The 71,610-nt window shown below is 47.8% G+C and overlaps 2 protein-coding genes across 3 annotated transcripts in view; one reads left to right on the top strand and one right to left on the bottom strand.

Moving 5' to 3' along the window:
- Positions 1–35,471: 35,471 nt before the first annotated feature.
- PRDX6 (peroxiredoxin 6) lies at positions 35,472–67,034 on the bottom strand. Its single transcript, XM_032785248.2, has 5 exons — positions 66,881–67,034; positions 51,278–51,434; positions 41,028–41,174; positions 39,908–40,054; positions 35,472–36,430 (listed from the first exon to the last, which is right to left on the bottom strand). The coding sequence occupies exons 1-5, from the start codon at positions 66,970–66,972 to the stop codon at positions 36,302–36,304; spliced, it is 672 nt and encodes a 223-aa protein (XP_032641139.1). The 5' UTR covers positions 66,973–67,034; the 3' UTR covers positions 35,472–36,301.
- Positions 67,035–69,747: 2,713 nt separating this feature from the next.
- TADA1 (transcriptional adaptor 1) overlaps positions 69,748–71,610 on the top strand; it is a 379,727-nt gene continuing 377,864 nt past the window's right edge. Inside the window, exon 1 of one of the 2 annotated variants that reach the window (XM_032785247.2) lies at positions 69,748–70,018. In XM_032785247.2, coding sequence (XP_032641138.1) covers positions 69,945–70,018 — 74 coding nt within the window. In that variant the 5' untranslated portion in view covers positions 69,748–69,944. The remainder of the gene's footprint in view (positions 70,019–71,610) is intronic. The other variant, XR_012656283.1, reaches the window with a different exon arrangement.

Below are 71,610 nucleotides of genomic sequence, written 5' to 3'. Positions count from 1 at the left end.
AAGTCCTATCTACTGGCACTGCACTGCTCTCCTCAGCTCAGGCTGCAGTTCAGTTCTGTCTGCCTGTGATTATTACTCCCCCGGTTGTGACATCATCCCCAAATTTGCTGACATGCATTTACTGTGGAGGTCATCGTGCAGGGTGCTTAGGGGTGGGTTGGTTTGGTTACTCAGGAAAAGCTGCTGCAGCACCTATGAGAATCCGGGCTGGGGATACCATTAATGCACTGTGTCAGCACCTCAGCCCTGAGCCAGGAGTAGCTCAGCAGTGCACAGCTTATGAGCTGCTGATTTAACTATTGTAGTTAGTGACACCACAGGCTAATCTCCCCGCACGATGCCTAAGTCTCAATTATCCTCTTCTGTGTTAGCCTATGGCTGCAGCTTCTTCAGCTTTCCTAACGCAATCTCTGCTTCCCCCTGCCACCTGGCACAGACCTCAGGCTGGGGCAGCCCTCACTTAAAGAGGCATCTGATTCATTGGGTTTGGGCCCTGCACCCCAGTGGGTTCATTCTAAAGGAGCTGTCATGCTGTCACAGCAAGCATTACTGTGCTAGGAACACAGGGATTGCCAGACTCAGTCAGACCCATGCAGTATGCTGGCGCAAGTGTGCAAACCTTGTTCCTGCACTCTAATCGAGGAGACATGGGGCATGTTGGCACACCAGTTGCTAGTAAACCTCATGAGATCTCTCTCCACCATTTTACACTGGCCAGTGTGTGCAGGAACCAGCAGAATGTGGTACTGGAGAGATCACAGGCCCTGGTTCTAATGGGGGACTTCACTTACCCTAACATCTTCTGGGAAAGCAATACAGCAGAGCACAGACAATCCAGGAAGTTGTTCCCAACACTCTCCAGCTGATCCTCCGCAGGCATACTGCCAAAGGCGGCCTGCCTGCCACTCTCCTGGCGACCGGCAGAGCGCCCCCCGTGGCATGCCGCCCCAAGCACGTGCTTGGCGTGCTGAGGCCTGGATCCACCCCTGCATGAGATGGTTGAGTTCAGGATCCTGACAAAAGGAAGGAAGGAGAGTAGCAAAATATTCACCCTGGGCTTCAGAAAAGCAGACTTTGACTCCCTTAGGGAACTGATGGGCAGGATCCCCTGGGAGGCTAATATTAGGGGGAAAGGAGTCCAGGAGAGCTGGCTATATTTTAAAGAAGCCTTATTGAGGGCATGGGAACAGACCATCCCAATATGCCGAAAGTATAGTATATATGGTGGGTGACCAGCTTGGCTTAACAGTGAAATCTTTGGTGAGCTTAAAGTCAAAAAGGAAACTTACAAGAACTGGAAATTTGGACAGATGACTAGGGAGGAGTATAAAAATATTGCTCGAGCATGCAGGGGTGTAATCAGGAAGGCCAAGGCACAATTGGAGTTGCAGCTAGCAAGGGATGTGAAGGGTTTCTAGTCAGGTATGTTAACAACAAGAAGAAGGTCAGGGAAAGTGTGGGCCCCTCACTGAATGAGGAAGGCAACCTAGTGAGCGAGGATGTGGAAAAAGCTGAAGTATTCAATGCTTTTTTTGCCTCAGTCTTCACAGACAAGGTCAGTTCCCAGACTGCTGCACTGGGCAACACAGTATGGGGAGGAGGTGAGCAGCCCTCAGTAGTGAAATAAAAGGTTAAGGACTATTTAGAAAAGCTGGACGTGCACAAGTCCATGGGTCCAGATCTAATGCATCCAAGGATGCTGAGGGAGTTGGCTGATGTGATAGCAGAGCCATTGGTCATTATCTTTGAAAATTCATGGCGATTGGGGGAGGTCCCAGACAATTGGAAAAAGGCAAATATAGAGCCCATATTTTAAAAAGGGAAGAAAGAGAACCTGGGGAACTACAGACTAGTCAGTCTCACTTCAGTCCCCAGCAAGATCATGGAGCAGGTCCTCAAGGAATCTATTCTGAAGCACTTGGAGGAGAGGAAGGTGATCAGGAACAGTCAACATGGGTTCACCAAGGGCAAGTCATGCCTGACCAACCTTATTGCCTTTTATGATGAGATAACTAGCTTTGTGGATAGGCGAAATTGGTGGATGTGGTATATCTTGACTTTAGCAAAGCTTTTGATATGGTCTCCCACAGTGTTCTTGCCAGCAAGTTAAAAAGGTATAGATTGGATGAATGGACTATAAGGTGGATAGAAAGCTGGTTAGATTGTCAGGCTCAATGGATAGTGACCAACAGCTCAATGTCTAGTTGGCAGCTAATATCAAGGGGAGTGTTCCAGGGGTCAGTCCTGGGGCTGGTTTTGTTCAACATAGATTATTTTCATAAGTTATTAGGGTTGGAAAGGACCTCAGGAGATCATCTAGTCCAACCCCCTGCTCAAAGCAGGCCCAATCCCCAAATGGCCCCCACAAGGATTGAACTCACAGCCCTGGGTTTAGCAGGCCAATGCTCAAACCACTGAGCTAACCCTCCCCTAATAATGTGGATGATGGGATGAACTACACCCTCAACAAGTTCGCAGATGACACTAAACAAGGGGTGTAGGGGGAAGTAGATACGCTGGAGGGTAGGGATAGGGTCCAGAGTGACCTAGACAAATTTGAAGATTGGGCCAAAAGGTTCAACAAGGACACGTGCAGAGTCCTGCACTTAGGAGAGAAGAATCCTATGCACCGCTACAGGCTGGAGACTGACTGGCTAAGCAGCAGTTCTGCAGAAAAGGAGCTGGGGATTACAGTGGACAAGAAGCTGGATATGAGTCAGCAGTGTGCCCTCATTGCCAAGAAGACCAATGGCATATTGGGCTGTATTAGTAGAAGCACTGCCAGCAGAATGAGGGAAGTGATTTTCCCCTGTATTCAGCACTGGTGAGGCCACAACTGGAGTATTGCGTCCAGTTTTGATCCCCCCACTACAGAAAGGATGTGGACAAATTGGAGAGAGTCCAGCGGAGGGCAACTAAAATGATTAGGGGGCTGAAGCACATGATTTATGAGGAGAGGCTGAGGGAACTGGGATTATTTAGTCTGCAGAAGAGAAGAATGAGGGGGGATTTGATAGCTGCTTCCAGCTACCTGAAGGGGGGTTCCAAAGAGGATGGAGCTAGGCTGTTCTCAGTGGTGACAGCTGACAGAACAAGGAGCAATGGTCTCAAGTTGCAGTGGGGGAGGTCTAGGTTGGATATTAGGAAACACTATTTCACTAGGAGAGTGGTGAAGCGCTGGAATGGGTTACCTCGGGAGGTGGTGGAATCTCCATCCTTAGAGGTTTTTAAGGCCCAGCTTGACAAAGCCCTGGCTGAGACGATTTAGTTGGTGTTGGTCCTGCTTTGAGCAGAGGGTTGGACTAGATGACCTCCTGAGGTCTCTTCCAACCCTAACCTTCTATGATTCTGTGGTTGGAAGGAACTTCAATTGTGTTTTAGGAGACGCAGGCAGACTCCATTGAAGCTGTTGAGGGCAGGGACTGGAGTAGGGGGAAATGTTGGTGAGATTCTTTGAACCCTCCACTCAGTTGCAAATTGTGACAACAACCAAAATGTCAGGGGAAAACAGCAGCTGTGATTTTGGGATGAGTCCCCCTGGCTGTAGGAAAAACGCCCCTGAGCCCATCACCAGCCAAGTCATTTCTGAAATGGTGACAACAGCTTGAATTTTGAATTGTCCAAATTTTTTCCTGTTTTTTTTAAAAGTCAAACATTTTTGCAAAAGTTCCAATCCCCCCTCCAATGTACAGATAAGTAACACAGCTTGGGCCCTGCTAGAAATTACCATGCTCCCCACTGGAGTTCTAGAAACAACTCTAATAAATGACAAGACAAGCCCCCTGGACTGTAGCTAAAGAACAGGGTAATTCCTGGGAGGAAGCGATGCATAGAGAGGGGCACAGGGGATCAAGTGCCCTCCTCCCAGATTGGCCTGCCAGAGGCAGAGAGGGACAGCAGGACAGAGCCACATCTGCGTAGGCTCGGTGGTGGGGATGGGGGAGAGGGGACTACAGCTCACTAGGCCCCTGTCTCCGCAGCAGATCCCACGCCAAGGGCAGCCAGAAACATGCTGGGTGGGGGGGGAAGGGGACTCTGGTTCGCTCACCCCATCCCTGGCAACTGAGGCAGGAGCGGGCCACCCCAGTCTGGGCCCTGCTGCAGGGATCATTGCTTAGGTGCCAGTGAACATGGACTTGATTACATTCGTCATGTGCAAACGGAATAATGTCCAAACCAGTATAATTATATCTGCGCTTCTGCTTTAAAAGGGCCAGTTTCACAAAGCTGAAAACAGAGATGAGTCAAATGAGCTGGGAGAAAGGATTGAATCTGAAAATTGTGAATTTTGTTTTGGAGTTGTATAAGAACGTTGTACTAGATGGCCAAAAAGCCAGAATCCAGCAAGCAAGAAAGAAGGCTACACAGGTGGAAAAAAGGAACCACCACCTGGCTTAGAGGAGAAGTGAAAGCAGCTATAAAAATACAATATGTAACATACGGAGCGAAATATAAATTAGACACTAGGAATTATAGAAAATTGCTAAGGGAAGCAAAAGGACATAAGGAGATCATCTATGGCCAGCTGAGTTAAGGACAATAAAACCCCTTTTTAAGAGTATTCAGAATAAAAGAAAATCTAACAATGGTATTTTTCCATTATTAGGTGGAAATGGTAGCGCTGATGATAATAACGTAGAAAAGGCCAAAGTATTTAATAAATATTTCCGTTTTCCAATTGGGAAAATGCCAGATAATGTATTCATGTTATATGATGGTGAGCAATACTTTTTATTCCAACAGTGACTACAGAGGATGTTAACAGTAGCTACTTTTAAAGCAGCAGATCCAGATAACTTGCATCTAGGAGTTTTAAAAGAGCTGTCCGAGGAGCTTTCTCCCCATTAATGCTGATTTTCGATAAGTCTTAGTACGCTGGGGAAATTCCAGAGGACCCGAGGAAATCTAATCTTGAGCCAGTATTTTAAAAGGGTAAATAGGACACCCTGAGTAATTGTAGGCCTATCAGACTGGCATTGATCCCTGGCAAAAAAAATGGAATGATAGATATCCAACTCAATCAATAAAGAATTACAAGAAGTTAATATAATTAATGCCAGTAGCATGGGTTTATAGGAAATAGATCCTCTCAAACTAACTTGATATCTTTTTTTGATGTGATTACAAGTTTGGTTGATAAAGATAATAGCGTTGATGTACTATACTCAGAATTTTGTGAGGCATTTGACTGACACAAACAACATTTTGATGAAGAAACTAGAACAGTATGAAATTAACATTGTGGCACCTGTTCAATGGATTAAAAACTGGCTGGCTGAGAATTCTCAAAAGGTAGCTGTAAAGAGGGAATCCTCACTGATATGTGTGTTTCCAGTGGGGTCCCACAGGGACTGGAGTTTGGCCCTGCACTGTTTAACATTTTCATCGACGACTTGCAAGAAGGCAAAAAATCATCGCTGATAAAGTTTGCAGACAATACAGACATTGGAGGGATGGTAAATAACAAAAAGGACAGGTCACTGATACAGAGCTGTCTGGATCACTTGGTAAATGGGGCACAAGCAAATAATGTGTCTTTTAATATGGCCAAACGTAAATATATATTGAGGAACAAAGATCGCAGGCCACACTTATAGGATGAGGGCGGCTCTATCCTGGGAAGCAGTGACTCTGAAAAAGAGCTGAAAAAGATCATCTTGCAGCATCAGCTGAACGTGAGCTGCCACTGTTCCAAAAGGGCTAAAGTGATCTTTGGATGTATAAACAAGGGAACTGGAGGAGGAGCAGAGAGGTTATTTTACCTCTGTGTTTGGCACTGGTGTGACTGCTGCTGGAATCCTGTGTCCAGTTCTGGTGCTCACAGTTCAAGAGAATGTAGAAACTTTGGAGAGATTCAGAGAAGAGCTGCCAGAATGATGAAAGGATTGGAAAACCTGCCTTACAGTGAGACGTAAGGAATTCTATCTATTTAGTTTACAAGGAGAAGGTTTGACTTGATCATAGTTTCTAAGTACCTACTTTGAAGGAGAAATTTTATAATGAGCTCTTCAAGGCAAAAGTTCTAACAAGATCCAATCCTTGGAATTTGGAGTCAGATAAATTCAGACTGGAAATAAGACACACATTTTTAACAGCCAATGGTTGTGGCAGATTCCCCATAAACTGGCCATTTTTAAACCAAGCCAAGCTCTGAACTGTTTTGTAATGTATTGTGGGAGAACTTGTCTGTCCTCGGCCTGGGTGTGGAAGTGTTTTTAGCCCACCAAGTCAGGAAACAGGAGCCATGTGAGGAGCTTGCCCGACCCTTGAGCCCCAGGACACAGGGAGGCCATACCAGTCCAGAAATGGGTTGCCATTGCCATATGGAAGCTGGCTGTCCCAGACTGCTTCAGGTCTGTCGCTGGTCAGTTTGGTAGTGACAAGACAACCATCGGCGTTGTGGTGATGGAAGTTTGGGAGGTGATTATTCCTGTGGTTTGCCCACGGGTGGTGACAATTACTAGAGGCCCCAAAATACTGGCTGGCTTTGAGCAGATGGCCTTCCCGAGCCGTATAGCGCAGGGGTAGTCAAATTTCTTGGTGAAGGTATAGTCAAGGTCCACACTCCAGAGGAAAATGTTTTAAAAATAATAACAATAAATACGATAATAAGTAAGTGGAAGGATTTCAGGGTCTGTTCAAAAGCATCTGGTGGTCCAGATTTGGCACACGGTCTACCTATTGACTACCCCTGGTGTAAGGGCCTTTGCTGGCACTCCTGTTCCCATGGTCTGCCTAGCATGAGGGACACAGGAATATGGCAGCTGGAAAGGATACTGCTCCCTTGTTACAAAGCCTTTGGTTAACTACGGAGGGGTTTTGTGGACCCAGCATTGGATGCACTGGTGAGGTGCATGGTGCCAGAACATTCCAGAGATCTGGCATTTACCTGCTTGGACAAGAAAGGGCTTTGTTCCCCCCCTCCCCAGCACATGCATTTCAGCAGGTTCCAGCCAGCTCCTTAGTGGCCCATCCATTGCGCCCAAGACTGCGAGGTGACCCCCGCACTTCATGTCTCCTGCATCAGCCCAAAGCAAACTTAACCCTTCTCCCCTTGCTGGGAAGGTGGCGGGAGGGGCTGGCATCTGGGGAGGGAGTGGGCCATGTGCCAGAGGCAGCAGGGCTAGGGAGTGGGGAGAATCTCAGGGCACACTCAAGCGGTCTCCCAGTGTTAGTACTCATGGATCAAGTAGATGCTGTTACTACCGAGCATCACCTTATCTCCGTGGAACTCAGGGGCCCACATACTGTTGCCAATAATTCATGGCAGGGCCACATAATCACCCCACATCGAGGGAACTTGTCCTAGATGTGTGTGCACAGTTTGAAATTGGAAACGCAGGGGCTCGTTAATAAAAATCAGGCCGGCACTGACACAAGCCCAGCCTTTTAGCACCCCTTGAAAAACGGGGGCAAGCACTCGTTGTAACCCAACCGGTTCTTCCTGCACAAGGGTTAACCACAATATCTCTATTTGCATCAAAGCTACAACTTGCTCCACTACACATGACACCATTAAACTACTGTTCCATGCAATATTAGCAACAACACAAGCTCTTTCCCAACTACTATGGTTTAATACCTTCCACATTTGCCATTGTCCTTCCAATTTTGAATTGGCGCTCCCAACAACAGGGGGAGCCAGTCCGCCTGCAACTGAATCACCCCTGAGTTGAGGGCGTCCAATGTGGCAAGCTTATATTGCAGTACTTCTATATCAAAGGAATTTAATATCCCCATACCAGTCCCAACCCCTCCTAGCACTGTCTCCATAAGGCCCTGCTTTTTTGCTCTCCTTCCCTCCCAGTGGGCCAACTGAGGCTCACCATTGCTTCCACAAACCGTCTGTCCAGGGCTGACAGCTCACATTGTACAACCCAACATGGACTGCACTCACATTAATACTTACATTAATTTCATCAATCTGTGGTCCCACAATTACGGGGCTACACGAGTCAGGCAAAAGCATTAAATGTGATTTGCTTCGATTCAGCGGGGCAAAACCAGAAAGTACATATAGCCTCGCTAAAGCCTCTCCCTTCTATGTAAGTCTTATTGGTGAAGCTCCACATAGTCCCATGGGTTACAAGAAAACGGGTATCATTCCCAGCACAGTTAAGCAACTCTCGTTGGGCAGTCGTATAAGAGGATTGGATTTGCAGTATCACCTGTCCACACCAGTGGGAGGAATCATTCAGTGATTGTATTTCACTGATAGGCACGAGATGCAGGCCAGACCTCTCCATAGCCGGTGGCCATATCAGCCACGGTGAAAATAAATGCCTTGTGGTGGTCGCGAGGGAGTGGGCCAACATAATCAACTTGCCAAATTTGAGCAGGCTGGTCTCCCCGCGGCAACAGTCGAGGGGAGCCAGCTTCTACCTCTAAGGGCTTAACAATCTGGCAAATCTTACGCATGGCTTTAGCTGTTTTTAGGGCTACATGTGAAGTGGGGATACCTCAGGCCTGCGCCCAACGGTATGCCCCCTCCAGGCCCAAGTGCACTGAGTGCATGTGTATCCAGGAAGCCAAGAGGGAAAAAGCCTCCCCCTCATCAGTGGGTGCCGCCGTACACTCAGCTATGTGGGCCAGTTGGTCCGTGGCAGCATTCCAGTGATGCTCCTGGGTACAATTCTGGTCTGCATCTACGTGAAACACATAAATCAAAAGGTCCTGCGCAGGAGAATACAATTCCTGCCAAATAGGGGCACCCCACACAGGCTTGCCCTGGATGGCCCAATCCCAAGAGTCAGTATACAGGTGTACCTCAGAGTCCCCAAGGGCAAGCGCTCGCCTCACTGCCAGCAGCACAGTATAAAGCTCAGCATATTGGCTGGAGGCTCCCTGTCCTTCAGCAGTCTCTTGCAACTGGAAAACAGGATTTAAGGTGACAGCTCTCCAGCACCGTGTATTACAAACATACCTGGCCAAGCCATCAGACATAGGGCTGCTCGGCAGCACTCAAACTATCAAATGAGGCACCCCATTGCACAATGGGGGCTTCGGGAGGGGGCTGGGCTGCAGTGGGGGGAGAGGCAGCCACCCCGCCCTCCAACTGGGGATGCACCAACTATTCATGAAGCTTTCTAGTGGCCTGGGCTCCAGAATCCAATTCATAATGGGGATTTGGGGCTGTAAAACCACAGTCTGCCCCTCAGTCAGGCATTCAATTTCAATTGGGGCTCCCGATCCGACACCATAAGGGCCCTAACCTTGGACTGAGACAAGGGTTCTGCAGGAGGCGGCGATCGCAGTCCCGGGCATAGCAGATTGCCATAATCTCAGCTATCTCCTGCTGCTTGCGGGCCCTCTGCTGAGCCGCTTCTAAAGCCTCAGTTAGCATGTTAGTCTTATCCATGAGAGCCTGCTTATCATCTGCCAGGATGCTTACATTCTTCTCTAGCTACTCATTATCCGCCGACAGCTTTTCCACCACCGTCAAGAACAACCATCCCCACCCTCAAGCCTCATAGTTTATTATGCCCATATAAGTCTATTGCCTTCTCGATCTGCTCAGCCAATTTGGCCAGGGTGAGGGGAACTTCATTCCCGTCCCACCTGGCATAACAATTTGGCCAACAGTGCCCAGTGGGAGGTACTACCCCAGTTGGGTATCTTGTCGGTGGCCACAACCCCACATCCTCACGTGCCCCACATCTGGCTACACCTCCCAGGGGTGTCACCAAATGTATCCTGCCGACTACTCCAGGTGTCGGTTCCAGGAGGCTCGGATACACTCAGTAAAGCCACGCCAGGTGCATAAGTATAACAGGTTTTATTGCCAACGTATAATAAGCCTCCCAGCCTTCACACATTACTAAATAGTTGCTTTCCAGCAACCAAGCAAGAATCAATGCTTAGGCCCCTTTTGCTGTGGACAGCCCTGGACCCTCCTGCCTTGTTCTTGAGGGCTCGCAGCAGGCACTGCTCCAGCGTGGGGAATTCCTGGGCACCCACAAAGGTCAGGGTCCACAGGTGAGACTGTTCGTCTAAGGCAATTCACATAGCTGCTTTTATCATCATCTCCTTCTAAGGTGTGGCATATTCACCCACAAGCAGGCTCTGGCAGGAGATATTATTGCTTCCTGTTCTTACACTTCACAGTCTTGGGCCTCGCTTATCTCTTCATTTGTTTATCCAGCCAAGCAGCTGCAAGCCAGCCAGGGCGCTCAAACCCAGTTCACTACTAGCTCCCCCCGAACCATGCTGTAACACAGCCCAAGGTAACTTGCGGTCAGCCCCAACAACTTTATATTATTATTTTTTATTACAAATATTTTCACTGTAAGAATGGCAAATAAAAGAAATAGTATTTTTCAGTTCACCTCATACAAGTACTGTAGTGCAATTTCTTTATTGTGTAAATGCAATTTACAAATGTAGATTTTTTTGTTACACAACTGCACTCAAAAACAAAACAATGTAAAATTTTAGAGATTAAAAGTCCGCTCAGTGCTACCTCTTGTTCAGCCAATTGCTAAGACAAACTGGAGATAATGCTGCCCACTTCTTATTTACAATGTGAAGAAGGGGGATTTTCCCTTGTTATGTTGTATGTGAGTCTCACTGTTGAGCCTATGTGAGTTTTACATGAATACTGTGTGTTCCTCAGTTTCCCTGTGTGCTGCACCAATATCTCGGTGGTGGGAATAGGGGTGTGTGACTTTGACTGAGACCTCTGGGGCAGGTGAAGCTGCTCCAACTGCCTGCATGTATGCTATGACCAATGCCCTTCATATCCTGAGACCCAGGAGGGGGATGCAACCAGGTGACGACCAAATGACTGCCCAGAAAGCAAGAGAAAGAGAAGGGGTGTCTGAGGTCAGATCGCTGGAAGCTGGCAGTGTGTTTGGGGGGACTGGAAGAGGGGGAGTCCAGGCCATCTGGCCCAGGACTCCCCAAAATGGACTTGGCTGAAAGTCACTGATTTCTGTGCTAAGAAGTTCTGTTCTATGCTATGTTCCTGTCGACTAATAAACCTCTGTTTTACACTGGCTGAGAGTCATGTCTGACTGTGGCGATGAAATGCAGAACCCTCTGGCTTCCCCAGGAGCCCCACCCAGGCGGACTCGCTGCAGGAAGTGCACAGCATGGAAGGGGATGCTGAATGCTCCGAGGTGAGACCCAGGAAGGTCAAAGATGTGTAAGCTTCTTGTTCTGGAGACAGTATGCTCAGAGAAAGGAGGCATTCTCCCCCAGAGTCCTGGCTGGCTTCATACAGAGTAGTTCCAGAGCATCGCCCTTGTGATTCTGTGACAACAATGTTACCTGAAAGTGAGAACAGGCATTCACATGGCACTTTTGCGGCTAGCATTGCAAGGTATTTACATGCCAGTTATGCTAAACATTTGTATGCCCCTTCATGCTTCAGCCACCATTCCAGAGGACATGCGAATGCTGTTAAAAAAAAAATGCATTAATTAAATTTGTGACTGACTCCTGGGACAGAATGTCTCCTGCTCGCATACCAACAGCGAATATTTCATGTTATAGCAGTCTCAGATGATGACCAGAACATCGTTCAGTCCTTTAAGAACACTTTCACTGACAGCATATCTGACAAAAACAAGGAAGTACCAATTGAGATTTCTAAGAAGTACCGCATAGCTACAGCACTCGACCCAAGGTTTAAGAATCTGAAGAGCTGTCCAAAATCTGAGAGGGATGAGGTGTGGCGCACTCTTTCAGAAGTCTTAAAAGAGGAACAGTCAGATGTGGAAATTACAGAACCTGAACCACCAAAAAAGAAAATCCACCTTCTGCTGGTGGCATCTGACTTGGATGATGAAAGTGAACATGCATTGGTCTGCACCTCTTTGGATCATTATTGAGCAAAACCTGTTATCAGCATGGATGCATGTCCTCTGGAATGGTGGTTAAAGCATGAAGGGACATATGACTCTTTAGTGCATCTGGCATGTAAATACCTGGCTAGAACAGTGACATGTGAATGCCTGTTCTCTCTTTCATGTGATATTGTAAATAAGAAGTGGGCAGCATTATCTCCTGTAAATGTAAATAAACTTTTTTGAGTGATTGGCTGAACAAGAAGTAGGACTGGGTGGACTTATAGGTGCTAAAGTTTTACATTATTTTATTTTTGAATGCAGTTATTTTTCATACATAGTTCTGCATTTGTCAGTTCAACTTTCATGATAAAAAGATTGCATTACAGTACTTGTATGAGGTGAATTGAAAAAAACTATTTCTTTTGTTTTTTAAAGTGCAAATATTTGTAATCAAAAATAAATATAAAGTGATCACTGTACACTTTCTATTCTGTGTTGTAATTGAAATCAAAATATTTGAAAATGTAGAAAACATCAAAATATTTAAATAAATGGTATTCTATTATTGTTTAAATGTTTTTTAATCACTTGACAGCCATTGTGGGCAGGATCCATACCAGACCAAGGGCAATGGGGAGTTCTTAACTCTAATGACTGTGCTTTGACCACGTAATAGTTACGCTAAGGAGGGTGCCAGCATTGGGAAACCTGTCTGGCCAAATTGATCTGCTGGGGTTTTGGGGAGTGGAAATTCCCCAAGCGGGACAAAGAGAGAGGGGTGACTAAGCTGGGGGTTATAAATAGACTCCTGGGGGAGGTCGGAGAGGCACACGCAGGGAGTTTGGACAGCAGAGGGGAAGGGGATGGGCCAGCCCTACGGGGTGAGCTGGAGGAGAGATGGATCCATGTTTCAGAACCCAAGCCACACCTTGCAGCAGAAGGAGGCTGGAGGAGCCCAGACCGCCCTGAGCCCAGCCTAATGCACCCTCTGGAGGGCCAAGGGAACCAAGTGGGGACATGCAAGCCAGATTCTGGATTTTGATAGAGAACGGTGTATTTTGCATGCTGGTAAGTAAGGAGCAGTGCTGCGTTTGAGTCTTGTGCCGAGTGCGTGTGTGTTATGGGCTCCCCCTGCTTGCAGGCCCCCCTGAGAGAGGTCAACTGGCACCCAGCAGGCTCACATCTTCAGTGGGATGCTGGGTAAGGGTATGTTTAAGCTCTGGGGCAGCCTGAGGGGTCAGCACAGGTTCTAGAGCAGAGGTCCCCAAATTGTGGGGTGCACCCCTCTAGGAGGGCATGGAGGAATGTTGGGGAGGGTGCAGTGGGCCAAGCAAGCCCCTTAGGGGGGAAGGAGGGAGCACCACCCCACCCTGGCCTGCTCCACCCCCAGCTCTGCTCCAGCCCTACACCCAATTACAGACCATCAAAAGTTTGGGGACCACTGTTCTAGGGGCTGGGCAAGGGGCTGCATGGTCAGAGCTCTCAGGATGGGGTGCTGAATAGAGGCTATGTGCCTCAAGCGTGTGCCCAGGGACTGCAGTGTCTGAGCTGTGTTCAGACTCTGCAAGGTCAAAAGACCTGGGATAGCAGTCTAGGGAGAGGTTGTGGGTGGGGGGAGGGAGGGGGATGTTGGTGTGAGCAGCCCCACAGATGGACGCAGTGCCAGGGGATGGAACTGATTGCAGATCAAACTTCTCCTGCTTCACCCTCTGCCAATGCCCCTCACCAGCCTGCCCCGGGGGACCCACTCTGGGCAGAGAGGGGAAGGCCTGAGTGTGCCGCTCTGCTGAGGCTACCAAGGATGGCCGGTTAGCATAGCTGGGGTTGGAGCTTTTGAGATGGGGATCCCTGTCTGGCAGGAGTTGGGCTGGGACCCCTGTCTCAGGAGGAAGGAGGTTTCCCTCCCTGCCACCTCTCAGCAGGGAAGCTGCACAGAGATTCCAGCAAGAGTGAATGTCTGGAGAGGCTGGCTGCTCCCACCTGGGACTCTCAGAGAGGGACAGAACCTAAAGATGGAGCTGCTCCTACTTGACTTTGATCTGTTCTGGCTTGGGCAGCTGGAGGGTGGTTTAAGCATCATTTCTCCAGGCTAAGCTCAGGACTCCCCGTGCACGGTTCCAGCTGCCCTTTGAACTCGACTGCTTTGCAGAAGCTGCCTGGCATGAGGGTTCCTGCAAACACTTGCTGTGGTGCATTAGTCTCTGGAAAGCATGGCAGTCTCTCACCAAGAGTCTATGGCTGTGGGACTCGCTGGGCAGAGGTGAGCTCCCGGCATGAAGCAGGGGGGCTGGAATCCGAAGGCTTAATCTCAGAGATGTTGAGACCATGGGGCCTGCCCTTAAGGAACAGTGGGACCACGTGTGGGACTGACACACTGATGGACTCCTCCAAGAGACTGACAGCTGGGGCGTGCCCCAGGCACCAGGGATCTGGGACAGTAACACCCCAGCCGATACAGTCCGCCATTTTGGGAAATGTTTTAGGCATCAGTGGGCAGAACTTGAGTGATTTTGGTGAAAACTGGAAAGCCAGAAATGCCTTAAACTGCTGCTCCCCGTTCTCCCTGGTAAGCTCCGCCTGACAGCTGTGGGGCAGAGGCTCAGCCAGCAGAGGGGGGGTGGCAGTGGGAGGAGAGAGCAAAGGAGGTTTCATTCCTCCCTCCCTCCCAGTGCACAGTCTCCCCAAAGCCTGTGCCTTGGGGGAGTGAGAGATAGAGGGGTTGCCAGCCGTCTGCCCCTCCCTTCCCAGCAGGGGTGGGGTAAGAAAGCCATTGTGGAGAGGGGAGAAAAAAGAGAGCCACAAGAGCCACTGGTAAGCAGGTCAGTGGGGACCCATGGCACGGATGGGGCACAGAGGCCTGGTAGGAGGAGACGGGGGGTGGGGTTGCAGGGGGTCCCTGAAATAGAGCTGATGTCAGAGGAGTCCCCAGGGAGCCTGGCAAGGGGTGGAGGGATGCAAGGCGCACTTGGTACAGGCAATCAGCTTGGCCAACAGATGCAATGAAGTTCATGATTCCCTAGTTCAGCATTTCTCAAGTAGGGGCAGGTGTTTCTTGCAGCCACAGCCTCCTCAGCGGTGATGGGATGGGGGGCAAAGCAGGGGCCCCTCCCCCAGGGCTGCCAGCAGGGGTTGGGCCCTGCCCCCTCTGGAGACACAAATGCTGGAGAAGTTGAGAGCCAGTGAGTTCCTCACCTTCCCGGAGGTGGTGGAGTTGGGCTTCACCCCGGGGGTCATGGGGCTTCAGGGTCTGTCTTTGGGCTCCATCCTTGGGCCCCATCCCTGGGGCATGGGGCTTTCAGCACCATCCCCTGGCCATGCAATGGCAAGCTCTGGCTCCATCCTCTGGACATGCAGCAGTGGGCTCTGGACCCAGGCTCACCCCGCCATCGCCTCTGTCCCCAAGCTTTGGCTGAGTGGTGGCAGGGTCCATCCCCCATCTGCAGGGCTTTGGGCTCAGGCCCTGGGCTCCAGCTGCAGGGCTTAGGGCTCAGGCCCTGGAATCCAGCCTTGGGACTTTGGGCTCAGGCCTCAGCCATGCAGTGATAGGTGCTGTCCCCAGCCTCAGGCCCTCCTATTGCTCCTGGCCCCCGCTGTCTCCCTCCTCACCTTCCCATCCAGGGCTGAGTAAGTCTGCTGCTGTGAAAAGTGATACTTGGACGTTAATATCACTTTTCACAGCAGACTTACTAGCCAGCAAGTAAAAGAAAAAAAAAGCAACAACAAAAAAGACAAGAACATACAAAGCACCTTATTTGTGTTTCTATTTTTTGTAGGTCCAGGAAAGAATAGACACGACTGTGGATTATTTGTATTATTGAATCTGCAAAAGTTAATTAACTATTTTAGGGAAAACAGTCAGAGCAGCTACCAGCAAAAGTTGGTGGCCGCACTCTGAGGCCACCAAAAAATTTGTTATAAGAAGCCCTGCCCTAGTTTATCTCCACAATGTGCAGAACCAGCCCCACCCCTGCCCCAGGGTAGTGCTGGTGCTTCTGGCTCCTGCATTATGCCCCTTGAGTTACCAGGCACAGGCACTCAGGGTTTCATCCCAAAGGTGGCACTTCCAGGACCACTGCTCCCCTAGCACCATGCTGGCTCCTGCTGAGTCACCCCCACAAAGAGAGAACCACCCCATCCCTGCATAGTACTGAGACCAACCTGGGCTCAGCTCCTGCAGAACAATCTGTAACACCAGCACTGCCTCCCGTACAGGGGGCCGATGGCCTCCAGAAGCCCCCACTTCCAGTGTGCATTTGCCAGCTCCTCTGAGGAGTCCAGGGTTGGGGAAGTTCAGCTCCAGGGCACGGCGCCCTCCGTACCCCAGGCTGTGCTTGTCTGTACATGGAGACTCTATCAAGGGCAGAGCATGTGCCTAGAAACACTCATGGCACACGACACAGAATGAGGCTGGGGTGCACTCAGAATTTTCCTGGGGACAGGGCCCAGGTTGCACGTGCTACTTTCTCAATTTCCTTCTCAGTGGGCTGCTGCTTTACACATGCGTTGTGTCCTGAGGGGTCCCTTCCTTCACATTGTCACAAGCCACCGCCTCTCCTCCCAGAGCAGACCTGGCTGCAGCAGGACAGAAGGAGGCAGCATGAGGAGATGGTGGCCTGCTCTGGAACACCAGGACCTCGTGAGTGACTCAGTCTAGAATGCAGCAGCAATCACTGACGGCACTTTGCTCACTAACCCCCAAAGGCTCCAGCACTGGGTGATATCCGCTAAGTGCTCAGCCAAGTGGATACTTTGCTGGGGGTAAAGAGTGCAAGTCCCCAAGGGGCTACAGTCGCTTGCAGCCAAAGATAAACCTGGTAACTTCAGGGCAGTGCAACCAAGTGGTGCATGTAACCTTATGCCCAGGGGTTCTTCATGCAGGCCCTCCTCCTCCATCACAAATGGGTGGTCTACTTCCCCTTTAAGAGCCTAGGGGAAGCTCCTAACCACCACCCTACCCTTAGCTGTCTGGCCTGCCTGCTGCCCCTCCCAGCACTTGGGGAGCAGAAAGGTTCAGAGAGGTGTTCAGGCTGGAGCTCCCTACTCACTCATGCAGGCTGCAGCTTTCCTTGGGGGTATCATAAGCATCTTTCCCAAATCTGGACCTTAGCGTCCAAAATCTGGGTGCTTGTATGAAACTCCCCCAAGCTTATTACCAGCTTGGATCTGATCTCGCTGCCACCAGCCAGGAATTTCCAGGGCCTGACTCCCTCTCTGGTCTCCCCAAACCTTCTCTGGGGGACCCCAAGACTCAGAAGCCCTGAGTCTCACACCAAAGGGAAAACAACCTCCTCCCCTTGTCTCCTCTTTATCTCATCCCCAGCTCTCCCTCCCTGGGTTATCCTGGGCGATACTGTACTTAAACTCCTTGAATGCAAAACAGAGAGGGCAATTTACCTTCCCCCCTCCTTCTTCCCCTGAGGCTATGCATTCAAACCTAGTCAAGCTAACACAAAGAGATTTCCCCCCTCCCTTCGTTCCTTAGCCTTAACCAGAGAAAAACCTCAAACAGGTTTTAAAAAGAAAGCTTTATATAAAAAAGAAAGAAAAAGACATAAAAATATCTTCTGTATCAAGGTGACAATTATACAGAGTCAATTGCTTAAAAGAAAAAATATGAATAAACAGCCTTATTCAAAAAGAGATACAATTTAAACATTCCAGCACACACACATGTAAATACAAAACAAAACATATAAAAGCCTATTGTTTTGCTACCTTTGTACTTACAACTGGGAAACTGAAGATGAGAAGCTTACAGATAGAAAAAGATCCCCTCTCATAGCTGAGAGCCAGACAAAGACAAAGAACCAAAAAAATTCCCTCCCCTGAGCTTTGAAAAATCTGGTTTCCTGATTGGTCCTCTGGTCAAGTGTTTGGTTCCCTTTGTTAACCCTTTACAGGTAAAAGAAACATTAACCCTTAGCTATCTATTTATGACAGGGGGCCTTCACAGAGCCCTGTTTATTATTTACCTGAGGGCAATGCTGAGATCTGGACCTCCCTGGGCGAGGTGCTGGACATGCACACAGGGCCTGTCCTGTCCTGTAGAGCTGGCACTGAAGAAGCCAGGGGTGGGAGGGACTGGCCTATGGCCACCCCACGTCAGCAGCAGCACTGGGAACAGCACCCGGTTTGTGAGTGGTCAGCGATGCAGGACCGGGGGAAGAGGCCAGAATTCCAGGCTGAGGTTCTAGCATGTGTGTGTTGGAAGGAAGCAGCGTTATCCCAGCTTGCATTGCTAAGCACCAGGTGCCCCAGTAAACTAGGCTCCTTCTGTAGCCTGTCCCTGTTTGTCCTGTCCTCTTAGCCTGCTGCAGAGCCCTGGTCACCTGAGTCCCAGTCCAGTGACCACTCCACTAGTCTATGCTGCAGCACTGAACACTTCCTGCAATCTTCCCTCAAACCAGGTTTTTCTTCTCTTAGGGTAAAATTCACCCTCAGCACAAGGGCCATGCACCACTGGGGCTCTGTTCTGAGGGCTGAAGTGGTGCATAGACTTTACAGGAGCGGTCGGTGCATGAGTGGGTTTCACCCAGACAGAGGGAGCGCTGTGAGTACCTGTGCCAGCTGGTAATGGTGAAGTCACTCCAGAAGCATTGAACAGGTTACCGACTTGGGACAATCAAACAAAAGTGCTAGCTTGTCACCCAAGTGACCCACCCCACTGCACCCGTACTACCCACTGGAGAGTAAAACTTCAAGCCATGACTGTGGCTAGCAGCTTGTGAACCAAGCACCAGCTACAAGGCATTCCCCTAAACCACACATCAGAGCGATTCTTACACACATTATGTTTGCAAACTGAGACCACGGGCTGGCTCCCAGCTGCTGTGATCTGGTGGACACTGAAGTCAGGGCCACTGTAAGGAGCTGGCCTGAAGACATCAGGGCCCAGATCCCACAATATATTGAGGTTCCTGGCTCCCACTGATCTCAGTGCAAGTGTGAAGGGGCATGACCGCTCTCTGGCAGGGCGGAGACTAGCCTGCTCTTCTGGCCAGCTCAGCACTAGCAAGCTGCTCCTGGAAGATTTGCTCTGCCATGGGCATTTGGAAAGGGAAAATCTGCCACAAGAAGGGGTGAACAGGAAGACGCTACCTCTCAGAGACCGATCAGTGCAGAGGGAGACGCAGGCCTCACTGTCCTTGCATGGATCAGCTGTAAAAAGGATGCCCTAAGAGGAGGGGCTGGAGGTAGGCCTTCATCACAGAGAATAGAGCAGCTGACAAGCCAGGCCCCTAAAGGCTGAGCCCAGAAAGACCACCCAAGTGCCAGGCCACTCTTGCCTTGCTTTTCTGTCACTCTTTTGTAAGGGGGAGAGATGAAAGGACCTTTCTTTACTTGGAGACTCCCTGGCATGCTACAACTGGGGGAGGATGTCAAGGCTGATTCCCCAGTCTGGCACTTTGAGTGCAGAAGGTGGGGCTCACAAGGATTTTAAAAATTAATACTGTCACTCCAGGCTGGTATTAAACTCCCAAGGTCACAGCTTCTCTCTGACCTTGGATGAGTAATGTTGCCACCACCCAAGTGCAAAAACCCCTTTTGAGAACCCAGGAAGGTTCACTTGGGAATTCCTTCCTGTGGGGTACCCTCAAGCCCTTATACCCCCACCTTTGGAGAAGAGCTGACAAGGAAAACAAAGGAAAACAGCTGTTGCCACCAGCTAATTAAACAACATTTGCACAAACCACTTAGGGACACAAAAATCCAATCCTGTTCTTAAAAAAAGGTAAATTTTATTAAAAACAAAAAGAAAGAAAACACATTGGCAATCTAGGCTTTTTGCTAGATTTAAAAAAAAAACAATTACAAGGATTAAGCATCAAGATAGATTCTTGAGGTCCAGCTTAAAGGTTAGAAGCAAAACAAAAGCACCTGGGGTTACCACAGAGGAATCTACAAGCCATAAATAAATAAAAGGGATAAACCTAATTGTGTCTTCCTAGACATTTCCTGATCTACTTACATATCTGAGATTTCAAATGTGTAGGTTCTAGATATGATATGATGATTTTCATACCTTGCCCAATGCTTTTTACAGCATACCTCCAGCCCTGTCTCTGCTCTGTCCCCTCTCTCTGGAGAACAACACACAGACAGACAAAGGACGTTTTCCCCAATTTTAAAGAGTTCTAACTCTCCCATTTTCTCTTTTGGTCAGGTGGCCACTCTCTCCCTCCCACTCCTATGGACTTTTTAACCCTTTACAGGTAAAGCAAGTAGAGAACAGCTACTAACAGGGATTTTATTGCTAACTGGCTGGGTGGTTGGGTGTCCATAAAAAAGAGCGACCCCCACCCCTTTCATTTATCACAGGATGGTGTAAGCAGCTTGAGGTGAGGATTCAGGGGAGCCACAAACCCCCACAGAAATACCTGTGTGGAGCTGAGCCCAGGTGACTTCAATAGTGCCAGCTGCATGGGTTTGAAAATCCAGAGTTGGGAGCCCCAAACTCACATCATAATTCTTGATCTCATTTGAGGCACAGCCTGGCCAAACCACAGAATGCAGAGTGCTTTGGAAACTGTATGTCCAGTCCTGAGAAGAGAACTCATCCCCCGCAGTCACTCCCTCCCTCTCAACCTTTCCAGGGTTTCCAACATTTCAGGCATTCTCAAAGCTGTTGAATCATCCCGGGAGCCAAACTGAAGCCAGCAGGCCTGAAGCTTGGAATAAACCAATCACTTCCTTTTTGGGGCTCCTTCCCCCTAGAGTGTCTGAGGGAGCCCGCACATGCTACCACTGGTTGGGTTCCTCAGTGACTGACAGGCCCTTGGAGATGCACTGAGGAATCTTCTTCACACATTGTGCAAACGAACATTGTCCTTTGTGCTCAGGCTCAGTCCAGTTAAAGACAGCCTTAAATCCAGGCTTTCTCGTGGCAGCTGGCTGCCCCCCACCCCCCATGACACACCTGCCAGGTCCTGTGCTGGGACAGGTGCTGCCTTTTGGCCAATTAAGAGGCAGAGCAGCAGCTGGGGGCACTAAAAGATCAGGGAGAAGCAGAACCAGGGAGAAAGCTAGTGAATCAGGGCTGCCTAGGGGGGAGTCAGGGGTAGGTAAGAGCCACCAGAGACTGTATGGCTGGGACTGGGGAGCTCAGAAGCTGGAATCCTGAGAAAGCAGCAAGGGCTCAGAGGCCATGTATAGCTGGAGAGGGTCCTAAGAATAAAGAGAGCTCTGAGGAGGAGCAGAGCTGGACCAGGAGCTTCAGGGAGGGAATAGCTTGGAAGAAGGGAGGGGCCAGCCTGCTTGGCTTGAGCAGCGGAGTGAGATGGGGCTGGTGAAAGCATAAGACACTCACTTCCCTGCTTGATTTAGGTGGGGCTGGTCCTGCTTTGAGCAGGGGATTGGATTAGATGACCTCCTGAGGTCCCTTCCAACTCTAATCTTCTATGATTCCCTAGTACAGAGACCACATGATCAGACTGGGCTGGAGGCTGAGGACCAATGGAGCCTGCTGACATCTCCAGGCAGGAGCTGGAGCCCTACCTAGACAGGAAACTGGAACACCCCAGCTAAAGGGGTGGGGTGAGGCTTGGGGAGAGAGGTTGAAGAAGTACCTGGGGGTTGGGATGAGGTGTGGGGAGATGCCAGAGCCGTGGCTTGGGTGAGGCCTTGGGAGGGAAACAAGAGAAGTACTTGGGGTGGGATGTGAGGATAGACATGGGAGCCATACTTGGGTTGGACTATTGAGAGGAATGAACTGTTTAGAATGTGCTGGGGGGATTATGGTCATGGGACTTACGGTAACAATAAATTACCCCCTTCCTCCAAAAGGGCTATTTATATGCTCCAAAGGCTGTATTGAGTCTACTTGAGGAATTGAGGGAAACAGAGGCACAAGATTATTACCAGGGTTACCCTGAGGCCACAGGGTGGGGAGGGGGGGCACGTGGGAGGAGGCCATGCATTTTCACACACACACCCCAATGCAAAACATCTGCCCACAACACATAAACACGCCCTAGGCCATATCTACCCTTTGTGCCCATGTGGATCCATGTGTGTTCCACACATGTCCTACACATACAGCAATACGCTCACTGTAGCACATCTACATATGCACCCTAACAGACTTGCTTTGACACAAATCCTGCCTGCTTACTAATATACCTTTCCGGCCCAGCCTCACTCAGACGCGCTCTGCACCCACTCAGGACACAGGTGTAGCCACTGGCCCCAGCTCCTGTGGGAACCCAACACGCAGTGCCCAGAGTCCTCTTCAGCTATTGGTGAAGGGGAAGAGTTTTATGAGAAAAGCTCAGGACTGGGACTTGGGAGACCCGGGTTCAGTTCCCAGCTCTACAACTGCCTCTCTGTGGGGCCAGGCACTTAATTTTTCTGAGCCCCCTTGTCTACCTCTACCCAAGTTGAAAGAGTATAGTACATATCTACTTCACTGGGTATTGTGAGGCTGAATTCATTAATATAGGTCACGTGCTCTGAGATGCTTCTGGTGTCTTCCCTGATATTCAAAGCCCTTTTAGGGATTGGGTTTAGTTCCCTGAGGTGGTCACTGCCTTAATCACGCCTTTTTGCTAGAACTCTCCACTGAAACAATGGAACCACTTTACCAATGGGGGGGGGTCAGATATGCAGAAGACAGAATTGACTCAGGAGAGGGGGCCAAGCCTGTGGAACTCACTGCCACATGAAACAAGAATGAACACTCACCTTATTCAGAATTAAGTGCAAAACTCATTTATCTGACTCCCCGTGATGGGGAGTCCCCTTCACACAAAGCAGAGCAGGTTACATGAAGTTAATTAACCTGATTCGCTGCACCTAGGGAAGAGCCAGGGCCTGACAAGCTGATTGGTGTTGGAGCCCAACTGAGAAGGAACAGGCAAGGCTGGTAGAAAGCCAGGAAATTGGCAACACAGAGGGGCTGCTGGGAAAATAGTCTGCAGTCACTCTCTGTGAGGAGGGATTTGAGCTTGTATACACAGGAAGGAGGGAGACGGACAGAGTCTGGAAATAGCACCAGGGTCTGGGAACAAGCAATTGCTAGACACAGGGTCCTGGGACTGGAGTAGAGGAGGGGCTTGGCTTCCCCTCCCAGGTACTGGGGAAGTGGCACATTCAGTGCGGTGGCTTTGAAGATTACCTGGGGCAGTTTGTCCTTTGGGACTTTGCTATCCTGGAAGGGAGAAAACAAAGTGACGTGGCCACAGGGAGCACCCCAAGTCACAGAGAGAGAGAGGCTGCAGGGCGTGCAAACGAGCAACAGACCTGGAAGGAGCTAAGCCCCAGAGCAGCCAGGAGAAGAACGTACGCCATTACTTGCCATGCGTGCAAAGAACTGCCTAATCAAATACTTCACTCCCAGCTGTTGGCATGGCAGAGCACTATTCCTGATGTGTCTTTTTCTGAAAGGCATGAGAGGAGCCCAGATGCTATAGGGATGAGCTCTAATGTAGGATCCCAGCCGGATAGCTAAGCTGGCAGAGAATGTTTTGTCACAGCTTGGGGGGGCGGGGAATGACTTTCAGAGAAAATGGAAACTTTTCCCCCCAGAAATTTCAGTGGTGGAGACTGTGCAGTTGTGATGAAAACCCTCAAAATGGAGAAGAAACATTTCTGGGGTGGGGGAGGGAAGAATTCTTTCCCCTGCACATTCTATTTAATGGCTAGATGTGAAAAGTGGTATTATGTAGTGCAAATATCTAGGCTAAACTGGCTGCTGGCATAGGATGTAGACTCATTTCATGATCATTAAGTTGCGCTGTAAATACTACCAAGGTGTGTGATGCAAAGCAGCTGATCTGATGTGTCCAGAACCTCACTGGGGAAATGGATCTGACCAGTGGAAGAAACCACCTCCAGGATGGCGTAAAGCAGTTAAAATGGGAGCTGAAAGGGGTTGAAAGGCAAATCATGAGGCCTCATTTACTCCCATGGATTAGAACTGGCAGTGCCCGGGGCTTGGAAATGTATTGATTCCAGCTGCAGCATGACGGGAGCGGATCCTACGGCACTGCTGACCTGCCATTAAATGTGGCAGCTGGAAAGCACTGCCAGGCCCTGGAACTCTTCAGTGGTGGTGCAAGGCATGGGCTGGGTTATAATGAAAGAATAAGATGCCACCTGTTTCTCACCCACACTCTAAAAATGCCAGGATGGTAATAGGTCAATACAGGGGCTGCCTGCAAATGCCCAGTGCTTTGATCGGGGTGAGCAGAGAAGGGTTTAGCCCATCCACACCCTGCCATTACAGCCAGTGTTCTCAAGTTGGGGTTGGGATCATTCCGCCATTCCCATAGGGCCACGTGGGGAGTGACTAGGTCCCAGCCAGATAGCAGGAGGGCCTCCCGGGGGTGTGTGTTGGCATGGATATGCTGGGAGCCCCAGCTGTACAGAAATGGGGACCACCTGAACAACCAGATGGTGACCGTGAAAGCTTGTGTCAATCTTGAGACAGCCTTGTTCAAAAGTAAATGAACCCAAAAGCACAGGCAGGGGCAAGGGCTTGGAAAATAGCATGGACCTCTTTCGGCAGAGTAGGGTAAGAGACTAACCTAGGGCTATGGGACACTGACACTTGAGTTCAAATCCTGAGAGGCAGCTAATGAATTCTGTGTGGGCCTTGTGATGTAGTCTCACTAGGACGGGGACACTGGTCCCTGAGGAACTGAGTTGAGCAGGAACTGTAACATCCTGTATTCACAGCCCAAAGCAGCTTTCATCCCAAGGCAGCTGACAAACCAGGGACCAGATCCTTCATGGGCCTGGGGGGATTCAGTGGAATTTGAGGGTACTCAGCACCTTCCAGGAGATGCCCAGATCCTGGCAGGATTAGGCCACATGTACAAAATCCCTCTACTCACCACTGAAATGCATTCACCTCTGAGGTGGGACCCAGATAGATTAAATGGTGTGAATAGGCAGCGGAAAGAATCCCAGGGAAAATTTAAAATGGCCAGAATACATTTACTTCAGTTCAAATTTGGCCACATGATTAGGGGTCAGTGTGGGCTTGGGGATGTCTCTGTGCATCATAACAGGCAGGATCTGGGCCTCAGGGAGCGGGTGCATGCTTCCTCCTGGCCAGAGAAGCTGGGCAAATTGTATCAATGACTAGAACAAAGAACAGCACCTACTGGAAGAAAGGAGAGCGGACGATGCAGCCCAGGAAGGGGGTTGACTAATTGCAGAGGCAAATCAGAGCCAGGGAATCTCAATTGAGGCTGAAAGCTTTGCACGAGCTCCCCACTGAATGGAGTTTTAGAAGGTGTGCTCACGTGAGCAGATATTCCTGCCCCTTTTTTACCTGCCTCCTTCACCCTGAGGCCTCCTACAAGGTAGCTGTGGCCTAGCTATGCCCCTCTGCCCCAAACAGTTATTGCATTGATAAATAAAACACCTCTGTTGTAACATGGGTTTCAATTACATTTCCCCTGTGCTGATGTATTTTGGGTGCTTGACTCCATCCCGTCCTTCCTCCCCTCATTCATTTTAAGGGAGTCTGAGCCAGAGTTTCACTCTTTGGCTGCAGTGTGACCCAGAGCAGTGATAACCAGTCCTGGAGGAGCAGCATCTTCCAGGCTCTGGGCTTGCTTGTAGTTCTGAGAGCTTTGGACTTTTCAGCAGGAGACAGCCTGGTAACCTGCAGCCTTTTCCCTGCAGAGCAAAAGGCCGCCGAGGTGTCCTGGCTCAGCAGACTGGGGAACATCCCCCTTCAGCAGTGTCAGCCCTGTGGGTAGAACTGGCAGAGAGCTGCTTACTGTCCAGAACCAATGAAGCTTCAAGTCAGCTACTTTGTGGCTGTCTTGCAACCCCCCTGAGAGGGGCGTCTTCTCTGTGCCAGAAATAATGTACATGTGCAAGGCCTCTACAAGGCTTTCCAACAGGGGATAAGCTTCATTCAGTCCTGTTTCCTCCCCTGCTTCCACTTCCAGAGGAATCTGCTGGGAAGTTCCTCCAGCTCCCAAAGAAGCCTTGAGTCAGATCAGCACCGGAGACAGTTCCTCAGTGAGGCCTGGACTTGCCAGGACTTAGGACAGCTCCCTGGGTTTTAGGCCTTACCCTTGCAGGCCATGCTTTCCCATCCCCAGGCCTTCCTGCTACTTTACTAATGAAGCCTCTGCAACCAGAGACAGGGTCACATCTCCCATGGTCTTAAGCTGTTAGTCACACGAGCGAGGGTGGGTCTTGCAACATACGTGAACAAACCCAAAAAGAGCTCTACGTGGGGAAAGGCTTCATCTTCATTATAAAAATGTCTCCTGCGCAAGCCCAGGGAGTCATCTGTGACGTGATATCTGACATGATGTCACCAGAGCCTGAGCGAGGGGCTGAACAGATAACAACTAGACGGTGTTCTCAGGAACAGAAAGAACAGCTTGGGGTGCAAGTGCGCTGCCTCCCGCTGGGCCCACTGGGATATTGTACAGCTCATCCCAGCATCCTAGCAATGAGAGACGGAAAAGACCTGCTGGGTCAGAGCTCATCCCTGTGATGGCAGAAGGTCCAGCAATTTGGAAAATGTATGCAAATCTATTAATGTGGTTATTTGCATATGGATGAATATGCATGATGTCTGGCTTTTCAGATGCCTCCCCACCACTCACTTTCAGAGTCAACTGCCAAACCCACAGTTTTCCTTGCCTGCCCTTTGCTCATGCACTATTGCTCCCGTGTTCCCTGCTGTGTTCCAGGCCCTGAATCCAGGCCATTCTCCTTTCAGCAGGTGGCTCACTGAGTCCTGGAACCAACACCTTGACCTCCCCAGAAAAGAGCTTGTTTTGGCCTCTGAGATCTGCTGTTGGTCTGACTAGGGAGAGGCAGGGAGGAAATGATTCACTTCTAGTGATGTGTAATGTTAGTCTGCAATAAACCAGGCAAGGCAATGAAATACACGAGAGACTGAAACAGCCCAAGGAGCTGTGTACAAATGGGAAAATGGCTCCTAGTAGGAAGCAGCTGGGATTACCCCACCTAGTTTTTCTACCAGAGCTAACCCAAGCTACTTGTCCATCCACTCGAACTTAGATCTTAGATATCTGTCTCTCTCTGGCCCTTTATATCTACCCCTGCTTGACATAACCGCTCCTTTGGAGGACGCTCATCCTATAAAGGAGGCTGGTCTCGTGGGTGAGATGGTAACCTGGGGCTTGGTTCAGTTGCGATGATGTTGGCTGGATCTGCTGTGTTTGTCATTTCTTCCAAGCATTTGTCTGCAGTGCAAATACAAACATGTCTTTCCTGGTTAATATGTCATGCCTGCTTCCCAAATGCTCTTCAGTGAGAGAGCAGTGAATATGCGTCTCGTGCTGACTGTGCTTTGGGGGTATGTGACCTCTGTATGCCACTTTGGCTGCTGTTCAGTTTCAGAGAGGATGCCTCATGGCTGTTTACAAATTACTTTCCATGGGAAATCAAAGAGTGTTCAATGTCAGAGCTTCTGATACAGGGAGATGGATGTAGAGGAGGGCTTTAGCCGTTTGCTGGCTCTTTTTCCTGACAAACATCATTTTGGATGTGCAAAGGTAAGGTGTCTTTCAAATTCCATTTGCATCCTCTGATTTCTAGGTACCTTTCAATGCTACTCACATGAAGCCCCAAAATGTCATGCTGGTTTCATGACATTTTATGCTTTGAATTTGAGTTCCTGCATTAACGTGCCCACCCAGAACTCCAGTTGCTTGTCTAAACAAAGCTCTTGCACACTGTGAAATAACAACCAGTGTGTGATTCACAATTCCTTTCTGAGGGGGGAGGGGAAGAAGCAGTATGGCCCTGGAGAATGGCCTGATTTTCTGGATTTGGTCATGAGAATTATAGGCAGTGGTTTTGACGGTTTTTGCATTGCTGCAGTTCTGAGATAATTGTCCACGTCTCACTGACAAACCCCTAGCCAGGACGGAGAAAAGGTCAACAGTTAAGGCATTGAAATAACTTTTAAACCTGCCTCGTAGTGACAACACGAAGAGGGAGTGGGAAGAATATGAATGACACTCTTGTGTCTTTCCTCTAATAATCTGGGACAAAAACAAAGTAATTTTCATAATCGGAAGTGTATGGTTATTGCATGGTGTCACACAGGACAGAGTTAAGGCTATTGGGGTCCTAATTTCATTTCCAGTACAGCTAGTTGGGATAAAATACTTTTTCTTCAGAAAAATGCAGATTATTTAAAACCAAAACAGTTCACGGGAACAGGTCAGTTTTGTTGGCACTCTTGATTTGATAATTGGGAGTGGAAGCTTAGATACGTTAAATTATCCTAGTTTAGCACTTTTCAAACCAAAAAATGAAACTTTCACATTTTGACATTTTAATTACTATAAGTGTAAATTAACCACTCCTCCCCCTCCCCACAGAAGGCCAAAACATCTCAAAATTATCAGAACAAAATGTTTCAATTGACTGCCATCCAAATTTGGTTTGGGCTTATCAGTTTGCAAAAATTTGAGATTATGCCTTTATGGCCCAATTCGGGATGGGTAAATTTTTCAATATCTCAAATTCTGAAACTGCTCCCTGCCCGACTTTAACTTCTGGACCGTAACATGTTTGGATTTCTTTTAGGTGTAATCTTCACTCTGAATGTGCTGGGTTTGTAATGCTGTGGTTCTGTGGTCATTTCAGCACTCCTGTCATTTTTTTACCTTTATGTAACTGCTGTGTTCTCTGAACTTTAGTCCATCTAAACATGGTCTTTTTATGGGATTTGATCAGTGTTTTAGAATAGGGGTTGGTAAAGGGAGTGCAATTCCAGAGCAGAGTGCAAGAAACTCTGCAGCCAGGGACTGGGCAGCATAATGGGAGATGGAATTTGACTTGAGTAAGTGCTAGGGGATGCCTACTGTCAGGACTAGGCTAACTCCCTGAGCTTGTGGGCTACCCTAAAGATTCCATTTCAAAGCTAGGCCCAAAGGGATGACTTTCCAGGCCCTATTCTCAGCTGAAAGGGCTCTCAGGGGGCCAGTAATGCACTTCAAGTGGGCACCTATTCTGTACTGGGCCTTTAAGTGATGGTGCAGGTGTGTTCCCAATGTGGGGAGGAATGGAACTGGGAGCTCAGCCAGAAGAAAGGGCCTGTCATGGAACTTGCCTGGCCCGCGCACCCACCCACTGACATTGATTTTCTGCTTGCCAGACTCCCCGTGGGACCTACCCAGAGGTTTCTGTCTCCCCCTAGTGGAACTCTGAGAAACTGCAGGGGTGCAGAAGGAGGAGCAGTGCCTTAGAACCGGGGATTGTGGATACAGTATTTGGGTTCTGATCCCACTTCCGGCACTGATGTGGCTAGGGAACACACTTAATGTCTGTGTCTCAGATGGAGGGGGACATCAGGGCATGTGACGAACCCCCCAGCACACACTCAGTGCCCCCCACCACAAATAAATGACCTTTTCCCTCTCCCCTACACCTAACCCACCAGCATTCCCCATTTGCCCCCATGGCAGCCCCTAGTGATGACCCTTTACTTCTCCAGCTAAAGGGCCTGCACATTCTTCTAGCCTGGTCTTGGGCTCAATTCCTGCCACAGACCATTCAGCCATGAGAATTCTCAGACTAACTATGCTTTGATTTAATTTTTCTTTGCTGCTATTTCTGTAGTGCCTTTCAAATCTCTGACCCAGGGGTGGCCAACCTGAAGCTGAGAAGGAGCCAGAATTTACCAATGGACATTGCCAAAGAGCCAAAGTAATACGTCAGCAGCCCCCCCATCAGCTCCCGCATGCGCTCTCAGTGCCTCCCACCCACTGGCTGCTGATCAGTGCCTCCCCCTCCCTCCCTGCACCTCCCAATCAGCTGTTTTGTGGCATGCAGGAGGCTCTGGGGCGGGGGAGGAGTGATCGCCTGGTAGGCTCAGGGGAGGGGGCGGAGAGGGGTAGAGTGGGGGCAGAGCCTGTGGCAGAGCCAGAGGGTGAGCAGTGAGCACCACCTGGCATATTGGAAAGTTGACGCCTGTAGCTCCAACCTCAGAGTTGGTGCCTGTACAAGGAGCTGCATATTAACTTCTGAAGAGCTGCATTTGACTCCAGAGCCACAGATTGGCCACCCCTGCTCTAACCAGTTAACACCAAGCAGCAAGATCCTCCCTCACCCCCTGTGCCACTAGAAATGACTCTCCTTTATCTTTCCTCTTTTCCCTTCCATTATGCCACATATACAGTCCATTTAACTTCATATTGACTGGCAGCAAAAATTTGTAACCAGCCCAGCTTCAGCCCACTAAGACATATCCTCTTCAACTGCAGGTGCTCTTGAAAATAAATGTGAAATCTTCTACACCTAGTTTTGAAGCCATTCTCTAGCTCTGGAATTTTCCAGTGGGGAAATAACTCTGAATTCTGGGGAATTTTAACATAGTCTCTGTTTGCTTGCATTGCACTGAAAAAGTCACCTAGAAAACCTGGATCAGTCAGATATCAAAGGCCAGATCCTCAGCTGCTGTAAATTGGCAGGGCTCCCCTGCAATCCATTAAGATATGGTGGCTAACACCGGCTTTGAATCTGGGCCATAGGTCTCTTGATTTCAAAGGGCAAAGTGCCTCTCAAGTTTGATCCAGACAAGAAATTACACCCTAAAAATTGTAGACTTGAATCTGGAAACAGATTTACACAAGTAGCTTTAAGTACATGAGTTTTTCAGACATAGTCAATGGGACTCACTGCTCATGGGCTTCAAGTGAAGCATGTATGTATCCTGCATCTTGGCAGAGGGTTAGAGTAGATGGCCCTTGCGGTCCCTTCTAACCCTCTGGTTCTATGATTCCGGTTGTTGTATGTTCCGGTTAGTTGGTTTTCCTCACTCTGCTGCAAATGTCACAGTTAAGCATGAAGGGAACTTAAAACACTGCAAAGGAGCCTCTCCAAAAGGATTGAAGGAATCTTTGTGTACTATCATAGAATATCAGGGTTGGAAGGGACATCAGAAGGTTGGGTAGTCCAACCCCCAGCTCAAAGCAGGACTGACACCCAGACAGATTTTTACCCCAGTTCCCTAAATGGCCTTCTCAAGGATTGAGCTCACAAGCCTGGGTTTAGCAGGCTAATGCTCAAACCACTGAGCTAGCCCTCCTGCCCCACAGTAGGCCTTGGCTAAAAAGGACAATCAAAGGAGATTAAGGGCTTGGCTAAAAAGGACAATCAACTGGTTCAAAATGGTCCACCCTTTATGCACCAGTGCTTTGAACTAAGTATTCTAGGTAATAGGTCTGAGTTCCCCTTCCCCTCCAAATCTTTCTCTACTCTGGTGCAAGGATCAGGGTCGTGCAGCTATTTCTCTGTAACTGGAAAATGGATCCACCAAAGCCAGATCTGAAGGATTTACATCTCATAGCACATGGACATATAAAGAGAAAATTCAAGTTCAGATACTGTAGTTGGATTAACAAACAGCCTGACCCTGACGAACACCAAGAAATTATTGTTGTATTATTTTTTGTAATACAAACTCCATTTAAAAAGAGGTGGAACATCATAACAGGCAAATGCTAGCAATATGCAAGAGGAAAAGGAGGAACTCTGAAAGGCTTTTTAGCTAAGTAGGGCTACATGACTAGTCCCACCTCCCAACTAAACCTGGCCTAGGCAGCATCTGTGCTACGCTGGTGCCATCGCCTGGATACTGCCGGGATTGCAGTTTAGGAGTTTGAGACCTGAAGCTGTTCCCCTGATAAATGGGCAGTACTGCCCGGACAGCAGCAGCTGCCCCTAGGATACAGCTCTGAAAAGCCCAAGGAGCCCCCAGAACGACGCTTTCCAGAATACTGCCTGGCCAGCATCCTCAAGTTTAGGTGGTGCTGATCCAGTATAAGGTTAAAGGAGGCAGTGTGTCCTAGCGGCTAGAGCCCTGAACCAGCACGATCCATACATTCTAGTTCCAGCTCTGCCCCTGGTCTGCTGGGTGACTTTGGGCAAGTCACGTCCCTGCTATGTGCCTCAGTTTCCCCACTGGTGAAACACTCTCCTCCTTTTTAAGGCAGAGATTAAGCGAACCCGATCAATTCATTATTATCTAGCTTGGGCCAATTCTTTTTATTATCTGATAAGGCTCCAACCTTGCTACCCCAGAGGCAGTTCAGGGGAGTTGCAGGCTCAGGTTCTGTCTTGTAGGTAAACTAATTTAGTTTTCTTGTTTTCCTCCAGTGATCTGGAGATAGACATGCTCCTGGCCAGCTCTAAAGGTGAGAGACAGCTCAGCAAGAATCTTCCCCCACCTGCCCCTGCCCCATCTCTAACCTGGTCAGGAAGGGCTAAACACCAGTCCTTGGGGCAAGAGGACTGGGACGCCTGGCCACAGGACTGCCATGGGAGGGGAGATAAGGAGCCAGGCTGTAGGGGGTGGCCACAATGCTTAATGAGTGTGTATCACCTTTTGTCAGACACCTGAGGACAGATCCTGGCACAAAAGCTTTAAGCTGCTCTGGTGGCACAAAGGGGGACTTACATGGGCCTGAAGAGAGCAGCTAGAGATGCTCTGGGGCAGGCTTCCCTGGGTCTATACCACCCCTTCTCATACAGGGGCACGGCTAGAACATGCTGCATGGCCTGGTGAGCCTGGCTGGTTTGACAGCCCCTAGCAAGCACAGGCTAGGTTGGAGCCCCATTTTCAATCAGTAATAAATGGATCATTTTTTAAAACACCGGAAAAAGTGCCAAAAATTGACCTCAACAACTATGGCAAAAAAAAAATAAATCTCATTTTGAGGGGGAAATAACTTGAAAAAGTTTCAACTGGCTCTTGAAATAGCTTCCTCATAATATTGCTGGGATGCTCTAGACACATGGGAACAGGCAGTGGCTTTGTAGCTGTGTTGGTCCCATGTGAGACAGGCAAGGAGGGGTGAGTAGGGTGACCAGATGTCCCAATTTTATAGGGACTGTCCCAATTTTGGGGTCTTTTTCTTATATAGGCTCCTGTTACCCCCCTCTCCACCCCATCCCGATTTTTCACACGTGGTGTCTGGTCAATCTAGGGGTGAGGTAATAAGACAGCCCCTCATGCACCTTCTCACTTTCTAGCCAGGCCTTGCTAAACTTGCTCAAGAACTGTTAAGCTACACACTAGATCTGTCTGCCTGCAGGTGAGCTCAGGAGGGCAGGTGGCCTGGCCTGGAGAAGTGGGCTGCATTTGACAGCCCCGGCCTACTCTCCGGGAAGAGTCAAAGCCCCGTTCTAAGGCAGGGGCCAGGATGACAAAGTTAGAGGATTACGCATCATCCAAGGCACATTCCCCACTGCTGGCAGGGGCTCTGCCCCAAAAGCAGGGGCAATTGCAGCCTCGACGCAGAGCCCCAACTTCTGGTTAGTAACATTAGTTGCATTCAGCATCCTGCAGTGAAGACAGAGGCAGGACATGTAGGCCCAGTGCAATTTCTGCTCTCTGGGCATGCACAATTACTGGAAATTTTCCCTTTAAAGTGTCATTAGAGTTAAGAGTCAACACCTCCCCCGACCCCCATCTCCAGGAGACAATCATGACTCAGCCCACATGTGGCTAAGCAGTGTCAGCACTGCACCTGGCAGGGTTTCTTCACACCCCTGAGGTGAAGAGACTTTTAAATGCAGGTTTTGAGCCTGCAGGATCTAGTGTGCGTGCTGGATAAAACATATCCTAGTTGTGGCCTGGGGCACAGGCAGTCACAGGCTCTGTTCCTGACACGCATACAGGATGGTTGTGTAACACAAAAATGGCAAAATAACATCTCAGGTGAAAGTTCTGAGTAGCATGCAGCAATCCTCCCTGGCAAATAGCGAACTCAAGCCCCACGTGCCAGTTAGGTCTTGTATTTCGGGCAAGGGTGTGGTCTACATGGGTTGCAAGAATTGCCAGTTGCAAACTCTGTCTCTCACATGGTGAAAATACCTGTACCAGTTGGCAGACTTCTCCTAGAACTGGAAAAGGCAGCATGCTTCATGAGCGGGGCCAGTTCTGGCTTTGCAGGCTCGAGGTGCCAGCTGAACCACTCATTCCTGCGGTAGTGGGGATAGGTTTGGGACCTGGCCACTTCTAAGATAACTCCTCATGCATAGTTGACAAAGTCCTTGCTCCAAGGCCGAGGTGCTGGAGTCAGTGCAGCAAAGGTCACAAGTTCCCATCCCAAAGATGCTCTGGCAACGAATGTGACAGGGGACTTTTACCCCAGGTAAGAGGCTGCTTGTAACCAATGCACAAATTTCTTTCCGTGAGAAATGTAAGGCTGAGTTGCTGGCATAGGGCATGACCGGGGGCTAGGGGAGGCTGCGGGCTCTGTTCCAGGACACACACGTACTGGTTATGAAAAGTGAAATGTGTCCTTTTAAATGTATGAAGAGCTGTGTGGCCTGACTGGCTCACCTATGACCACAGGGGTAGGGCTCCCGCTTCTGAGGCTAGAGGTCATGGGGTTAAAGCCTGTATGTCCATGGCTTGGGTATGAAAAGCACTGTACCTTTCTAGTTTGCAAGAAACAGCTGTTATAGCAACAGGGCCACACATTTACCCTAATTGTGAGCTCAGCTGCAGGGAATGTGGAGCGGAAAGGCCATCAGGCTCCCTCAGCAGGACTCCCATCCTTTGCCCAGGGATGCTGAGTCCTTGCATCATGGTGCAACTGCACTGCGATCAGAGCTACCTGACCATAGCCACATGAATGGAAACTCCTGCTGGAAACCCAAGATGTCTTCCCTGCCCTCATGTGCCCCCGTCTGCCCCTCTTTTCCTCTCTCTGCTTTCCATGTGATCCTAAGGTCATCTGTACCACTTGATGTTAGCATAGTGTGATGTCATGAGATAGCATATCCAGCTCTGCCCAGCTTGAGAGGGTCCCAGACCCCAGACGAGCCAGGGTAACTGCTGTCATGACTGACCTGCCAGACCAGAGCATCTGGCTGTAGCTGACCTGCTTCCTGAAGCCCTGGGAACATCAACAAAGCTGTATTTCCTCCCCTGCCTCTCCGTCCATCAGGAAAGGTGATCATTCTTAACGCCTTGCAATTGATCAGCAAACCAAGCCTGTCCCCCCCTCTCTGTGCCCCCAAGAAGGGATGTCCAATGACATAAGACTAACTGGTATCATGTCTCTTTAAATGGGAATTTGACAACCAAAACCTAACTTGGTTTTACAGACTTTCCCCAGTAAGTGCCTTATGACTTGTTTTAGCTCCTTTTCTCTTGTGTATCCCCATCAATGACTCTCTAGACTTTAGAATTTGTTTCTATTGTTTGCCATTACACAGGCTGAAGCCTCTGGTTTCCAAATGCTGCCCCCTCTTTGTTTAAAACTGTTTTATGCTTATGCTGAAATGAATGTTAGTCTCTAAGGTGCCACGAGTACGCCTGTTCTTTTTGTTTAATGTTTGACAGCTTCAGGGTCACATTCATACTTTGGCTCTTTAGGCCCCATATATTCCATGGAAATGATTACACCACCTCTCGAGGGCAAACAAGAGGGTGAGTTCAGCCAGATTCAGAAAGTAAGGGTACAAAGGTACAGTGTGTAAAGATAATCCTATTAGTTGCTTTTGTTGAGTCTCCTGTATTTTGAGATAATTGCTTCATTTACTAAGTGATAAGGATGGCAAATACTACCATGCTGGCATGAATCCAGAGCTCTGGTTACCTGTGTAAGTCTCCGTTGCAAACTCCACCAGGCAAGGCCATGTGATTAATGTATTTTGAGCCTAATGGGGCATGTTGGAATGCTGAGGTAAAGAGGAGATAAAACACACCACACAGACTTCTGGTAAATGCTGCTTTATTGGTCAAACTCTCCCCCCTCCAAGAAAGCAAAAATCAGGCAACTATCTAGGCAAATCTCCCCGCCCCATGAAAAATACAGATCTGTAATAAAGCCATGTAGCTACAGAGGAGCCTACAGCTCCTCTAATTCAGCATCAGCTTTGGTAACAAACTTCTCAAAGTAAGTAAGTTAAGAGTAGTTTGAATTCTAAAAGGCACATGGCAGCTTGGACAATTCATGAGCTACCACCTCATCCAATTCTGGCTGCTTATTCAGCAATTCACAAAGCCCAGCTGTAGCTACTTTGATAATCTTTGTCACATTGTGAATCATTACTTGGAGTGATGTATCTCATGGGAGGATGGGATCTTCCTTTTGAAGCCTTTTCCACTCTGCCTCAGCACCAATATTATATAGGAGAGACCCAAGAGAACAAGCATTCAGCACTATTACAAATCCATCATCTTCTTCCACATGTTTAGCAGTTCTCACTGGCGGAGACATTTCAGTTTTCTAGCTATAAAAAGGTGTGTGGAGTGAGTACCAAGTGCAGCCCAACTGCTTTCAAGCAGACAATACAAGGCTGCTGATTACACGGCTTAACAGAACCAGCATCTGCCATGACACTAGTCAACTCTGAGCCAGCCCCAGGAAGGCTCCCTGAGAAGCTAACACCAGGCACAGCAGCTGTCAGTTTAACTGTTTGACAACTACTCCCTGGAGCAGCCTCTGTGCGTGCTCCCCATCCCATGCGGGTCACCCCAAGGCGAAGGGCTCTGCTAAAACCCCATCATCGGCAGCCTGGTATCTCTGCGGCGGTGACATGCTCTAAGGCTGTGGGGTGTAGCGGAGATACTTCTTGCCCGAGGGGAGTTCCTTGGCGAAGACTCCTTCAGGAAACAGCTTTTTGGCCTCGTCATCTGGGATGCTGGGAACAACCATGACACTGTCTCCACGCTGGTAAGAAACAGGGAATATATTAGTGAAGCAGAGAAATCAAGGGACTCTACAAGGTGCCTCCACTAAGAAGACCCCCCCTGCCCCTTTTTTATTAAGGCCTTAGTCACCGTATACACTGATGTGTACATGCCACCCTCAACACCAGTGTAAAACTTCACCAGCTACAAAAGAGGTGTTACCCCTGCTGAGGCAGAAGTGGAAAATGAATATACTCTTGTGCCCACTGTGCCATATTCAGATGTGCAGCAAGACGTCCGGCTGCCATGAAGCCTCTGGGACATATTCAGCAGTGACTTGAATGGAGATGGGCTATGTGCGAGAGAGGCATCAGTAATGTAACTTGGACCAATTCGGCAGTCAGCCGGCGCACAGAACAAGTATCACTGCAGCAGCAAAGGAGAGAGGTGCAGCCAGATAAGTAATTTACAGACGGGTGTAAAGGGAAAATAGGGGGACTTCATCTTTATGCCTTTGCCTGCCACTTGTCTTCCAACCAGGGAACATGTTACACCAGCTTGCTGATCAGTTCCTATGCGACAATACAGCTCACCTGGTCACCACCACTGATCTGCTCACAAGGAGGAAGCTGACCCACTGGGTTAAGAGTGGAGCTGCAGTGATGCAGTTGCGCCGCTGTAAGCTCTCTAATGCAACCATTCCAGGCCGATGGGAGGGAGCTCTGTTGGCTTAACTACTTCACCCCTGTAAGCGTGGTAGCTGAGTTAGCGGGAGAACTCTCCCACAGACATTGCATTGCCCACTTGGGTGCTTAGGTCCGTGTCACTTATGTCACTCAAGGGGGTAACTCTGTCACACCTAAGTGACATAAGTTATACTGCAATGAGTGCTTGTGTACCCAAAGAGGGTAGAATTTTCATTAAGCCCCCCAGCTTTTGTGAATTCCCCTCTCAAAATAAAACTTTCACAAAGCCACACACCTCAGGCCCAGAGAAGCAGCAAAGAAAACCTTTCCCTTTGGTCCTTTATGGACAGCCCAGCAATAGGAGCAGTATAAAAACATGCTCCTTTGCATGAATGCACAGGGAACTCCTGCAACATCAGTGTGAAGCTGAAGAGTCAGGAGGTGGAAGTGCAGTCAAAGACACGAGTCCTTTTTGGAAGCTTAGCTGATGCTGTAACACCATGTAACAAACCCAGAGTCTATTGAGACTTCTACCACACTCCCCAGCTACAGGGCATTTCACAGCAGCAGTGAGGAATGAAGCAGGAGGATCGGAGTTCTAAGATGTCAGCCTCTATTAAAGCTAAAAGCAACACTCCATGAGCAGTACAACTGTGTTACCCTTAAGCAGTCCTGAGTCCAAGGCCAGTGATGAACTCTAGCTAGTTCATTAAGACAGTAACAAGTCAGAAGGATGCCCACAGCCAGATGGTGGATTTCACCTGTACCAGAAGATCTCACTTTAATGAGGCAGCAGTTACCCATAGTGGTACTCAGCTGGGTTTTAAAGAGAGTGCTTCATAATTAGCATGAAAACAGAGTCTTCCCAGTATTATGCAGATCAGGAGAGAGCTGTTTAGTTTAATCATGAAAAGCTATGAAGATTTTTCCATTAGGAAAAGGGACCTAGATGAATCTATAAGATACCATGGATCAAATGAGACTTCTCTTTGATGCAGATAACATATGCAAGCATCAGAATGGTCAGCTTCTGTAGGACACCATGGGTTTCCCTCCTCAGGTTAAGAAAGACAAAACTCCTTTGTGGGGTGTCACAGTGATGGGCTCTGGAGGATTCCAGATGCTTTGTTTCTAAGAGAGGTTTTTCTGAAACCAGGGCAGCACTGGGCTCTGTAACTGGCAGAACAATTCTGCTTATCATGCACAAACAGGAGAAGAATCCAGCTCACTCTGCCCCAACCTTGCAGAGCCCACACTGATAATAAATTACTGCCTCTCCTTCTGTTATCTCTAAACTAGCCACGTATGACTGTTAACAAGCACAATGCAGACAGTGCTGTTGTTACTGTTATTTTCCCACTGTTACCACACCTCTCAGCAGATCTGTGTGGAGAAAGATAATTCTGTTCCATAGAGGACTGTGCTATTTTGAATCATAGATTACTAGGGTTGGATGGGACCTCAAGCGATCATCTAGTCCAACCCCCTGCTCAAAGCAGGACTAATCCCCAAATGGCTCCCTCAAGGGCTGAACTCACAACTCTGGGTTTAGTAGGACAATGCTCAAACCACTGAGCTATCCCTCCCCCCCCCATGAGATCTGGTTTGCTCTGGTTAGGAATTAAAACTCAGATTTTCCACCCCAGGAAATGGAGTCCCAGCCCTGGGGCAGTCTGCAGGCCTGGATTCCGTTGCAACGTTGATGAAATTGGACTATTGCAACAAAAGTCTGATTTTGCCAAATCAGCAAATTCTGATGAAACACTCATCTGAATTCTCCCAGGCAGCTCTACTTCTCAGCCTCATGGTGTTCTCTTAGCATGTCCCAGGACTGCAGGGATTCCCACGATCCATGTCTCTTAGCACATCCTCTGTGTGATAACTACCTAAATTCACTTTGAACTGAGAATGGGCACAGAGGCTCTAGGACAGGGGCGGGCAAACGGCTTAGCCTGAGGGCAGCATCGGGTTTTGTAAATTGTATAGAGGGCCGGTCAGGGGAGGGGGTCATGGCACAGCCCCCATTGCCTAGCTGCACCCCCCCACCTCCGGGACTCCTGCCCCATCCAACCCCCCTGTTCCCTGACAGCCCCCTGCTCTTCCCCCGCGACCCCTGCCCTATCCACACACACCCATTCCCTGTCCCCTGACCACCCGCAGATCCCAACCACCCCATCCAAGCCCTCCTCTCATTCCTGACAGCCCGCCTGGGACCCCAGCCCTATCCACCCACCGCTTCTCCCTGTCCCCTGGCTGCACCCAGAACCCCTGCCCCTGACTGCCCTGTCACCCCATCCAGCACCCCCCTTCCTGACTGACCCCCCGAGAATCCTTGCCCCCCCATTCAACCTCGTTCCCTCCTGACCTCTATCCACATCCCTGCTCCCTGACCACCACCCCAAACTCCCCTGCCTTCTATCTAACCCCCCCATGCTCTCTGGTCCCTTACTGCGCTGCCTGGGGCGCCAACGGTTGGCGGCGCTACAACCATGCCGCCCGGCTGGAGCCGGGCCATGCTGCCGCCACCACCATGCAGCTCAGAGACCGGGTCAGGCCGGCCTCTGCAGCTGTGCTGCCCCAGGAGCTCATAGCCCCGCCACCCAGAGCATTGCGCCAGCGGCGGAGCGAGCTGAGGCTGCAGAGGAGGGGGAGCAGCAGAGGAGGGGCCGGGAGCTAGCCTCCCAGGCCAGGAGCTTGGGGGCTGAGCAGGACGGTCCCACGGGCCGGATGTGGCCTTGGGCCGTAGTTTACCTACCTCTGCTCTAGGAACTGTCCTTCTCTACACCCAGAGCTGCCCTACAGCACTGGGTTGTAGCTCTATAGATATTTACCTTCCAGTCCACTGGGGTAGCAACCTTGCTCTTTGCAGTCAGCTGAAGGGAATCCACTACTCTTAGGATCTCATCAAAGTTTCTGCCAGTGGTTGCTGGGTAGAGGATTGACAGTTTCAGCTTCTTATCTGGGCCGAAAATAAACACCTGAATAGAAGAGACACATAAGGAGACACTCTGGGAATCTGAATAGAAGAGTAACCTGAATTTACATCAGCTACAAGCATTTAACAGCTTCAGGTAAGCCACAGTTCCGTGAGACAGGTATTCTAGTACTGATATTCTCCCTCTTCCATCAACAACCCCACTGCCTCCTTCAAAGCAATCCCTGCTCCATCCTTCCTACCCCTAATCCCTATGCTCTCCCTCTTCTGAAAGGCAGTCCTGGGTCCTGTCCGTTTTAGACTGTAAGCATTCAGGACAGAACAAGGGCTATTTACATTGATGACCCTAGGTTTTATAATAAACATTCTCATCTCTTTTAGAGGAAAGATACAGCCACATACAAAGGAAAAGTGGCCATGTGCTCTTATGCATTATCTGATATTTCAGGTGTGTGGTTTATTTTACTGTGTGGAGCATTACTGCCGCCTCTCTCTGCGGATCCCTACCTTGAAAGGGGACAACAACAGTCTTTTAATGCTAGTGCTGGAGGGGAGAAGGAACGTCACAAAATGGACTTTAGGCATCCACGGAGGCCCTCCGCCCCTGTTTAGTTCCACTCCTTGCCCATTTGAGATTCCAGACAAGGAGTGTTACCAACCTGACCATGTTCTCAGCAGGACAAAGCAGTGCAGGATCAGCATACTAACATGCTTCTGGCTCCTGACCAGCATCACAGCTGGGCTCCAACGGAGGGTAGCTACAGCTAGGAGAGGGATCACCCACCCAAACCCCCACTGGCAAACCTCAGCATTGAACTGCTTCGAAGATCTGCCCCATTCTCCAGCCAGGCAGTTACTCTAGTCACTCGTATGCAATGGACCAGTTATTTAGGCTGCTGCACTGGGGTAGTGTGCTAGTATAGACAAGGCACTGGGGCCTTAAGCGCAGTGTTGTCCAACTCTATTCAGGCCCACACCTGGTTTACACCAGTGCCCCATATGCAGCCTGAACTCACCACACGTGCTGTCAGCGGCAGGCCCTCCTTGTCCCGCTCGTCTGGGTCCAACATGCCCAACTGGATTGAAAGGTCCCGCTTCGCATCGGCAATTACGGGAAAGGGGAGCTTCTCTGTGGGCTCATCACCGTTGTAAGCATTGATGTCCTGTAGCAGGAGCGGAGAGGAAGCACAGGCATGCTCAGTGCTTTCTGAAGACTGAGATGAAGGGGGAAAAAAGTTCCGTCCAATTTTCCTAGCAACCCCTCAGTATTTCAATGTACGGATTAACATGCTATGCCTGGGCAGAGGCCATGAGGATTCTTGGCTCAGGCTACCTTAGATTTCTGGGGTAGGGGATTCTTTTCTAAACAAGATTTTGAATTCGAGTCCCATTGCTGTGGTTACCCACTAGGAGTGATGTTAGCAGAGGACATGAGGGCGGATATGTGGAGATACAGGGCTACAGTGTAGAGAGAAAATGTCTCTTAACTTTTACCGTTACAGGTATTTGCTCCCTCTCCCATCACTCGCCATCACCTACAAGTCCACTCAGTCCTACCTCTTATTCTGCCAATCGCTAAGACAAACAAGTTTGTTTACATTGATGGGAGATAATACTGCTTGCTTCTTGTTTACAGTGTCACCTGAAAGTGAGAACAAGTGTTTGACTAGCACTGTTGTAGCTGGCATTGCAAGGTATTTATATGCCACATATGCTAAACTTTGTGCGTCAGCCACCATTCCGGAGTACATGCTTCCATGCTGATGATGCTTATTTAAAAAAACTTAAATTGGCGCACTATTATTTTGTGACTGTACTCCTTGGGGACGGGGGGAGACTTGTATGTCTCCTGCTTTGTTTTACTGTATTCTACATGTATTTCATGTTATAGCAGTCTTGAATGATGACCCAGCACATGTTCGTTTTAAGAACACTTTCACAGCAGATTTGACAAAACACAGAGAAGGTACCAATGTGAAATTTCTAAACACAGCTACAGCACTCGACCGAAGGCTTAAGAATCTGAAGTACTGTCCAAAATCTGAGAGGGTGGAGCATGCTTTTAGGAGTCTTAAAAGAATAACACTCTGATGCGGAAGCTACAGAACCCAAACCACCAAAAAAGAAAATCAAGCTTCTGCTGCTAGCATCGGACTCAGATGATGAAAACGAACATGCGTCACTCAGCACTGCTTTGGATCATTATCAAACAGAACCCGTCATCAAAATGGACGCATGTCCTCTTGAATGGTGGTTGAAACATGAAGGAACATACAAATATTTAGCATATGTGGCACATGAATGCCTTGCAATGCGAGCTATAAAAGTGCCATTCAAATACCTGTTCTCACTTTCAAGTGACACTGTAAACAAGAAGCGGGCAGCGTTATCTCCTGCAAATTGTAACCAACCTGGTCCATCTGAGCGACTGGCTGAATAAGAAGTAGGACTGAGTGGACTTGTAGGTGCTAAAGTTTTACATTGTTTTATTTTTGAATGCAGGGTTTTTTGTACATAATTCTACATTTGTAAGTTCAACTTTCATAGTAAAGAGATTGCACTACAGTACTTGAAGGAGGTGAATTAAAAAGATTTTGTTTTTTACAGTGCTAATCAAAACTAAATATAAAGTGAACACTGTACACTTTTTGTATTGTAACTGAAATTAATATATTTGAAAGTGTAGTAAACTACCATTTATTTAAAAAAAATTGGATTTCTATTATTGTTTAACAGCACAATTCATCTTTTTAATTGCTTGACAGCCCTAGTTTTAAGTAGTACAATGCAATATTAATCAATCACACTTACAATATGTGCTGAAAGAGCCCACATTTGGGGCAGAGTTTTTGTACTGGAGCTCAGATAAAGAGGGCTCACTGATGATGGATGTGAATCATTCTGTACATGTGATTCCCTGGGTCTCACCTCTGATCATTAAAAAAAAAAAGGTCCCATTACACACAGCTAGAGTCAAATTTAGACCTGTGGTAAGCAGATACAACACATGCCGACATCAGTAACACTTGTACCACTGAGATCAAAGGTATGTTCGGCCCCTGTTCTTTAGTGGGTGGAACTTTGCTCTCTAGCCAAGACCTAGATCCAGCAACGAGACCCAGAACAATTTACCTCACTATCCTCAGTGCTGGCTGGCTAGGGTAGAAACCACCAAAAGAGTGCAGACTAAGTCAGATTCAAATGGAAGATGCAATGCACATTTTCTGGGGAAAAAACTGCACCGTAACCACCCCACCCAGCATTAACCAAGTGGTCTACCCCATCACCCTGGCAGAGAAACACACAATTTGATATGCTGTGGTTTTGAAACACAGTGAAGAGATTATCTACAACTAGAATCGGTGAGATTGCACCATGACTGTCCAGTACTAATGTAGGACACATCGGTTCCATGCCCTAATCCAAACCTGGCCTAGTCAGAGTCTATTTTCTGAGCAGAAACATTTTCTCAAGGGTTGAGTTTGGATCTGACCAAACTGTTAGTCTGTCAAGTTCTTTCCAAGTCCAATTTAAAAATGTATTTATATAGTTTGTGGTGACTTGCTTAGTGTTCGCACAGCATATTAAGAGCAGAGCCACTGTGCCAATTAGCAGAGTTTGTAGAACTGCAAAAAGTCTGAGGCAAACAGACCATGTTTTCCCAGAACAGCAGCTCTCTTGCTACCAGCACTGAACTATTTCTCTCGTTGACATAGGAGTCTCCCACACAATATCATGATGTGCCATCAGCGTAGAGGGCCATTTATACCCTAGTCTTTCTGCCCTGCCATTTACTAAGGGCAGGACAGTCTGGCTTGGGAGGAACAGGAAGGGCAGAGATGCCACTTGTTAATAGAAGTGACTACTGGGCAAAGCTTTCCTAGTGAAGTAGGCATTTGTTTTTCAGTGGCCAGTGCACTGGTCCCTATGTGACTGCTGATCCTTTGCTTATGTGTCACAGCCAATTCTTTATAGCCATAAGTCTAATGTGGTGGTAATTTCTCAAGAATACTTTAAATTTGTTGGTTTGGTGGCCAAACAAGGTGGAGACCTGTTTTGGTTTCACCCAAAACAAAATGCAAGTTGTTTTTTGGATAAATTGAAGTGAAAAAAATTCAAGTTTGACCAGAATCTAACATTTTGTTTCATACACAGTATTCTGTTTGATGTTTTTATTTTTAAATATAAACTAAAATTAAAAAACAAAAAGAAGTTTCCCTCCAACAGAAACTCCTCAGCAAATTAAACACCAATTTGTGAAATGTTTGTCCACCTGAATCTGTTTTTTGTCTGAAGGATTTCAACCAGCTCTACTCCTAGCACATTTCTGTTTTACTGCACCCACAACAACTGTTCAGTGGTCCTTACCTAAAAGGTCTGCAAAGGCTCAGTTTCAGTTTATCCTGAACTCCTCCTGCTGCATATCGATGGAGATGATAGGAGCACCAGGGTGACTAACCCAGCTGACTTGCTTGTTGGGTGTAAGATCCATTTTGATAGCCAGGCAGGAGGCGAGTGTGCAACTTAGGAGCCCACACTACCTTTCTGGAGACTTTAGGAGGTGGTGCAGGGCACAGGATTGGGAGTCTGAGACCTGGGCTCTATTTCCTGGTCTCGCACAAGTCACTTAACCTCTCTGGGCTTCAGTTTCCCCAGGTGTGAGTTAGGTATGTTTGCCAAACACTCCACAGCTTGAGATCTATTGGTGAAGTAGGTGATCTACACTAACCCCAGTTTCATGGAGTATGAGTGCTCTCTCTCTGCTCAGGGCTAATCTCCAGCCAAACCCTTTCAGATAAACTCATGAGGAATGACAGTGCTGTGCCACCGCCCATGGCTGGTTCTTTGAACTCCATCACAGGCGTGCATCTACTGAATGGCATTTGTGATTTATATCCATGACATTTCGATGAGGTTCCTGCCTGTCACGGGTTCCAACGGATTAAGACACAAGCAGGTCATAAGATTTCCTTATGATCTCTGGCAAGTCAGTGCTCAGAAGACGAAACCAGCCAATATACTGCCTCTCTGAATCCACACTAAGGGCTGTATGAGCCTCCGGGTGTTAGAAGAAGTTAGTCTTTGTAAACAGACCTCGATGTATTTAACAGCTCACAGTCATCCTGTGATCAACAATGTGATGCGGCTGTAAAAAAAGGCTAATGGAGTCCTAGGATGCATCAGACGAGCTATTTCCACTAGAGACAGGAAAATGTTAGGGTACGTCTACACTGCACGATTATTTTGAATTAGCTTAAACCGATATTACAAAACAGATCTAATAAAATCGGTTTAGCGCGTCCACAGTGGGATCACGAAATTGATTGTTTGCGTCCATGGTCCAAAGCTACCATCGATTTCAGGAGCGGTGCACTGTGGGTAGCTGTTCCTCAGCTATCCCATAGTTCCCACTTCCGGGTTGAGAGCACAGTGCCTGATGGGGCAGAAGACATTGCCCCGGGTGGTGCTGGGTACAGCCTCACCCCTCCCTTTGTGAAGGCAGCAGACAACCCTTTGGCGCCTTTTTCGCGGAGTGCATTGAGCAAACGCCATAGCACAGCAATCATGGACCCTGAGATCACAAACGGTATCCTGACCGTTGTCAACACCTCACGTACTCTCTGCCAGCAGCATTCAGTACACAGAGGGTGACATTTACAGTACTCAAGGAATTATTTATTTTACTTCTCTTTCACGTGCTGGGGGGGGGGAGAGACTGACGAGCTGTTCCGTGAACCACGCAAGACACCGTGTATTAAGCTACAGACATTGGGCGCTCAGCCAAGAATGCAAATAGTTTTCAGAGACTGCTGTGGAGACTGGTAGCTGTAGTCCTCATTACCCCCTCCCTCCCTCCATGAGCATCCGTTTGAGTCTCTGGCTTCCCGTTATGGTTGTCACGCACCGCTGTGTATCCTGGAGTTTATTTTTCAAACGCTTTGGCATTTCCTGTTCTTTAACGGAGCTCTGATAAAACAGATTTGTCTCACCATACAGCGATCAGATCTAGTATCTCCCGTAAGGTTCAATGCAGGAGCTACTTTTGCATTTGAACTGCATCGCCACCCGTGCTGATCAGAGCTGGACACGTGAAAGCAGGAAATGTCATTCTAAAGGTCTCGGGGCTTTTCCTGTTTACCGGCACTCCGCATCCGAGTTCGGATTGCGGACCAGAGCGGTCAGTGGTGCACTGTGGGATACCTCTAGGAGGCCAATAATGTCGATTTCTGTCCACACGAACCCTAATCCGAGTTATCACTTTCGAATTTAGCGCTACTCCTCTCGTCTGGGAGGAGTTCCGAAATCGATTTAAGGAACCGTTTAACTCGATATTAATGACGACGTCGTGTGAACAAGTACAGCGTTAAATCGGTATATCGGCCATTAAACCGATTTAAAGTCGCAGTGTAGACCTGGCCTTAGTATCATTATACAAAGCACTGTTAAGACCTCATCTGGAATACACTGTGCAGTTTGGTCTCCTATGTTTAAGAAAGATGAATTCAAACTGGAACAGGTACAGAGAAGGACAACTAACCTGATCTCTCACAAGGTAGCTTTTCCATTCCTCAGGAGACTCAAAGAGCTTGGCTTGTTTAGCCTAAGCTAACAAAGACTGAGGGGAGATGATTGCTCTGTATAAATACATCAGAGCGATAAATACTAGGGAGGGAGAAGAGTTATTAAGTTTAGCGTCAATGTGGACACAAGAACAGATGGACATAAACTGGCTTTCAAAAAGTTAAACGCTTGAATCAGACAAAGGTTTCAAACCATCAGAGAAGGGAAGTTCTAAAGAGCCTTCCAAGGGGAGCAGTGCGGGCAGAAAACTTAACTGGCTTCAAGACTGAGCTTGATAAGTTTATGGAGGGGATGGTTTAATGAGACTATCTACAATGGCATATGGCCCATCTGCAACTGCAAGTAGCAAATATCCCCAACGGTTGGTGATGGGACACTAGATGGAGAGGGCTCTGAGTTATTACAGAGAATTCTTTCCCAGGTGGCTGGATGGTGCCCACCTGCTCAGGGTCTAACAGATCGCCATATCTGGGGTCGGAAAAGAATTTCCCCCAGGTCAGACTGGCAGAGATCCTGGGGGTTTTTTGCCTTCCTCTGCAGCATGGGGCACAGGTCACTTGCAGGTTTAAACTAGAGTAAATTGTGGATTCTTTGAAACTTGAAGTTTTTAAACCATGATTTGAGAACTTTAGTAACTCAGCCAGAGGTTAGGGGTTTACAGGAGTGGGTGGGTGAGGCGCTGTGGCCTGCAATGTGCAGGAGGTCAGGCTACATGATCATGATAATCCCATCTGACCTTCAAGTCTAAGAGTCTAATCAGAGTGCTGCTCAATAAAGGGATTTAGAAAGCTCACTGAACAGACTGTTCAATCCAGAGCAAGAGAGTCTCCGGATTTAGAGGTTTAGGCACCCAGCCAGTCAAGTCCTAACTTTCCTCTTTCATACCCACTCACCATGAGAGTCATCAGGAAGGTACTGGCTATGCTAGTCCCTGTTTGGTGGTGTGCTGTCAGTCACTTATGACTGGCTTATTCTCTTTTAATTAAAGGATTGTGCTTTTCTAAACCATCGTAAGTCCCCAAGCACTTCATGAAATTCTGTATGAAAAAAAGTGAACTGGCTCCATGGGAAGTCCGGAGGGTAAACTGCCAGTTTCTCCAGTTTATTTTTAGCAGCAAAGTCCCAAGATTCAAGTTTACTCCATAGCCTGGTGTCATGTGCAGTGAGCAGTTTAATGGATAAAGACGTGGCTTTCTGGACTTTCATCTAAGTCTATGAGGCACTTGGCAGGAGTCCAGAAAAAGCTTCAAGAGAATGATTTGGTGGCTGCAGTCCAGTCTAGAAGGAGCAGCCTCCTGCATTACAACTTTCACTGTGTTTGGCATTTGGAGAGCAAGGGCTCATTTGACAATAAATGCCCTGGCTCGCCTGGAAAGAGGTCTCACCCATTTCTAGATCTGGGCAGCCCACCACTAACGTAGTGAACCAATAAAGAAAGCTGCTAGATGGATTCATAGGCATGCAGCATTATCCTGCATCATTCCACAAAGCTTCGAAGCACAATAGTCTCTCCATCAAAACTGAAAAACAAAATTAAACTCCACTACAGCCATCTCTACTGTTTTAATATAGGTAAATATTCTTGTGTCTATGACACCCCCTGAAATGTATCCTGTTTAGAGCTGCTGACATTTCCCAGAAATAGTTCTACTGTGATATTTTCTCTTTCCTCACCTGTTTATTGAAAGATTATTAGCATGATTATTTGTTTTGAGAGATCTGCTCCAGAAGGAGTCAATCTTTTTCATGCAAATACCCTTAAATGAGAGTAAAACAGGAAAAGCAGAACAGAAGCAGCAATATCTAAGACAGAACCATCTCTAAACAGTTCACAGAGGTTCAAAATTATTTTAAGTGACTCATCAGATACATAACTCTAGATCAACCATGTATCTTCATTCAGAAAAACTGGGCCCAGAGGAAGAATCCACAGGATTTAGTTATGACTTCTGAGAAGCTAAGTCATTCCAGTCTTTCCGCTACTGCCACAGAGCTTCATAAAAAGTAACTGCAATCTGCACTCTTCAATGCAGTGAAACAATCCAAGACACTTTTAGCCCCCTTATAATCTGGTATTTCCCTGTGTCCAAGTTAAAATAAGCAGGTGTCACTGAAGTGAATGGCAGTAGGCTTTTCTCACCTGAAGAATCTCAGGATAGTTGGGCTGAGACAGTAATGAAAAACAAGACCATAGATGCCTGCTATGGTAATAGTAGCATTAGTTGTTGGTGATCACTGAAGTGATCATTTAGCTTGGGGAAGAGAAATGAAGATCTCACTTTCTGAAAGCTATTTTGTCACTTGCTTATATCAGCAGATTATTAAATACTGAAATTTTCCTACTGCTCACTTAATTGAAAGACGAAAATATTTATTCACTCTGACTGCATATAAAGAATACTACACCTTGTGAGAAGGCGGGCAAGTTATAACCTGACTGATGCCATTATAATACTAGCAGAACAAGCTCTGCTGGTACAAGAGGGAAACTTCACTTCTGCATGTATAAAATGGGACACTTATTGTCTAGCAATTTGAACCGTAATTTGTATACTCTCAGCACCTCTTCTCCAGTTATCACAAAGCTCTTCAGAAGCATTAATCAATTCACATTGGGCTGGACAGGACCTCAAAAAAACAGTCATCAAGTCCAGTCCCATGTGCCGTGGCAACACCAAGTAAACCTAGACTGTCCCTGACAGGCATTTGATCACCATCCTCTTTTTAACAGCCCCTTAAATTAAGCTCTGAAATAGGCTTCCTAGGGAGGCAGTGGAATCCCCATCATTGGAGGCTTTTAAGAACTGGTTGGACAAACACTTGTCAGGGACGGTCTAGATTTACTCGGTCCTACATCAGTGCAGAGGGCTGGAATAAATGACTCACTGAGGTCCCATCCAGCCCAACATGTCTATGGTTAATCCAAAGAGAAGTTCACTGGATAACAGTGGTACAGATTGAGAAAACTGACTCTTCAGCAAAGTTATGCTCCTTCTCTAATCCCCTTTTGTTTGATCCAGTTAAGAAAGAAGCTGCAATTTAAAGGGCAATCCTTACTTCATAGGCCTCAGTCTAGGATTTCATGCAGACTGCCTTTGTCCAGATGGACAATGACCAGCTTACATCTGCACGTCAGGGTTTGCTATCTCTTGCCATTAAAGCTCTCTGCTGTGTTCAACAACTGAGCAGTGGTCTCTTGGGGCTTTGCTCCTGGCTTGTTATTTCCAGAAGAGTTTACCTGTGATCACCCCGGTTCAGTGCTCTGGGTCTCCAGCATTACCCTAATCACTTCTCTAGTTCTCCTGGGATCTGTCCTGGCATTTCAACAGTTTAATGACTACAGGAACATAGACATGTGAATTGTCTCCAGTATCAAATGTACAAAGATGATTCCAAAACAATCAATCAGTTGTCTTTGCTTCTGGTAAGAACAGCCTTCCGTACTTTGTAAGTTAGATGCTGATAAGAAAGAGCTGTGATTGCTGACTGTTCTCTGAGGGCATCATTTGGTTCCCATATACATTAGGAAACTCTTTCCTGTCTAACTCCTAGTTTGAAGTAATTTTATGCTGTAAGAATGATTAGGATGGCACAAACAGTGGACTATGCCAAGACTGATTAAGGCAGCATTAAGGAAGGGACTACTATAAAGTCATACTCCAGACTCATTTCCATATGGTGGAGGCAGAGCCTTGACTTCAAAGCTTGACAATCAACCACTTGAAGAATGAAAAGAAAAAGGTGAGGGACAGACAGGGCAGAGCTGAATCAACCAAGTCACATCCTCTAATAAAATTACAAATATCTGCACTCTGATCAAAATACTGAGGGCACTGATCAGATGTGGGAGAGAGTCAAAACCAAAAAAAACTACAAGCATCAAAGATTTCTAAGACCCAGAACCTGGGGTGGAGGTAGAGTAGAGAAGGGATGAAAAGGTGTAGCCTGGCCAATTGTTTAACTACACTGACAGTTTGTTCTTAAAAATGTTCGAGACAGAATTTAGCCACATTTATTGTATAAATACAGAGCAGCACAATAGGAAAAGGGGACACACGTACCTTCCTTCTGGGAAGCAAATTCTTGCAGCATGTTCACCTTATGCAAAAGGTGTGCTTCAAAGACATGAATTTCAGATAATAGTATTTATAGTGTGATTTTTACAAGTTACAAAACTCTTTATACTTAATTAAAAATCCAACCCACCAGTTTGTACCAGTTCCTTAACTTGTTGTTCTGTTTCTTAGTTCTGTTTTAAATACTACATCCCAAACTAGTTGGGTGTAGATACAATCTGCACTAGTATATGCCATTCGTGTATTGTGGCTTTGATAGGCTTCCTATTTTCTAATGCCAAAGTTGCCTTCAGCTTTGCAGTGTTGTGGGATACTCGGCATGGGTGAACAGAATTGAAGGGGGAGCAGAGTACATTTAGTGAATATAAAACTTTCCAACACACATCTATTTATATTTTAATACCATACACATACCTATTAATGTGGTGCATACTACATGTACCATACGTATTGGCGAACGAGAATATGTCTGCCAGTCAATGGCTTTATTCCATTAGCATGCTTATGTTACAAAGCAAGACCAACTCTTCTGCATGCTAGAAATACAGGCACTTTTTCAGGGCTCCCTCACAGAGTTCCCTGCTACCACCTCTTCACCCCCAGCATACCTTACTCCAGGCGAGATGGTCACTGACTGTATCAATAGAGAGGGCTATCATTTTAACATTTCGCTTTCTGAACTCAGGGGCCAGCTTCGCTGCTCGACCCAGCTCAGTGGTGCAGACCGGAGTGAAGTCACGGGGATGAGAGAAGAGGATGCCCCATCTGAAAGGGAACAGAACGGAAGACAAGAACAGAATGAGCCCAGATTCTGATTAGGAATCTGTTAGACACACAGAGAAATACCCAGCTGCAGATGATATTTTAAACCTTACTAGCCGCGGGAATTAAGTGCGCTGTTCATCTCCTCATCAAGTGAGCAAGGAATTCCTTTAAGAGATCCTCCTTGTGTTGCCATCATTGTAAGAGGCTGAGGTGAAGCGAATCTTGCAGAATGAGCCTTCAGGCTTTTAGAACTCTTCTCCCCAATTCTCACTAGCCATTCTCATCTCCCTGTTTGGTCTTTCCACATTAGCTTAATGATGCCCACAGTTCACGTCACCATATCAAAACTAAAAAAAACTTTAAAGTGATTTGTCTCCAGTGGCTGCCACCTCTGCTCCCATTCTCCAGGACAAATATTGCTGCATTTCTTTTTCGAGTAGAATCACCATAAAGTTAACGCCGACATATACAGTACACATTAGACCCTTTTAAGAGCCACTGGAACAAGACTCTGCTACTAAGTCACCTGAATTAACATCCTGAAAGGGTCACTGATATTGTACAACCCCAATTACCACCTTACATGCAGTTTTCATCTAGTCCAGGGGTTGGCAACCTCTGGCATGTGGCTCACCAGGGTAAGCACTCTGGCAGGCCGGGACAGTTTGTTTACCTGCCTCGTCGGCAGGTTCAGCCAATTGCAGCTCCCACTGGCCGCGGTTCGCCGTCCCAGGACAATGGGGGCTACGGGAAAGGGTACAGGCTGAGGGACGTGCTGGTTGCAGCCTCCCACAGCCCCCCATTGGCCAGGAGCAGCAAACCGCGACCAGTGGGAACTGCAATCGGCTGAACCTGCTGACGCAGCAGGTAAACAAACTGGCCTGGCCCGCCAGAGGTTGCCGACCCCTGATCTAGTCAGTCATCTCTAGATGGGGACACCTCTTCAAAATAAGGTGATGGGTCTTGTCCTAGCCTGGTTTGTTATATTGAACCTCAGAATATTAGTAGTTACCAGCTGATGTGCTGTGATAGCTCTAGGTTCTGGTGTGATAAGTAATACATAGAGCTTTTTATCAATAGATATTAAAGTGATTTATAAAGGTGGTCAGTATTCCTGAACCTCTTTTATAGATGGGTAAACTGAGGCATGCAGCGGGGACATGACTTGCTCATGCTCACCTGTCTGGCCAGTGGCAGAGTTGGAGGGGAGTGCAGGGTCTCCTGCATCACAGGGTCCAGTGCTCTATCCACCAGGCCACATCACCTCCCCATTGATGAGCTGGGGAAGGACCGTTTAATAAAAAAAGGGGGAAATAGCCCACATAAACACTATTACAAAGAGTCTTCAAAGATGAAGAAATTTCTATAAGTATGACTCAATACTTAAAGAAGTGAGCATTCTTAGAACATTTTTAGCTAGGTAATGGGATCTCAACAACAGCTAAAAGTGCCAGGAGCTCATGCCATCAGCTCATTAGTAATCCCAACACCAAGTATATCTCAGATAAATCGAGACCCAAAATACGTACAGTACTTGCTACATAGCAATTTTTTTTTTTTTTTTTTTTTTTTTTTTACTTGACCCACAGTAGACATGAAACACATTAGTCCACACTAGCCTGTGCAGCCTCCACCTTATTTGATCTGCAACAGCAGTGTTTACCCAGGGACGAAACAAATTACAATTTAGCTCGTGTAGATCTGAATTACAGTGCATTTAGCATGGTTGTTAGTGGAGTTAATGGGTTGGCACCTTTTTATCACTGTATATTATCTGGTGAAAACTACCCAGCTAATTTGTAATACCACTGAAATATAAAAACTCGAACTGCTGAGTAGATATAAGGCAGAAAATTTTATCAATTTTCAAAATACGCCATGGGGAGCAACGTAAAATTGGAAGTAACTCCCAACTGCACTTTGTTTAAGGGCTGTCTCATGATTAATCACACTGTTAAATAATCATAGAATACCATCTTTAACTATTTTTGGATGTTTTTACATTTTCAAATATATTGATTTCAATTAAAACAGAATACAAAGTGTACAGTGCTCACTTAATTTTTTTATTAAAAGTAGTTGCACTGTAAAAAAAAAAAAATAGTATTTTTCAATTCACCTAATACGAGTACTGTGGTGCAATATCTTTACAATGAAAGTGCAACTTACAAATGTAGAATTATTACAAAAAACTGCACTCAATGTAAAATTTTAGAGCCTATGAGTCCACGCAGTCCTATTTCTTTTTCAGCCAAATACTCAGATAACCAAGTTTGTTTACACTTGCAGGAGATAATGCTGCCCGCTTCTTATTTACAATGTCACTTGAAAGTGAGAATAATTGTACTTATGGTACAACTGTAGCTGGCATTGCAAGATATTTACATGCCAGATGTGCTAAAGATTCATATGTCCCTTCATGCTTCAACCACCATTCCAGGGGACATGTGACCATGCGGATGAGGGGTTCTGCTGAATAAGGATCCAGAGCAGAGCTGACTGATGCACGTTCATTTTCATTATCATGAGTCAGATGCCACCAGCAGAAGGTTGATTTTCTTTTCTGGTGGTTCGGGTTCTGTAGTTTTCACATCAGAGGCCTGGTCTACACTACGCGTTTAAATCGATTTAAACAGTGTTAAATCGATTTAATGCTGCACCCGTCCACACTACACTGCTCTTTATATCGATTTAAAGGGCTCTTTAACTCGATTTCTGTAACTCCTACAAAACGAGAGGAGTAATGCTAAAATTGATATTACTATATCGGATTAGGGTTAGTGTGGACGCAAATCGACATTATTGGCCTCATTATTTTACAGTAGCTAATCCGGCAACGAGGCATACCGGCTCCCAGGAAATTGATGCTACGCCATTCAGACCATGGGACGCACCACCACCCCGAATTAAATGTGCCTAGTGTGACGCGCCCCAATCGACTTTATAATATCTGTTTATAAAATCGGTTTAAGGCGTAATTTGCAATTGTATCTGTAGGTGTAGAGCGGGCCATGAGTGTTTCTCATTTTAAGACTGTCTGAAAGCAATGTTTCCAGGCCCACCTCCGTGCCTCTCAGATTCCTAAATCTTGGTCAAGTGCTGCAGCTATCTTAGAAATCTCATATTGGTAGCCGTGACAAAAGGTCCTTACCCTAGCTGGGTGGGTCCATGCAAATGGGGGTACCTTAATTGGCAGATTTTGCTCACGCGTCAATGTAATCTCTGAACCTTACACAGTCTGGATCAACTCCTCCTGTTGTCCTGACAGGAGTGGGAGTTGGGGGGAACTCGGGCCCGCCGCTCCCCCTTGGTTATGAGGCCCCTGAATGGGCGGTTGGGTCCTATACCTCCGGGTTAAACAGCCAGGGCCCTATGGATTTGCAGTGTATAATAGAGCTTCTTGTAGCCAGCTGTGTGACAGTTACAGCCTCCCTGGGCTACTTCCCCAAGGCCTCCTCCAAACACCTTCTTTATCCTCACCACAGGACCTTCCTCCTGGTGTCTGATAACGCTTGTACTCCTTAGTACTCCAGCAGCACACCCTCTCACTCTCAGATCCTTGCGCCTCTTGCTCCCAGCTCCTCACAAGCACTTCCTGTCCTCTGGCTCCTCCCTCCTTGACTGGAGTGAGCTCCTTTTAAAACCCAGGTGCCCTGATTAACCTGCCTTGATTGGCTGCAGGTGTTCTAATCAGTCTGCCTTTATTGGTTCTAGCATGTTCCTGATTACTCCAGTGCAACCCCTGTTCTAGTCACTCAGGGAACAGAAAACTACTCAGCCAGTGACTAGTATTAGCTCTCTGCCAGACTCCTGTACCACAATGGCCTGGGTCTGTCACAGTACCTTCTTTGTGTTTTGTCAAATCTGCAGTGAAAGTGTTCTTAAAATGAACAACATGTACTGAGTCATCATCCGAGATTGCTATAACATGAATATATGGCAGAATGCAAGTAAAACACAGAATAGGGGACATTGAACTCCTTGGGGGAGAACTGTGTTACAAATTTAATTAATGCATTTTTTTAATGAGCGTCATCAGCATGGAAGCATGTCCTCTGGAATGGTGGCTGAAGCACGAAGGGGCATACGAATGTTTAGCATGTCTGGCACGTAAATACCTTGCAATGACAGCTACAAAAAGTGCCATGCAAATGCCTGTTCTCACTTTCTGATGACACTGTAAATAAGAAGAGGGGCAGCATTATCTCCTGCAAATGTAAACAAAACTGTTTGTCTGAGTGATTGGCTGAAAAAGAAGTAGGACTGAGTGGACTTGTAGGCTCTGAAGTCTTACATTGTTTCGTTTTTGAGTGCAGTTATGTAACAAAAATAAATCTACATTTGTAAGTTGCACTTGCATGACAGAGATTGCACTACAATATTTGTATGAGGTGAACTGAAAAATACTATTTATAATAAAAATATATACATTTTGATTTCAATTACAACACAGAATATAATATATATGAAAATGTAGAAAAACATCCACATTAATTTTTTTGAGTTAATTGGGTGAGTTAACTACAATTAATTGACAGCCCTACGTCCTTTGCTTATTTAGCTGACTGAGTGGTGCAGAATGAACTACACTCAAATAGTTTGTAGTCCAGTACAAATACTTGCAAAGGTCAAACGCTGACAGAGGGTAACAGGCTGAGGATTATGAAAACCCATGACTGTGCCTAGAAACCTAGCAATGGATTTTGAAGAATGGTGCACTTATAGGAATCTGATTTTATGGACATTCCCTTCTCTGGCACACACACACAGACAAGCTGGGGCTCCTGGCCAGCGTCTTGATCCTCAATAAACTATTTAAAAAAAGGAGGGATTTTTAGATTCAACTGCATCCAGAAGCCACCATCCTAAACAGCCAAATGAGGCCAGTATACTGCTTCTGCTGCCCCAGCAAACCTCAGTCTGTTCCATCCCCAAGTTCAGTCAGCTGAAAGGACACTCATTTTTATCTGACAAAAGCCAGATAAATTATTCTGATATGTAAATGTAATCCCTACTCCCAGACGAACCTGGATTTTTTTAAATTAACTTCCCACACTACTTAGATAAACTTTGTGCGCTTCATTTCCACCAGCACCACCTACCTATAACATGGGATAACGGTCTTATCCCTCCCTTGTAGCGTGCTTTGAAATATATGAAGCATTGCTAAAATAAGAACTGCATAATTTATAGATTGGGCCTGGAATGGAATCAATTCACTCCACCATTGCTCATCTTGGTATAAAAACTGAAACCCAAGTTTACAGAAAACTTGCCATGCAAGGATCTCAAAGGGTTTTTGTACACTTAAATGTTACAGCAATACAGCTGTGCTGCTGTAGCACTTCAGTGTAGACACTACCTCAGTAGATGTAGGTAATCCACCTCTCCAAGAAGTAGTAGCTAGGTCAACAGAAGAATTCTTTCAACGACCTAGTGCTGTCTACCTGGGGATTTAGGTCAGTATAACACGACTGCTCAGGGGGTGTAGATTTCTCACACTGACTGATGTAGTTAAACCAACCTAATATTCTAGTGTAGACCAGGCCAAAATACTGCAAATACGATAATGAACTGAGATCACACTGCTAAGAGGGAGCACTCATGTCACAGATAAGGAAACTGAGGCTCTGGGATAGTCACAGATAGAACAGAGACGAGAACCCAGTTTGATTCCTAGTATCCTACTATGAGTGCTAGAGCCATGGTACCTAGTCTGCGATAAGCTGAATATTTGTTTGATTACGAATGGAAAGCAAATACCCTTAGCTGTGCCCTGAGGCCTCTGCATCATCAGTCCTGCCGCCACCCGAGGGAAATGTGGTGCATGACCTCCCACAGCATCTAATACAGCCCCAAGAGCAGTGCCAGGAGCATTCCCATAGTCCTGTCCCTCCCCTTGGCTGTCTGCTGCCCTTTTGAAATAATACATTTGGCCCTCAGGTGGCAAGCTTTGGGCACTACGGCGACAGACTGTTTCCTCATGGCATACGTGAACACAAACCATTTCAAAACCATCCTCTTTTGCCAGGCTGAGTTTTGTGGTGCCATCAGACTCCAGCAGCAGTCCAGTGACAGTCATGATCACAATGGCTTCTCCAGGGAATTAAAACCAATAGTAAAAGGTTCTATAGCCACATAAATAAATAAAGAAAACAAAGAAAGAAGAAGTGGGACCGCTATACACAGAGGATGGAATGGAGCTTAAGGATTACCTAGACATGGCCCAATATCTAAATAAGTACTTTGCCTCAGTCTTTAATAAGGCTAATGAGGAGCTTAGGGATGAGGGAAGGATGTAAAACCGGGAATGAGGATATAGGAATAGATATACGAATACTTGACCGGTAGAAGCAAACATAACACTGATGGACATAAAATAGGGGCCCCGGACAATCCCATCCAAGAATTAAAGGAACGCAGCAATGAATTGCGAGCCCGTTAACCTAGAATTTAATGCACGGTTAACTCGGGGTTGTACGCGTACGACTGGAAGAATGCTAACTAGTTCCATCTTCAAAGAGAAGGAAAAAAGTGATCGCCGAGTAAACTAAGGCCTGTTATTTGACGTCCGTAGTACTAGTCTGGAAAACAATTGAAGGAGAAAGTAGTTACGGACATGAGGTCAAGGTAAATTGGGACAAATTGCAAACGGTGGTTACTAAGTAAGATCATAACCAAACCAAACCTGATCCCTCGTCGAGAAGTGACGAAGACTTCTCGAAGAAAAGAGATCAGGTCTGGTTGGACGATCTAATTTAGAACAAATAGAAATGTGGTAACTCGTAATTTAACCTTGATGTCATAACGCATTGACACGGTTCCGCATGGGTGAAGTGTTAAAGTTACTGAAAAAGATGGGATGAATATGAAAAATTGAAAAGGTCGGATTAGGAATTGCTGTTAAAGAGGAGACTCAACGGCGACTGAAGGGAAACGCCAGGCTGGAAGGAAGGTTACAGGAGTTCCTCAAAATCGTTTGTGACATATTTAATTAACCTTTTATACTGAACTTGGCCAAAAGAGCGGGAAGTGTGCTAATATAAAGTTGCCGGATGAAACAAGGGGGAATTCGCTAATACGGAGAAGGACTGGGAACCATACAGGAAGATATCGGATGACTCCTGTAAATCTGGAGTAAATAGAAATAGGATGAAATTTAATAGTGAAAAAGGCAAGTCGAATCAACTAGGGATAATAATAAAATGTTCGATATACATGTGGACACACTCAGTGGGAAACACGGAGGAGGAAAAGGACCTAGGGGTATGCGTTGATCGCAGCGAGACTATGACCCCAATTGCGATAAAGGCCTTAAAAAAGCAACTGTGTTTTAGGTGCATCAGGTGTAGGTATGTCAGCAAAGATAAGGAGGTAGTTACCATCATAAGGCGGCTGGGAGACCACCTGGAATACTGTGCAGTTTCTGGTCCCCCATGTAAGAAGGATGAATTAAATGAACAGGTTCAGAGACCGGGTGCTACTAGAATGATGCTAGAGACATGGAAAACCTGCCTATGAAGGAGACCAAGAAGCTGCTTGTTAAGACCTAACCAAAGAAGACTCGGGGGAATATCGCTTGTTATAAATAAATCAGACCTTCAGGGGATCAACGGTTAGGGAGGAGAGGATATTTAAGCTATACTCAAATGAGAACACACAGGCGAGAGGTACAAACTGGACACTAGGAAGTTCAGAGCTGAAATAGATGAAAGGTTCTTAACCATTAGAGGATGAAGCTCTGGAAACACGCCTCCGAGGGGAGAGGGGGCAAAAGACATACTCTGGCTTAAGACTAAGCTGATAAGGTTAGAAGGCGTATCATCGATAAGGACAAAGTTTAATTTAGCAATTGTCGCTTGATTACAGCAACAACGGCGCTCAATGGGTCGGCGATGGGATTGATCAAGAGTTACTGCAGAAGAATCTTCCTTACGCCAGGCGGGGAGCCTGCCCACAGCGCAGGGTAGCTAATCGCATATTTGGGGTCAGGAAGGAATTTCCTCAGGGCAGATGGTGACCTCGGAGTTTTTCGCTTCCCCGCAGCCTGAGGCCATTGTTCCCTGCTGGTGGACTCTGCCGAGGTCTTCAACACAAGTGAAGATTCAATAACTCAGAACATAAGTTTAAGGGGTGTGTTAAGAAGTGGATGGGCAGGGTTCTGTGGCCTGCCTTGTGCAGGAGGTCAGACTAGATGATCATGTTGGTCCCTTCTGACCTATGAGTCTATGAGCTCAAATCAAGTCACATAATGGTGGCCCTGCCCCAGCGTGGAGATTTCAGCTTTTTACCATCCCTACTTCCTTCACTGCCAAACCTAACACATTTCCTTCTAGTCCCCCATTCAGTGCACCTGACAGCCAGCACCACGTGAACTGCCCCCAGCAGCAAAGGTCCTCTATCTACTCTCTTACATCTTCCTTAATTTCATGACACCAGATTATCTTGGAAATTTACTGCCTTTTAATGCCCTACCATGAAACTGCTGTCATCCCAGACCTGTAAAAAGCATTTGAAATAAAACTTACTATAATTTCATAAACATTGGACAACGGATATTGAACAAACTGGCACAGCAGCTGCTTTTTATTTCAGTCACGTTGCTTTGGGGGCTGAGATTGTTTTATACATAGTGTGAAAGTTGATATTCTTTTATACTTCTCACTTGGGGAAACAGGGTATGAAGATGCAGATTTGTTCCCAAGTTCCACTGTCTGATCTGTTTGCCTTTTTCGTTATTTAATGAGTAATCTGACATGAAATACTAGAGCTTGTTTACACAAGGTCAGAAATGACTCAGCTATTTCACAGCCTAAATGGGATCCTGTTCTTTCCAAATCCCACTCTGGTTCATACCAGCAAGTGTTCTCCTTGGATACTGAGCGACTGGCCTGATAACATGTTCTGGCAATGTGGGCTCAGCACTTTGTATTTTACACTACAGCATGCTCCCTATTAGTGTTACAGAAGATGCATGCTCTTTAGACTGAATAGTAACTACTGTTACCTAAATCCTCAGTCCCCTTTTAACTACTGTACTTGCTGTGTTGCACTGGTGAGCAACAGAGTCTAGATCAGGGGTGAGCAAACTTTTTGGCTCAAGGGCCACACTGGGGTTGCAAAACTGTATGGAAGGCCAGGTAGGGAAGGCTGTGCCTCCCCAAAAAAGTCTGGCTCTCACACCATCCACCCCCTCCCACTTCCTACCCCCTGACTGTCCTCCCTCAAAACCCTCAACCCATCCAACCCCCGCTCCTTGTCTCCTAACCACCCTCCAGGACCCCACCCCCTATTCAACCCCCACTGCTCCCAGTCCCCTGACTGCTCCGACCCCTATCCACACCTCCACTCCCTGACAAGCCCCTCGGGACTCCCCACGCTTATGCAACCCCCCTGTTCCCCATCCCCACCCAACTGCCCCCTGCTCCCCTGACTGCCTTCCGGGACCCCCCACCCCTTATCCAACCTCCCAGCCCCCTTATCATGCTGTTCAGAGCAGCATGTCTGGCAGCTGCGCCCCCCGGCTGGAGCTAGACATGCTGCCGCTCTGCTCCGTAGGAGCATACTGCTCCACCGCCCAAAGCGCTGCCCACATGGTGGCGTGGCTGCGGGAGAGGGCAGACAGGAGGGGAAGGGCCAGGGGCTAGCCTCCTTAGCCTGGAGCTCAAGGGCCATGGTCCTGAGGACCAGATATGGCCTGTGGGCTGTAGTTTGACCACCTCTCGTCTAGATCCTATGCAGTCTTCACCAGGATGGTACGTTATGCATTGAGCTGTAGATTGTGAAAAAACAAAATACTAGCCTGTCTTACTCTGGAAATACCTATTTCAAACTTCAAGGGATGGCCAGACAACTTAGTCCCAACATTTAGGATTTGTAAGAAATTTTACAGAAACTAATAGACTTGCCTTCAGAAAGTTAAAAGCTTCACTGAAAAGTTTTGTTTTGCTTTAAACATTCTGCTGCAGTGTTTGGAAACCAAAACCCCGCTAGAATTGCCTTATGCTACAGCAGGAGGACCAGAAACTGAAAATGGCAGTTTTTTTTAAATTCTCAGTTCTGTCAGAAAACATATTCCATATTGCAGCTGCATTTAAAAGGGCATAGGGACAACTGTGTTGTAACTGGGCCTCTGTAGTGTGACCAGAAATCACAAACTTTACCCATGATATGAAGTCTGTGGATCTGCCCACACTACAAATACAATATTCAGGGACCCAGAGTGTCACAAAGCACTGTGCAAGCACTAATGAACTAAGCCTCATTTACCCCAACGGACAAAGTCAGGTACGGAATAGTAAGTGGCCAGACTGAAGCTGCTAGTCTCAGAATCTCTGCATTGCTGCTCAGCTATTTAACATATGTAGCTTATCTCCAAAAGATGTGGTGAAGTCACAGCATTACTTAGAAAACTGGGCTGAAACCCTGCCCCACTAAACTAAATGGTAAGATTCCCATTGACTTCAACAGGGCAGGGCTTCACTGCAGGCATGCGGTTTTCAAAGGCACTGTTCACAATCTCACCCACCTGATAGAGATCAGGTGGTGACTGGCCTCTTAAACTTAGTGAGCACCAATCCAGTGAAGCTGGAGGAATGATTTAAGGGGAAGATACAGTGTCTGCCTAGTGGCCCTTTAGGAAAGAATGGAATGCAGACAGGTATGTGAGAGGGAAGAGGCCAATCCTATTCTGAAAGGAGCAGCAGTCTCCTTGTTTGATATCTCAAGTGTGGAGCCTGGCTTGTGGACAGAATACTACTTTTTCTTTAGGAAAGGATTCCCTAGGTTGCTTAAGTCTTTGTTATATCAGAAGGTGACTTATTCAGAGGGGTTAAACTGGACAAGTTCCTTGGGGTCATCAAACCAGCACATTTTTCTGGAGGCTGTCCAAATGAAAGCATTTAAAAAATCTTTAGTTCTTATGATTAAGAAAAGATTAATATGAATTAAATGTAAACTGATGGAGTAACCTCTGCCCGAGAGCTTATCTAGACACAAAAGTCACAATGATTTGCATTAACCAAACATAAATCTATTTAAGCATTCACATTGAGGATTTGCATCAGGTTAACAAGAGTGATGCAACTTCTCTTTACAGAAGAAGTCTTAACTTGTTTGAAATCACTGTGAGAAAGATATGTATGCATTTAAGGAGTGAACTCTGAAGCTTAATGACAATTTTAAAAGCAGTCAGTATTGTTAATTATTTCACCACAGACCAAAGAATGCAAGAAGGGAGAAGGACAATCCTATTGTGAAGGGAAGAGTGGAATTTCCTTTTGGTGCCTCCAGTGGTAGAGTGGGCTTGTGGGCAGAACATTACTTTCTCTTGCCAATGTGACCCCTATTTATTCCCAAGCCAATGTGCCTCAGGTGTAATCATTAAGTGTCCATAATATCTGTGTGAACACACGAGATCAGAACTGTACTGCAGATTGACAGATACACAATAAGGGCAAGGACCATTACGTGCTTATTTATTTTTTTAAATGCTGTAAGAGTTTCCTTCTGTATGTTCCCATATACTTTTGAGAGTTCTCATTCGGGTCTTCTTTTCACAGGGGATAACCTCTTCACTTAAGAGGAAACAACAACAGATTACACACTACTCTGTTACTTCCAATATAAAACAGATAAGGGAGACAATTCCTTCCTTTTATTTTTGGGTATTGCTACACTTGGAAATGTGCTGCGCTGGGAGTTACAGCTGTGGTCGTACAGCTGTGTAGAACAGCGCTGCAGTGTGGCCACACTGACAGCTACCAGCGCTGCAGTGTGGCCACATTTGCAGCATTTGCAGCGCTGTTGGGAGTGGTGCATTGTGGGCAGCTATCCCAGCGTTCAAGTGGCTGCAACGTGCTTTTCAAAAGAGGGGGGTGGGGTGGAGTGTGACAGGGAGCGTCGGGGAGAGAGAGAGAGTGGATTTTTGGAGCAGACACTGTGACAGCTCCCTGCCTTGCAAGTTCAAAAGGGGGGGGTGGGGTGGAGTGTGACAGGGAGCGTCGGGGAGACAGAGAGAGCGGATTTTTGGAGCAGACACTGTGAGCTCCCTGCCTTGCAAATTCTGGCCATTTCCCCCACCCCTCTCTCAATCACTCTTAAATGTAAAAAGGTTTCAGACCAGATAAGCAGCTTCTCCGACGGACTCCCTCCCCCCCGCCGTGCTGTTTGTCTCCTCAAGCAAACAGCTGTGAACATTCCAAAGCCTCGGCTCAGCTTGCTCGCTGGAGCAAAGAGCAGCTGTGTTTGGTAGCTCCGGGGAGTACCTTCCGGTTTGTTGTAGACAGGAATTCTGGGATACCTCCTAATACCCTGGAGGCCAATAACAGCGCTGGTGAGTGTCCACACCTGATGAGCAGCGCTGCATCACCAGCGCTGGATTCGCTACACCCGTAGCAGACCAGGAGTACAGCCAGCGCTGCAGCCAGGGAGTTGCAGCGCTGGCTGAGCTTTGTAAGTGTGGACACTGAGTAAGTTGCAGCGCTGTAACCCCCTCACCAGCGCTGCAACTTGCAAGTGTAGCCAAGCCCTTTGTGTAGTAGCATTGCATACCTACCTTGTAGTATAGGCACAGCCCTAGACACACCACCCTCCAATCTCTTGTTATACAGTAACTCCTCACTTAAAGTTGTCCTCATCGTTTCGTTGCTGATCAATTAAGGAACATGCTCCTTTAAAATGGCAGCTGCCTGCTTTGTCCACTGCTTGCAGGAAGAGCAGCCCGTTGCAGCTAGCTAGCAGGGGCTTGGAACCAGGGTGGACCGACAGCCCCCCAGTCAGCTCGCTGCTCCCCTAAGCTCCCTGTGCAGCAGCTGACCGGCAGGCTATCAATTGCCAGCAGTTTAGCTGTCCCTCTCCCCACTGCCATGTGCTGCTCCTGCCCTCTGCCTTGGAGCTGCTCCCCGAGACTCCTGCTTGCTGTGCAGGGGGGGGAAGAAAGAGGGGGGCTAATACTAGGGTGTCCCCCTCCCCTCTGTTCCTGCACACCGCTCACCCCATCTTCCATAGAGCAGGGGGGACACAGGACAGGGCTCAGGACAGAGGGAGCTTGCAAAGCTGATCTAATTAACAAGGCAATGTACTAAACAGCAGGGTCGGCTTACTTAGAGGGGAAATGCACCTCTCTCTCACACACAAGGTGGGATGCTGTCTCCCCTCCCTCCATTCCTGCTGCCTTGTAGAGTGTGAGAGTTAACCCTTGAGGGCTCAGCCAATTGCTAGTTCACCATTTAGCAGTAAGGCATTCCCTGGGAAATATCCCAGCCTCTGACTCTTCCACCTCATCCAAGCTTCACAATCATCATCACTGTGTACCAGTATTAAATTGTTTGTTTAAAACCTATTCTCTGTGTGTGTATGTATTATATAATATAAATGAAATATATAGTCTTTTGTCTGGTGAAAATTTTTTTTCCTGGAACCTAACCCCCTCATTTACATTAATTCTTATGGGGAAATAGGATTTGCTTAACATCATTTCGCATAAAGTCGCATTTTTCAGGAACATAACTAAACGTTAAGTGAGGAGTTCCTGTACTTAGTTTTGGAAAGGGAGCTCATCATGAGACAGTTCTTGTAATATTTTTCCTCTCAAGTCAGGCACATCAGCCCTCTGGACATGTTGAACTTTGGGGAAGGTCCAAGTGAAACATGACGAAAAACCCAACATGGCTCTCAGTTGTTCAATGTAACAGTTATAGAGGAGAATTAAACTCATTTGTGACACTGGGATGCAACAAATTTACCTACACCATGAACACAAGGAGAAAAGCCTATACAGAAACAGAATGAAAAGCCAGGTCATGAGTCAAATGTTGCTCTCAGCTACCCTGCTTTAAATCTGGAATGACACTGTTGAATCAGTTATTCTAGATCGGGGTGGGCAAACTACAGCTTGGGGATCCAGCCTACAGGATTGCCACCCCCGTGGGACAAAGGTAGGCTCCCTGCCTGCCCTGGCCCTGCACCGCTTGCAGCCGGCACCATGTCCCTGTGGCCACTAGGGGACTGTGTGTCGCGTGTGTGTGTGTGTCGCGTGTGTGTGTGTCGCGTGTGTGTGTGTCGCGTGTGTGCGCGCACGCCGGGGGGGGGGGGGGCGGAGAGACAGAGGGCTCCACATGCTGCCCTCACCTGCAGGCAGTGCCCCCTTCACGGAAGGTACCCACAGGTGAGGGCAGCACACAGAGCCCTCTGCCCCTCCCCCCCCGAGGCCACAGGGACATGGTACCAGACGCTTCTGGGAGCAGCACAGGGCCAGGGCAGGCAGGCAGCCTGCCTCAGACCTATGACACACTGCTGCCAATCTGGAGCCTGCACCCTGAACCCCTCCTGCACCTCACACCCCAACCCTCTGCCATGAACCCCTGGCTGCACCCCTCCTGCATCCCAACCCCCGCCACACCCCATGCCCCAACCCCCTGCCCTGAGCCCCGCCAATGCACCCTCTTCACCCCAAACCCTTTGGTGAGCTCCCATCACACCCCTTTTGCAATCCAACCGAGCCCCCCTCCTGCACCCTCAACCCCCCTGCCCTGAGCCCCCTCCCACACCTGCAACCCCTCCCTCGTACTCCAACTCCTGCCTGAGCCCTCCCACACTCCATCACCCTGTCTAAAGCCCCCTCATAAACCCTGCATCGCTCCTGCACCCCAACCTCTTGCCCTAAGCTTCTTCCTGTACACTGCACCCCCTCTCACCCTCTGTTCCAGCCCTACTTTCATGGCCTTGCATGCAATTTCCCTACCTAGATGTGGCCCTTGGGCCAAAATATTTAACCATCCCTCTTCTAGATTAACACTGGTACAAGCAAGAACAGAACTGGATAGGTGGAATTTTGGTCGATACTTTAAAGGTTATGCCAGCAATAGCCCAACTGTGGACACAGGGACACAAGTATAAACTATACTGGCATACTCTGCTTTCTGGTGTAGGCAAGGCCTGTGTGTGTAAGGAGGGAGGGAGACAGCTGGGCAAAGAGAGAAGAGGCTTGGGTTTGGCGGGGATGTAGAGTCAGGAATAAAATGATTCCAAGTTTCTTAATGTGCCAGATACCATTTGTGCAGAGGACAAAATCCAGCCCTCCAGCTAACCCCACAGTCAGCCATTATCTCCTATCCTCCACTGAAGAAAAGAACCCAGCCACTTCCCCCCACCGCCCGCACTTCCTAGCCCTATAGCCCCCCAGAGAGAAGAAAAGAGGAACCCCTCAAACCCCTTCACCCTATAGCACCACCCAGAGAGAGAAGGAAGAGACGCCCCCACCCCTATAGCCCCCCGAGTGAAAGAAGAGAAGCCAGCCGGCCCCCCAAGAGCTGGCAACCCAGCCCTTCCCCGCAGATCCCGAACTCCGCCCCCCAACCCGGGGCAGTGCGGGTCGGGGTCCCTCTCCCGTACCCCGGGCCCGCGGGCGGGCAGCAGCCCGGGGTCCCCCAGCCTGCGCTACTCACGAGTCTCCCAGGAAATCGTGGAAGCGGATGCGGCCCTGTGTGGTGTCCGCCTCGAAGTTGGGGGCCTCGTCCCCCAGCAGCAGTCCCGGCATGGCTGGCGGCCTGACTCCTCGCGGGCTACGTGCCGGAACGGCGACGAGACCTGATACATCCTCCGCAGGGGGCCGGGCCGGGCTGCCGGGGGCGCGGCTGCATGATTTGTGCCTGGCCAATCAGGAGAAAGGCACAGATAGCGCCTTGCAGGGTGCGCACCCAGTGGCTAGAGCAGCGGCCTGGGAGCCAGGATGCCTGGGTTCCAGTGCTGGCTCGGCGCCTGGTGTGACATCGGGCAAGTCACTTCACTCTGAGTGTTTACAGTGCAAACCTTCAAAACAGGGGCTGTCTCTTGTTATGTGTTGGGGTAGCATCTAGCCCAGTGGTCCCCAACATTTTCCATCACCCCCCCACCACCCTAATGGAATCTGTTGGCACCCCCCCATCTCGGAACCTCAACTGGGAGCTTGGAGCTGAGGCTGAGGGTTGGGAGAGAGCCAAGCTGCAGCGGGGGTGGGGCAGGGCCGGGGGGAGAGTGGCACCCAGAGTGCTGGGTAGCACTCCTTCCCACCCTCTGTGGCGGCTGGTCTGGACACTTCTCCACACACACCCCACCCCACCAATGTTCCTCCGCACCCTCCAGTTTGGGAACCACTGATCTAGCCCTTGGTTAAGGCTTCTAGGTCACTACCCACAATACAAATAGGAATCACACCAATAACATGCAAACATCACTTCCATAACGCAGTTCTCACACATTAAGGAAATAATTTAACACTATTTTAAAGATAGAAGAATTAATTCTTGGAGAAAATAGCAACTAACCTTTATTAACAGTATGAGGATAAGCAAGCAACATGAAAAAGAATAATAAAAAAGCAGCATTTTGTAAAAACATGTTCTGTTAATACAACTTTTTGTATCAGCTTCTCTGAGAAAATCTCTTAGGATAGTATTATTGTCCAGAGGTGTGGCTGTCTGCACAAGGAAAAATGTTGCCCCTTAAACATATAACGTACTGGTGGCTAGAAAACTGTTTGCAGGATCAGACCCCAACCATGTGTATAATTTTACTCATATGAGCAGGCCATTGCAGAAATGTGTGTAAAGTCATGCGTGTGTCTTTAGAACATAAGACTAGCCACAGGAGTGGATCAGACCAGTGAATAGCCCAGTATACAGTCTCTAACAGCAGCCAGTGTCAGATGCTTCAGAGGGAATGAAAAGAACAGGGCAATTTCAAGTGATACATCTCCTGTCATTCAGTTCCAGCTTCTGATAGCTAGAGGTTTAAGGACACCCAGAGGATAGGGTTATCTCCCTGACAATATTGGATAATAGTCACTGATGGACCTATCCTCCAGGAACTTATTTAATTTTTTTTTTGAATCCAGTTGTATTTTTGGCCTTCACAACACCCCATGGCAATGAGTTCCACAGGTTGACTGTGCATTGTGTGAACTATTTCCTTTTATTTTAAACCTGCTGCCTATTAATTTCATTGAGTGACTCCTAGTTCTTGTGTTATGTAGGAGGTAAATACTTCCTTATTCACTTTCTTCACTCCATTCATGATTGTATAGATATCTCTCATATCCTCTCTTAGGTCTCTCTTGTAAACTGAACAGTCTGGTCTTTTTAATCTCTCCTCATATGGAAGCTTTTATATACCTCTAATCACTTTTGTTGCCCTTCTCTGTACCTTTTCCAATTCTAATATATCTTTTTTCAGCTGGGGTGACCAGAACTTCATGCCATACCATGCATTTATATAGTGTCATAATGATATTTTGTTTTATTAGCTATCCCTTTCCTAATGGTTCTTAATACTCTGTTAGCTTTTTTAGCTGCTGCTGCACATTGAGTGGATGTTTTCAGAGAACTATCCACAATGACTCCCAAAATCTTTCTTGAGTGTTACAGCTAATTTAGACCCTATCCTATTATATGTATAGTGAGGAATATTTGCAGGATTGGGGCCAAACTTAGAACAATACAGACTTTAGATTGAAGAGAATTTATGTAAAACAACAAAGAGCTAAATCTAGCCATCTGCTGAGCACTGAAATCAGGATTTGGGCCCAAGAGTGTTTAAGTATACACTGGATCACTGTAACAATTGTGACCAATGATATGGGGCGCTAGACAATTTTCTTTTAAACCATAGCTTGCATTCTGCAGCTTCTGAATCTGCACTGAGATTCAAATAAATACCTCACGTGGGCTAAATCCATCCTATGTGGTGGATGATCTACTCTGACCTACAATGAAGATTTCCGGGAAGGACTATTTCACACATGGTGAATCCATGAGCCTACTCAGGGCACCCATCTGGGTGCCCAATAAGCCTGCAATGCACACCAGCAGCACCTTCTGCACCCATGAGGCTGTGCTGTGACTGCAAGAGACCCCCCTCAACCTTCTCTCCACAAGCAGCACACATGGCCCCTCTCTCCTTAAGGACTGGGGGAGTGTGTGTGCATAACTCTGACCCCTCAAATTTTCCCTTGTGATTTTATAGGAACAGTCCGGATATTTGAAGCTTTTTCTTATATAGACACCTATTATCCCTCACCCCAATTTTTCACACTTGCTATCTCATCACCCTACCCATCACCTCGTTGCTGCTTCTTGACTCATACAAAGCTGATCCCATGTGACCACCTCTATCTTACCCTACCAGGGCCCCACAAAACCTGCATGATACTGATTCCCCCCGGCCCACCCCGCAGCGCTGACTCCTGGCGCGCTCCCACCTCTCCCTCTTGACGCCCAGGGAACTGAAGCACCTGACAGTGACACACTACTCCTCCCACTCGACCACCACTGGAGAGTGACGTCATGTGACCGGCGCCGGGCTCCTCTAGAAGAAGTGGCGCGGCCGGGAATTGTGAAACAAACAAGCAAGCAGCGGAGGTGGGCGGGGGGAAGAAAAGACGCGCTAGTGCCTAAGTTAGTTGATGCTGTGGTTGCCGCGTACGGCTGGGCGCGCAAACGGCGCGGGAGGGCGGCAAGGCGCCGGGAGGGAGCTATGGCGACGTACGTGAGCGAGCTGGAGGTGGCCAAGAAGAACCTGAGCGAGGCCCTGGGCGAGAACGTGAAGCAGTGAGTGCGCCCCCCTCGGCCTGCCGAGCCCCGGCCTCGATTTCTGCCCGGTCCCAGGGGAGCGGGGCCTGCTGGCTGGTGGGGGCCGTTCCTGGGCCGCGGGGCTCAGCCTGGAGCGTGTCCCGGTCGCTGGGCGCCCCGTGGCCCTGCCTTTCCCTAGGGCACCAGGCAGAGCCCGGCCCTCAGGGGCTGAGTTCCCGGCCTGGTGGGGACCCCTGGGGCTCGGCGCGGCGCAGGGCGGGGGACACCGGCTTCAGGCCGCGCGGGGAGAGGGCGGGGGCGGAGAGCCCGCTCAGGTGATGCGGGCCGGCGTTTGCAGGGGAGCGGTGCCTGACCCGGGAACTAACCGCGGGAACCAGCGTCGCGGGCCGTTCGGTCTGTCCGAGCTGCCTGGGCGCTGGCGCGGGGCCTGCGCTAGGCGGGGGCTCGGGCTGGGCGACCAGCGCTGCCTCGCAGGCTTGGACTTTGTTCCTCTAAGCAGCATGTTTTGATTCGTTGGCAGGAAGCTTGAGCTTTGCAGGCCCAGCTTAATGGCCTTTCGGGTCCGTTTCACCCCGTGCTCGGGCCATGGGGGCAGTAAGAGATCAGGGGAAGTGATGAAGTAGCAGCCTCTTGTTTCTTTTCTCACGGTCTATCTAGTTTAATTCTGTCCAGTTAAAACTCCGGATTTAGCAAAAAGCTGGCAAATATAGCCGGAAGGGACCTGTTGACTCCTGCTGCCTCTCAGCATGAAGGCCAGCTCATAAAACATCCTGTTCCACCATGAGAAATTGTAGGCCCACATTTTTAATACACATGGGGCTTAACTGGGTCATTTAAAGTCTGATTGTTTAACGATGCCCCCTTTCCCCTCTGCTTAAACTAAACAGCTAGTAAGCAAAATGAGAACTGGTTGTTCTCTCGGTCTTTTATTTACAGTAAACTTAGAAATCTACAAGAATTCTGTCTGAGTACAATGGACCAGATAGTTCATGTGCCTTTGCATATGCTAAACTTAGTTTTATATGATTGTTTTCCCATTTCCCCTGTAATAAACTTAAATAACAAATTAGAGACTTCTGTTTATAAGCAGTATAACAGAAACTGAATTGATCCAAATGGGTTCTGTCTTTGGTTTTTCCACTGGGTTATTTTGACTCTGGTCAAGTCACTTCATATTTGTGTGCCTTTATTTTCCCATCTCCAAAATGGTGAAAATGATATTTCCATCCCTTGTAAAGCACTCTGTGAGAGCTAGGTATGCCTCTGCCCCAATATAACGTGACCTGATATAACGCAGTAAAGCAGTGCTCTGCGGGGGCGGGGCTGTGCACTCCGGTGGATGAAAACAAGTTCAATATAACGCGGTTTCACCTATGACACAGTAAGATTTTTGGCTCCTGAGGCCAGCATTATATCAAGGTAGAGATGGCAGGCATAAACTCTGAATGTTAGAGCGCTGCAGTTTGCTTCTAACACATTTGTTATTAGATCATGGTGACAAATAAGAATTTGTTGTAATAGTGCTTAAATGCTTTTACCTACAGGGAAATACTGTTGCTCAGAATGAATGACCATAATTACTAGTTTTCAGTTCAGTGACTTTCTGGTTC

This window comes from Chelonoidis abingdonii, chromosome 7 (genome assembly GCF_003597395.2).
Source record: "Chelonoidis abingdonii isolate Lonesome George chromosome 7, CheloAbing_2.0, whole genome shotgun sequence".
Classification (NCBI taxonomy): domain Eukaryota; kingdom Metazoa; phylum Chordata; order Testudines; family Testudinidae; genus Chelonoidis; species Chelonoidis abingdonii.
This window is presented reverse-complemented; position numbering and strand designations above follow the sequence as displayed.

Bases quoted from the DNA above. Each gene is read 5' to 3' on its own strand.
- PRDX6 (XM_032785248.2), bottom strand. From the start codon at position 66,972: ATGCCGGGACTGCTGCTGGGGGACGAGGCCCCCAACTTCGAGGCGGAC. The intron at 51,435-66,880 runs GTGAGTAGCGCA...GTTCCCTTTCAG, and splicing joins CACGATTTCCTGGGAGACTC to ATGGGGCATCCTCTTCTCTC. The intron at 40,055-41,027 runs GTGAGTTCAGGC...TCTTCTATTCAG, and splicing joins TGCCGCTGACAGCACGTGTG to GTGTTTATTTTCGGCCCAGA.